The sequence below is a fragment of the Sturnira hondurensis genome, unplaced genomic scaffold (assembly GCF_014824575.4).
Source record: "Sturnira hondurensis isolate 20B ecotype Veracruz unplaced genomic scaffold, ASM1482457v3 Scaffold0004257, whole genome shotgun sequence".
NCBI lineage: Eukaryota > Metazoa > Chordata > Mammalia > Chiroptera > Phyllostomidae > Sturnira > Sturnira hondurensis.
This window is the reverse complement of record NW_028076888.1, coordinates 2,017,220-2,078,167: the sequence shown is the minus strand read 5'-3', so window position 1 is coordinate 2,078,167 and position 60,948 is coordinate 2,017,220. Positions and strand designations below refer to the sequence as shown.

The 60,948-nt window shown below is 58.6% G+C and overlaps 3 protein-coding genes across 7 annotated transcripts; 1 reads left to right on the top strand and 2 right to left on the bottom strand.

Annotated features, from left to right (window-relative positions):
* Positions 1–1,997: 1,997 nt before the first annotated feature.
* Positions 1,998–5,143, bottom strand: HSPB7 (heat shock protein family B (small) member 7). The gene is made up of 3 exons (XM_037045139.1): positions 4,872–5,143; positions 4,212–4,345; positions 1,998–3,006 (listed from the first exon to the last, which is right to left on the bottom strand). Exons 1-3 carry the CDS (start codon positions 5,059–5,061, stop codon positions 2,827–2,829), a joined length of 504 nt encoding a protein of 167 aa, XP_036901034.1. The 5' UTR covers positions 5,062–5,143; the 3' UTR covers positions 1,998–2,826.
* A 3,265-nt stretch (positions 5,144–8,408) lies between these two features.
* On the top strand, positions 8,409–19,988 carry LOC118986307 (chloride channel protein ClC-Kb). 4 transcript variants are annotated; one of them, XM_037045136.1, is made up of 20 exons: positions 8,409–8,440; positions 8,940–9,159; positions 9,818–9,946; positions 10,700–10,828; positions 11,419–11,558; positions 11,896–11,973; positions 12,066–12,144; positions 12,352–12,477; positions 12,704–12,788; positions 12,902–13,003; positions 13,572–13,656; positions 13,910–14,083; positions 14,507–14,576; positions 14,735–14,845; positions 15,172–15,385; positions 16,237–16,370; positions 18,079–18,167; positions 18,302–18,385; positions 19,114–19,200; positions 19,550–19,988. In XM_037045136.1, exons 2-20 carry the CDS (start codon positions 9,060–9,062, stop codon positions 19,595–19,597), a joined length of 2,064 nt encoding a protein of 687 aa, XP_036901031.1. In that variant the 5' UTR covers positions 8,409–8,440; positions 8,940–9,059; the 3' UTR covers positions 19,598–19,988. The 4 variants fall into 4 exon arrangements, with proteins under 4 accessions (XP_036901031.1, XP_036901030.1, XP_036901033.1 ...); XM_037045135.1 differs by having other exon boundaries at positions 8,883–9,159; XM_037045138.1 differs by lacking the exon at positions 13,910–14,083 and having other exon boundaries at positions 8,883–9,159.
* Positions 19,989–20,424: 436 nt separating this feature from the next.
* Positions 20,425–51,301, bottom strand: FAM131C (family with sequence similarity 131 member C). Of its 2 annotated transcripts, none has more exons than XM_037045132.1 (7): positions 50,628–51,301; positions 24,634–24,749; positions 23,306–23,341; positions 22,982–23,075; positions 22,267–22,452; positions 21,947–22,057; positions 20,425–21,305 (listed from the first exon to the last, which is right to left on the bottom strand). In XM_037045132.1, the coding sequence occupies exons 1-7, from the start codon at positions 50,950–50,952 to the stop codon at positions 21,028–21,030; spliced, it is 1,146 nt and encodes a 381-aa protein (XP_036901027.1). In that variant the 5' UTR covers positions 50,953–51,301; the 3' UTR covers positions 20,425–21,027. The 2 variants fall into 2 exon arrangements, with proteins under 2 accessions (XP_036901027.1, XP_036901028.1); XM_037045133.1 differs by lacking the exon at positions 50,628–51,301 and adding an exon at positions 35,583–35,919.
* Positions 51,302–60,948: the final 9,647 nt, after the last annotated feature.

Sequence of the window (60,948 nt, the reverse complement as noted above, 5' to 3'; positions counted from 1 at the left end):
CTCCTGATTGGGGCTGACCCTGCAGAGGGCTTTCTAGAGCCACAGCCAAGGATTCAACCAGGCCCCTTCCAAGCTGGGTGACCTTGGGCTTGTTGCTTGACTTCTATGAACGTGCAAGTCTTCCCTGGTAGCCACCTTGCAGGACTGTTGTGGGGGTGAGCAGTGTGTTTGGCACGCTCTGGGCTCTCAATGAATGGGGCTGCTATAATTACTCTTCCTGGGTGTGGGGCGGGGTGCAGGGCATCCAGCCAGGCCTATATTTAGCATGGAAAGGGTGGGGGGCCTAGAGACAAAGCGTTGCCACCAGCCGGGGCACCTAGGGGGTGGAGCTGCTGAGAGACAGCCTGCCAGTCTTTTCCTCCCCACCTTCCTTTTCCACAGGGTCACCTTGGCAGGAGGGCTCCCACAGTCTGGATGTGTCCAGTCCCCAGCAGCCACTCTGTCTTCTCTGCAACTCTCATCCCCCAAGCCTTGGTCTGGAGAGCAGTCTGCTGGGGGTTGGAGGTGGAAAGTATGTGGCCCCATTGGCCATGTGGGGAGCTGACCCCTTTCCCAGCCTGGGCTGCTAGTGGCCCAGCCCCCCTCAGCCCAGCCTAGCCCAGGGTGGGACTTTGCTGGGTCCTGGAGGCCAAGGTGAGACTGACCCCATGGATGGGAGTCAAGGAAGGGGGGAGCTCGTACAGCCCCCCCTAAACCCCAGACTGATGAGTGTTGGGGCTGCAAATAGCACAGCGGAATCAGTGAGTCACAGAGGCTGGAAATACCGTGCCCACTCGCCCTCCCTTCCTCCTGTCTGTAGCTCGAGCTGGCCTGCTACCGTGATTTCAGTAGCACCCGGTGGGGTATGGGGTGCATGGGAGTCCCTCCAGAGAGCACCCAGGCTCCCTGAACTAGCCAACACCCCAAACCAGGTTCCAGTCTGGCTCTGCCCCAGGGGCTGTGTGACCCTGGGCCAATCACTCAGCTTCTCTGATCCTCAGTGGCCATCTGGTACAAGACAGGTTTCAGGAAGGCAGGGGCTCAGTGCCACTGACCCACCTTTGGTGTCTCTGTGCCTGGGACAGTGTCTGGCCATAGAGGCAGGCAGGTGCTGGCTGGCAGTTGGAAAAGACGGCACTACACGTCTTCACAGAAATAATTCCAAGTCCCGCCCAGGTGGTTCTGGGAGCCAAGGGAAGAAGCCAAAAGCCATCTGTATTTCTGCAAGGTCTTGAGTTACCCCACCCCCAAATCTCAAGGAAGGCATGTCTGTTTATCCTTATCCAAGTTCGAGAATTTCAGGCAGGTGACCTCCAGAAGCCTGTGATTTTGTCATTTATTATGTGTGCAGGGTACAATACCAGGATCCCCCCATCCCCTCCCACCCAAACATCCCCTAAGGCCCCCAGAGTGGCAGGGGTGAGAGGCCATTCCACAGAACACTGACCCGAGGCCCAGACAGCAGAGGCTGGCTCTACTGCGCGCCCCGGGGCCCTCTCCCCACCCCCAACTAATACTGACCCATCTCACCCCTGTTTTTGTGTGTGGAGACTGAGCTGGGGTCACTGGGGGCCGCTGGGGCTCCCCAGAATGAAGGCTGTCTGGAGATGCCGTGCTGGCCTGGGGACCCAGAGGGAACTGGGCCAAGGGCGATCTCCAGCAGGAAGATGCGGTTACAGGGGCCATGGACCGAGAGAAGCAGAGAGAGGAGAGCGCCGTCCCAGTGCACAGAGGGTGGGGGTGCAGATGGAGGGCAGCATCTAACTCCCGGGGTTCATACCTCACCTTCAGTGAGCACGCGGGCGATCAGCCGTCAGAGACCCGTTTCCCCACTGATAAAAATGGAGACTGAAACCCGGTTTTGGAGTGTTCTGAATTGGGACTTGACTAAGGGTAACACTTAGTGTTCGAAGGTCGGCGGGGTGTGCATGCTTGTGTGGTACACACACACCAAGCCTATAGATTCATAGATTAAACGGGGTGGGGGAAGGGTCGGGGGGCAAGTAGCCGCAGGGAAAGTTGGCGAGACACTGGTCCCACCTTGAGACCCCAAGCCCCATCCACGCTCTGCCTCCCACCTCTGCTGGGTGATCCATCTGCGTGGAAGCAGCCCTGGGACCCCAGGCCGGGCAGGGAAGTGGTGGTGGGGGGGTATGGGGAGAAGGCCCAGCTCCACCCCTCAGCCTGGCCTTGCCTGGGGGCAGGAGCCCGTGACAGACGGCAGGAGTTTCACACAGTTTATCACGAACCAGCTGTATTGGAAAAAACCCATCTATGTACGGCAGCCCTGCCCGGCACAGCTGGCTGGAGGGGTGGGGGGAGCAGCTCAGGTGGGCAAGCAGCCTGATGCTGGTTTGGAGTTAGGGAGTGGGAGAACGGAGGTCTCCATCACGCTGCCTCCTCTGGCCCCCTGTGCCCCGGAGATCTGCCTTCTGCCTCTCCTGTCCCCTTGCCAAAAGGGTCCCAGGTTCCCTTCCCCACCTCCACCCCACAGAGACTCCATGGAGCAAAGCGTTTGTCTGTCTGTCCTGCAGATTATTTGCCCCGAGATCCCACCTTGCCTCGTCTCCCTTCCCCAAGTGGATTCTCTGGGATCTTCCCCTCCCCATCCCGGTGCCTTTGCTCTGGAGTGAGGAGGCCACATCTGGAATCTGAAGCCGCAGGTAGGCAAGGGCAGAGCCAAAGGCCTCAGTGTGGGGGTGGGGCTCCCCACCTGGGGTCGTGGGGGCATCAGGGCTGGAGTCTGGGCAGAGAGGTCCTGTGGGCTGTCGGGAGGGGGTTAGGAAAACTCTGGCGGCCAGTGGGGTAGAAGGTGGGGCTTTGGGAGGCCCGGGGAGGGCGGAGGCCTCAGATTTTGATCTCTGTCCGGAAGGTCTGCTGGACGTGCTCTGTGTGTGGATGTCGCCGTGCCCGGATGGTGAGGCTGCCATCCTCCCGCAGGGCCGAGGTCACCGAGGTAGGGTCCATGTCCTCCGGCAGCTGGCACTTGTGAGCGAAGGTGTTCATGACTGTGCCATCAGCCGCCAGCTGGGGCAGAGGGACACGTCAGAGCAGGCTGCCCCCACCCCCGTCCCTTCTCCCCCGTCTCAGCCGGCCGGGCCCCCACCCACCGAGGGGCTCTGCTCTCAGGTGTGGAGGAGGCCAGGCCAGGGGCTGGCCAGAATAGGGCGATGGTGGCCACAGGCCGAGAGCTGCGCGGGGACAGGTGCAGAGGCACTCAGAGGAGGCCCAGCGCTCCCAACGGGGAGGGCTCAGACACAGAGGAGGCTTGGTGCAGAATCTGGGGCTCCTGAATAAGGAGAAGGTGGCCCAAGGCAGAGCCGAGCCCTGTTGGACACCCGGGCATGTTCGATGTCCACAGTCAGGGATGGGTTGGTGGCCCTTCCCCCACGGCTTGGTCAGCACATAGTGTCCAGAGGAGCCTGGGTGGCTGAGTCACCGGCGGGGATGGCAGGGCTGGCACAGGCTGCCCACCAGTCCTGGTCCTGGTGCCCACAGTCCTTGGCATCCCAGATGGGGAGGCCAGGCATCAGCATCCGGTGCTCCGGGCCACAGGGGACCTGGCGGGAACCCCGGGCAGACCCTCTCCTTTAATGGGCACCCATGGCCCACTGGTGCAAGCATCCCTGTCCAGGCGGGCCACACCCTCCTCAGGGGTGCAGGCCTCCTGGGAGCCAGGACTCAGAGACGCTAGTGACCCAGTGACCCTGAGACCAGGTACAGGGAGAGTGGGGTTCGGAATGTGTGGTCCTGAACCTCAGGGACTCCAGTTCCAGGGTCCCAGGACTGGGGCTGGGCCTCTGGACCCCAGAAAGAAGAGAGCTTAAGGGGTGTCATGTCGGGGGACTCCTTCCCCCAGCTGCCAGGTAAGCCCCCACCCACCCACATGCCTGTCAGGAGAGCTGCCCCCACTCAGCCACTATCTCCCTCCTCTCCTTTCCTCTCACCTCGAGCTCAGGTGGCCCTGCCTGCATCCCTCCCCGCCCTGCCCCCCATTCCACTGTGGTGTTCTCAGCGGCCCTGATTCCCGAAAAAAGGATCTTGGGGCTGAGAGAGGCAGGGGTGGGGATCCCACAGCCCACGAGTGACAGGAGCCAGGTCTCCAATTTGTTCTGGGGGCTTGAGGGGACAGAGGGTAGGGTCTGGAGTCCCAGGATGGGACATGGGAGTGGGGACACTGGGCAGAGGGTGCAGGCGCAGACCTTGAGGTTGGGGGTGGGGGGCAGGCTCACCTTCTCAGCTCGCACTTCGATGTGGTTGTTGGACGTGGTGACGATGATATCTTCAGGGGAGAAGTCGCTCACGTCCACAGCAAACTCATAGGCGTCTCCAAGGGTCTTGATGTTGCCCGGCCCCCCAGAACGGGCTGTGGGGAGGGCTGCCGTGAGCTGAGCACAGGGCAGGTTTGCACCCAGAACTCAGGTTTCTGGTTCCTTCTCCTGGGGAAAGGGGAAGCCCCACCCCAGGCCTCTGACTTCTCCTTCGGCTACTGCTCCTAACCCGCCTGCCCACCTCTCCACCCCCTTGCCGCCTACCTTTCCCACGGTGGAGAGGGGGCCTCCCCAGGCACGGGGCGGGGTGAAGTGTGAGTGTGTGAGACACTGTCTGCACCTCCCCACCCCTCAACCCCACGCCGCCCCCCAGAGATCCAGCAAGGACCCGGCCATTGGCACCACAGCTGGCCCCCAGTCACAGCTCTTCTTTGGAGGCCTGCCTGCTTTCGTGGCCACATCTGTCTCTGCCGCCACATCTGTCCTGGTGGCCACATGCAGCTGCAGTCACGAAGCACCTGTTCCTGGCAGCTGGGCAGCCGCAGCTACTTTCCAAGGTGCCCGGGAGCAGGTGTCCCCTTCCCGTGCGTCTCCCGTCCCCTCGGAGCCCTGAGCACTTGCCTGGGAAGGTCAGGGGCTCTGAGCGGGGCCGCATGAAGCTGCCAAAGTCCTCGGAAAACATGCTCAAGGCCTTGTCCATGGGTGCGTCCTGGGCGGGCAGGGCTCGGGTGGCCGAGGAGGACGAGGAGGAGGACGAGGAGGAGTGGAAGCTTCTCTCCTCTCTGAAGGTGGAGGAGGTCCTGTGGCTCATCCACGGTGGGAGCCGGGGCCCTGGCCAGGCGGGCAGGGGTGGGTGGGAGAGGCTGTGGGCAGCAGGCTCTGGGGGAGCGTGCCGGGCCCCGACTGCCGGCGCTTTATAAGGCCCGACTGTCCCCGGGCTCAGGGCCAGCCCCTTGTCTACCAGCTAAATTTAGGCCTTGCTGTGGCCCAGAGGGGGCTGGAAATCTTCTCCAGTGAGACGGCCCTGCTGACAGTCCAACACATGCAGGCCGGGAGGCTGAGCTCATAGCCTGGCATTCCAGGCCGGTAACTCCAGCTCCGGGGCCTCGGCACCACGGCAGGGAGGGGGCCAGGGCTGCCCCCGTGCCTAGGACCTTGTGCAAGTGGGTGTGTGGAGGGGGTTCGCGTCTCCGTCTTTCCCACCAGCCTGAGGCTCCTGAGGGCTGCGCCTCCCCCGCCAAACTGCAAGCTCCTGGCAGCCAGGCCTTTCTGTTTCCTGTTCCCTCGCTACTCCCCCAACCCCCCACCCCCACCCCAAAGTTCCAGCCCTCACTAAGAGGGGATCCGGGTGATGGGAGATCAGGGCAGAGGGGCCCCGCTCCTGGCTCTGGGGACAGCATGAGATCCAGATCGGGTCAGGGGAGAGTGGAAGAGCTCCCCGCGCTGGACCCCTTTGTGAGGTGAGGGGCTCCTTCCCTCAGGGCGGCTAATGTTTACAGCCTCCCTTAGGGAGGAAAGACTGAGAGGGCAGGGCAGGGGGCAGTGTGTGCAGCTGTCCTCCTGCCAGCTCCCCCTGGGACCCAGATTCCATCCTCCCCCCCCTCCCCACACACTGTGGAACATTTGGGAGCCCCAAAAGGAGAAAGCTAGCAACCTGAGGCAGGGCTGGGGGTTGGGCCTCAAGTCAGGTAATTGAGTAATTGTCCTTAAAGATCTAGAAGGTTGTATTTCCGGGAACTATCTGCCTGAGAACTCCAGCTGCAAGGAGCCACCAGGGACGGTGGCGGGCCGGCGGGCGGGCAAGCGGGCAAGTGAGCGGGCGAGAGCTCAGTGAGAGGTGAAGTCCGGAAGACACTTATTCTAACCCTGACTTCTGGAACGCTGCTGCGCCCCTGGCTAGGAGCTTCCCAGCACCCACACCCTTTGTGGAAGGAGGTGTCACTCCCACCTCACAGACGGGGAAACAGAGTGTCTCAGGGGCGGTGGGCGGGCTCGCACTGGGCAAGCGGCAGAGCTGGGGTTGGAACCCAGGCATATCTGATGCAAAGCCCTCCCTCCAGGAGGCTTGGCGACCCGAACGTGTGTGCATGGAGATGGGCTGGCCCAGAAGACCCCGACAGCCCTTCTCTGCTCAACCATGCCCAGCAGAGCCAGGACTGACCTCAGGTGGGGCCGGTGCAAAGCCAGGGAAAGGCCATTCTGGGAGGAAGGTGGGCCCTTCCCCGCTTCCCAGGCTGCAGTGTGGGGCCTCTGACCTCCTCTGCAAATCCTGCCTTCCTCCCCCATGGAGGCCTCTCTGATTGCTGCACGCACACAGGGGACCCCTCCCCATGGTACCGCCTGACTCTGCCCGCCCTGCCCCTGGCAGGGTGACCTGGCCTTCCTGTGTCCATGGTTTCTTTGCTGTGCTTGGCTGTCAGGCAGTTCCCCGGGGCAGGGGTTCAATGGGGAGCTCCTGAAGGTGGAGACCCTTTCTCTTTTCTCTGGCTCCCACAGAACTTCATTCTTGGGGGCTCCCTCTATAGGGGGAACTCCTGGTGCTGGTGGTCCCCGAACTGGGGCCGAAGCAGTGACTGGAGAAAGTGGGGTCTGCTACTCCAATGGGGATGCCTGCGGGGCCCATGTCACTCATCCTGGCCGAGGGGGCTGCCAGGAAGTTACCAGCGCTGAGCGAGATGGGAAGAGGGTGGGGGAAGGGGTGGGGGGAACAGGAGCCAGTGGCTAAAAGCAGACACACTGTCACGGTGCTGAGGGCCTGAGTCACCGCTGCTGGGCGTCAGATCTCGTTCCCCACCCCTGCCCACCGTTCCTCCCCCGCTTCCCCCATCCCTGGGTGTCGCCCACACACACACTGCGTCTACTGGCTTCAGCGACCAGGAGGGACCCTGAAAGGTCACCAAGGCCGGTCTCCTGTCTCTGGGCATGCCTCTCCCTTCAGATCACAGGGATAGAAAAAGCTTCCGAGATGATTCGATGTCCTGAATCCCAAACCTGGCAGGGTGTCCCAGTCACCTGAGGGAATTTTTAACAAACACAGAGTCATACCCTGCACCCCAAGATTCTAACCTGGGGTCCTGGGAAGGAGCCAAAAATCTGTTTTCATCAGCTCCCCACACAGCCAGCCCACAGCTAGTGTTTGGAAACCAGTCAGCAGGTATTTATTGAACACCTACTGTGTGCCAGACACTGTTCCAGGCTCAGGTGCCAGGGGTCGGGGGCAATGAAGCAGAGATAGGCCCCTGTCCCCATAGCTCCCGGGCTCCCCTTATTGGACAGAAGAGGAAACCGAGGCTCTGAGTAATGGAGGACCGGCTGGGGTGGCAGAGCCCCTCCAGCTTCCAGCCTCCTCCGCCCTCCGCTGCCGCGACCCTCTGTTTGGGAGGCCCCAAAGCCTGGGCACCTTCACAGAAGCATTGTGGTTTGAGAGGCAGTTTCCTGAGACTCGGGGGGCTGGACCCAGGATCAAGTCCCAGTTCCTCCCCAGGGCCTGGCCCCGCTCCAGCTGCTCTGCCACCTGGAGGGGCCAGCAAGCGCTGTGCAGGCTGCAGGGTCAGGAATCCTGGGTGGGAGCCCCCGCTCTGCCCCTCCCCTGGGCCTCTGACACCTGGGGCCAGGAGCCTCACCTCTCTGAGACTCCGTTTCCTTACACTGGGATAACGTGGCCCTCTCGTTGGGTTCCATGGCCACTCACCAATGCGGGGGCAGTGCTGACACCCAGCAAGGGGGTACTAATGGCAGTGCCCACACCTTCGCTCCAGCCCTTCCCCCTGCTCTGTCTGCTTCCTCCCCTCTCCCTTCTCTGCTTTCTCAACCCCCTTCCGTGCCCAGCTCTGAGAGTCCAGGGCCTGACCCTCAGGCCCCGCAGATGACCCCTAGCTGTCCTGCTGAAGTGTGTATGAGGTCCCCACCAAAGCCCCAGGTTCCCGAGCCTGCAGAGAGAGCTTCACGGCTCTGGTGAATTGGGGAGAGCTGCTGCTCTCGGCCCCTGTTTCCTGCCCTGGGGCACGGCTCAGCGGCCGGGCAGTTCTGGTTGGTTTGTCAAGGACATTCTTAATGGCCACAGTAAACCCCGGCAGGGCGGGGTGGGGGGAGGAAGGGGGAGCAGGATGTTGATTGGTGGAACACACACCTGTGCAGGTACAGCTGCGCTGCCGGTGCATCCGGGGCCGTGGCAGGGCGGACAGACGCAGGTGAGGGGCCGCTGGGTGCAGAGCCGGGGGTGGACTTGGGTGGAATTTGCCAGGGCCAGGTCAAGCAGGGCAGGGGCAGGAGGGTGGGGGGCAGGGGGCCAGAACCTCATTTCTACCCTCACAGGGCCTTCCTTAGGGGCCTAGGGTTTTCCTGCCTCAGTGGCCTTTCTGCCCCTGAGGGGGCTCAGGGATGGGCCTGGGGAGTCAGAGTAGTCTTTGGGGTCCCTCGGTGAGAGGGGAGCTTCACTGGGCAACGGGATGGCTCTGAGTGGGGGGGCGGACTAGTGTCCAGGGAGGGGAGGAGCAGCGGCCACCTGAGGGACAAGGGGCCTCTGAGGCCTGGGGACCTGGCTTGACCCATCTGCTACTGGACACGGAGGGCACAGCTAGGAACCCACCCCCACATTATACACACGCAGACACCCCCTCGGTGACCCCCCAGGGCACAGCAGACTCATGCCCCTCCTGAGAACTTTGCATGTGCACGTGCTCACGACAGGAAAACGCCACCTTCATTTTGATCTGGGAGGCAGCGATACTGGAAGGGCCTAGGGCGGTGTGAGGGGACCGGAGCCGCTCACCAAGGGCCCGCCCGCCTGTCGGCTGCATCAGGGACCAGATGGAGGAGCTGGTAGGGCTGCGTGAGGGCTCCTCAGGCAGCCCCGTGGCCCTTCAGGAGCTGTGGGGCCCATGTCCCCGCACCCGCCGAGGCATCCGAGGTGAGACCTAGGTCCCCCTCCCTTCCCCATTGAAGACCCCTCAGAACATCACCCCCTACGCAGGCTGCACCTCCCCACCCACCTGAAAGCCCGAAAGCTGCCCCCCCCCTTTGGTCTGCTCTGGACATCTCTGCCCAGAGGGAAGGGTTCTGTTTGTCCGTCTGTCTACGGGTCAGACTTGCTAAACGCCTGCTCCCTGCTTTTGGGGAATGCAGCTCCGAGGCCTGATCATGGTGCCAGGGGCCTTGCTGGGGGCGCAGAGGGTGCTCTCTGGCTCGACCGCAGCCCTGCAGGCCCTGGGACAACGCGGGAGTCTTGTTAGACCTTGTGTTTTCGAAGCTGTGGCAGAACCGGAGAGAGCTGCTTCTCCCAGCACTCCCTCCACACCCCCGCCCCTTGGTCGTTCTTACATAAGTACCCCAGTGTGGAGCAGGGGTGGGGGAGGGCAGAGCTGCCAAAGGCCCCTGTGCTGCCCCCCACCTTCGTAGCCACAGATCCTGCTCTGCGTCTCAACAAGGCAAAGCCGCCCCCAGGCTGGACCGCCTGAAGCTGGACCGCCTGCCCCTGCCCTCCCTGCCGGGAGGGAGAGCAGGCCCCCAGGGAAGGCGAGGTCCGTGACCCACTGGCTCTGGGCTGTGACCCCTTGCCCCTGCACCAGGTGGCTTGGAATGGCTGAAGCAGAAGCTGTTCCGTGTGGGTGAGGACTGGTACTTCCTGATGACCCTTGGGGTGCTCATGGCCCTCATCAGCTACGCCATGAGCTTCACCGTGGAGCGTGTGGCCCAAGGTAAGCCCTCCCTGGCACACGCACCTGCTCCAGACCCAGGACTTCTGAACACACTCTCAGGGATGCCAGAGGGGCCACCAGGTGCAGCGGGGGTTGGGGAGGGGCCTGGGTGGGGAGGCGGCCTGGATCTGGTCCTGGCATTGCTTTGGACTGGCTGTGTGACCCTGGGTAGGTTCCTGCCCATCTCTGGTCCTCAATCTCCTCATCTGCACGATGAGCAAGCGAGATGTGAATTTTCCCAAGAGTCCTTGTCTGAGCTCTGTGTTCCCCTCATCCTGTCGCTCAGCTCCTTCTCTTCCCTCCCTCCTGCTCTCAACTCAGGAGCTCTGGGGGAGGGTACAAGCCTCAGCAGGCTGCCTCCACCCTGAGGTCTTCCTGGAAGAGGGGGCATGGGGCAGGAAGGGTGTAGCACACCTTCTCTGGGGGACTTGCTCAGGGGCCATTACGAGGACCTGCTCTGCAGCAGACACGGTCTGAGGCACTTCACACTCTGTCTCATTTCTCACAATGACCCTGTGAGGGAGGTCATCACTAGCGCATTTGACGGGCAGGGAAACAGGCTCGAGAGTTGGGTTGCCAAGAACCTCAGCCAGGAAGTGGCAAAACTGGGTAGGCACCCAGGGTCCTGCTCCTGCCTCCTCTTGGGGTCTGTCACCCCCTGGATGGCCTGGGCCTCTCCACCCCAAGCCTGTGTTTCCTGGTCAGGAGGTGGGCAGGGCCTGGGGGTGGTCCCTGACTCCTGGCTGTCCCCAGCACACAAGTGGCTGTACCGAGAGATTGGAGAGGGCCACCTGCTCCGGTATCTCTCCTGGGCCACGTACCCCATCGCCTTGGTCTCCTTCTCCTCGGGCTTCTCCCAGAGCATCACGCCAAGCTCAGGAGGTGAGCCTGGTCACCATGCCATTGGCTTGCGCGCCCCGCATTGCACTTCTGCTGGCCATGACCTTTTCCGATGGGTGGAGGCTGGACGCAGCCAGGCTCAGAGGAGCCGTGTCACTAGCCCAAAGTCACACAGCGAGAAGGCCAGATCCCGACTCCTGGGTTGCGATGGCTCTGGTCCCTTCCTGAGAGCTTTTCTGGGCAGTGATGGGGAGAACTGGTGGCGGGTTCCCCTGCAGGGCAGTGCCAAGGACATCCCCCGGGAGGGGCCGTGGAGGGCACAGCTCCCACGGCCTGTCCGCTCTGCCTCTGGCTCCAGGCCAGCAGACGGGAATTCTAGGGGTGTGTCCTGAGTGGCTTGAGAGCCTGCCCTGGGTTCCCCCATCCTGCCATAGCCATCTGCCGGGCCCAGCTGGAAGGTCACGGACAACTCACAGCCCCTTTCTGACCCTCCACCTCCTCATCTAAAAAATGAGGTTATGAATCCAAATTCCTAGGGTTTAGAAGGACCTGGCAGGAGGGTGGCACAAAACACCCCTCTGCAGGGTCAGGTGTTAGGAGTGTCATCCGAGACTGTCCCTTCTCCTGCCAAGGTTCTGGAATCCCAGAGCTGAAGACCATCTTGTCTGGTGTGGTCTTGGAGGACTACCTGGATATCAAGAACTTTGGGGCCAAGGTGGTGGGCCTCACCTGCACGCTGGCCAGTGGCAGCACCATCTTCCTGGGCAAAGTGGTACGAGCAGGCGCGAGGGCACCCCTGCCCAGCCTGCCCCACTCGCCCGCCCCTTCAGCCTTCTCCCCGTCACCCCTCCCCCCCCGAAGCTGAGTCAGAGGGGCCTTGGCCAGTGCCTGCCTTCTGGGACTCCGTCCTGGAAAGGAGGGAGGTCGGGTCCCCAGGGAGTGACAGAGGGGCCGGGGAGACGGAAGAGGTAGGGGTGGTGGGGAGGCCATGCTGACTCTGGGAGAGGTTTCCTCTGCCCCCAACCCTGGGCCCTGAGAGGGGGAGGCGAGGGCCCAGGCCCTGAGAGGTCAGGTGGTGAGCCGCCCTGGGCTCACGTCTCCCCTGCCAGGGCCCCTTCGTACACCTGTCTGTGATGATGGCTGCCTACCTGGGCCGAGTGCGCACCATGACCATGGGGGAGCCTGAGGTGAGCGGCTTGCGCAGGGCCCCCTTCGGGGGAGTGAGGGGGAGGGGAGGGAAGGGGCCCAGTCTGAGCCCAGAACTCTGGCTCGCCCCCAGAACAAGAGCAAGCAAAACGAAATGCTGGTGGCAGGGGCAGCCGTGGGTGTGGCCACAGTCTTCGGGGCACCCTTCAGCGGTGAGATGCCCCTACTCCCTACCCTCGGGCTCCCCCACACCCCTCCCATCCCCTGGAGGGGCCAGATAGACCAGCTCAGGGATGGGCACTAATTCTAGTCTTGGCCTTGGGCAGCGGGGCACCTGCCTTCCCTCCACTTCAGCTCAGGACAGAGAGACGGTTGGGGGGTCGATGTGGGGATCTGCCTAAGGTCAGCGTCGCCCCCAGGCGTCCTGTTCAGCATCGAGGTCGTGTCTTCCCACTTCACCGTCTGGGATTACTGGAGAGGCTTCTTTGCAGCAACCTGCGGGGCCTTCATGTTCCGCCTCCTGGCGGTCTTCAACAGTGAGCAGGGTGAGTCCCCCCAACACCTGATGCCTCCCCGGCACCCCTGCCTCCTCTCCCCTTTCCTTCCTCTCCCACGCCCCCCACCTCCTCCTAGGGCGGGGGAGGCCGCTGATCAGCATTGGGCAGGAAGGGTGGGGGGCCCTGAGGGTAGAAAGGACAAAGCAGACAGGGAGCAGGGGCTGGGACAGGGCGGGGCGGGGTGGGAGTGTCATGTTCGCCCCTCCCGGCCTAGAGACCATCACCTCCCTCTTCAAGACCAGCTTCCGGGTGGACGTCCCCTTTGACCTGCCAGAGATCTTTTTTTTCGTGGTGCTGGGGTGAGTGGGTGCCTGGGGCCCCTGGAGCCCAGCATGGGGCCTCCCCCTGCCCCTCCCCGCCACCTCCCCCACTAGTTCTGGGAGAGGCTCTGAACTCACGCCGCTCCCCACAGGGCCATCTGTGGTGTCCTGAGCTGTGCTTACCTCTTCTGCCAGCGAATGTTCCTGGGCTTCGTCAAGACCAACCCAGTCACCTCCAAACTGCTGGCCACCAGGTGGGCTCTGGGCAGGGGCTGGGGCCTCTCAGAGGGATGCCCCCAGGACTCTCAGCCTCCTGAGCCCACAACCCCTTCATATAGGAAGGCCAACCCCTGACTACACGGCCATCTTCCTAATGAGCCCCCAAATCTCTTTCCCATACCCCACTCATGGACTCCTGTTTCCTCATAACACCCTCCCCCGCCCCCATGGCCACCACTTCCTTCTTGCTGGGCCAGCAGCCCCTCCACGGAACCCCGCCGCCGTGAAGCCTCAGTCCCTTACTGAACCCCCTTTCCCCTGAGCCCCAAGACTCTTATTGAGCCCCCTCTCCCCACACCTTGTCTGACCCCTGGCTCCAGCCTCTCCTCTCAGCCCCGCCCCTTGCTCCATGGAGACCTGTGGACTGGCCTCACACCTGTCCTGCCCTGAGAGGGCCTGACACATGTCCCTGCTTCAGTACCTCCTCCTCTTGCTCCCACCTCAGTGTTAGCCCCCCCCCCCCGCCCCCGCTGGCGGGGCCATGGGGTAGGGGCCGAGGGCAAGGCCAGCCCTGGAGCTTCCTGTTCCCTCCCCCCGACACAGTAAGCCTCTGTACTCCGCCCTGGCCGCCCTGGTTCTTGCCTCCATCACCTACCCGCCGGGTGTGGGCCGCTTCATGGCTTCTCGGGTAAGAGGCCCTGAGCTGGCCAGCGGGAGTGGGGAGCCCCACGTTACTGCCCACTTAGTTCCCATCACCTCTCAACTCCATGATACCCAGAAGGGGAGGCCAGTGCATCCGGGAGGTTCCAAGTGGCTCCCAAGTCCCCCCCTGCCCTGATGGGAGGCAGCAGAGAGGGTAGGAGGCCGGGCCAGGCAGTGAGGGGTGGTGGGGACTGGTGCCCGGCTCCCTTGGGCAGTCCCGCCCCCCGCCCCCGCCCCAGCTGTCCATGAATGAGCACCTAGACACGCTGCTCGACAACAACTCGTGGGCACTGATGACCCGGAACTCATCCCCACCCTGGCCTGCGGAGCCCGACCCCCAGAACCTGTGGTTCGAATGGTACCACCCACAGTTCACCGTCTTTGGGACCCTCTCCTTCTTCCTGGTCATGAAGGTGGGCACCCCAGGGCCCCCACAGGTGTGCCTAGAGCTGAGAGCAGGCATGGGGGGTGGTTTTCCCCACAGCATGTAGCACAGTGCCTGAGCCTTGCTGACCTGACCCCTCCCTGACCTGACCCCTGCCCACTCTGCGGTCCCCGCCTGCTCATTTCAGCTCTGAGCCTTGGTTTCCACACCTTTAAAATGGGACAGTTACTACACCTACTTCAAGGGCAAGGGTGAGGGGGAAGAAAGGAGAGCCCCTGGCGCAGAGTAGGCACTTTGTCAGGGTGAGGTTTTTCCCGCTGGTCAGCATCTCCTCTGACACCAGACACCGGCCGCGTGCATGGGTGCCTTCTTTCTCCTGCGACCACCCCTGCCGGGCCCGCTCTTGCCCAGTTGCCTCTAGCCTCTGCCCCTCTGGTTCCCCCACCTACAGTTCTGGATGCTGATTCTGGCCACCACGATCCCCATTCCCGCCGGCTACTTTATGCCCATATTCATCTTTGGTGAGTCTGGGGTCCTGAGGGCCTAGAGGTTCAGGGTGAGTGGGCAGGGTCATGGCTCCGGGTCTGCCCCCTCAGCCCCCTGGGGTGGTACTGAGGCTGGTCCTGGAGGGTGGAGGGCCACGGGGCGGCCAGCTGGCTCACTCCGAGTCTGTGGCCAGGAGCCGCTATCGGGCGCCTCATAGGGGAGGCGCTCTCTCTTGCCTTCCCTGAGGGCATCGTGGCCGGAGGGGTTGCCAACCCCATCATGCCGGGGGGGTATGCCCTGGCAGGTAAGTGGGTGGGGTCTCCACTGGGTGGGCTGCACGTGGAGAATCAACCAGTGGTTCATGGGGTGGTCACCAAGCCCCCAGTGAGCACCCATCCTTCCCTTGCCCCCATTACTCTCTCCAGCCCCTGTCTTGCCTCTGATCCCCGATTCCCTCTCTTACTGCTCCCCCCCCCCACTAAGCCCATGCACTGGGCGCCTTTAGCAGTGGCCAGAGTGTGGCCTCTGGACAATCCCCACCCCGCCCATGGCCAAAGCCACACCAGCCTTCTTCTCAGCATGAAGCTGGCTCCTGGCTTAAGCCAGCCTGCCCTGCTCTGCCCCCTGCAGGGGCCGCGGCCTTCTCGGGGGCCGTGACCCACACCATCTCCACGGCGCTGCTGGCCTTCGAGATGACTGGCCAGATTGTGCACGCATTGCCCGTGCTGATGGCGGTGCTGGTGGCCAATGCCATTGCCCAGAGCTGCCAGCCCTCCTTCTATGATGGCACCATCATCGTCAAGAAACTGCCGTATCTTCCATGGATCCGATGCCGAAAAATCAGGTGTGTGGAGCCTGCCTCAGGCTGGCTGACAGAGGCGACGGTGTCCCAGTGGGCTGGGGCTGGAGGTCCCCCCAAAGCTCACTGCAGCTAACCTTGGACATGGGTGGCTTTGGAAGGGCTGACACACAGCTGCTCTCTTGTCTCTACTCTCTCTAGCTCCCTGCATGACCTTGGGCAAGTCCTTGGCCTCCTGGGCCTCCAGGTCTTACTGGTCATCAGTCTGTCTTCCATACAGGACAGATACAGCCATTTGCTGGCCACTGGGGCTGAGAGAGCTGCCGTATCTTGCTCCAGGTCACACAGAGAGTCAGCACCAAATCTGGGGGCCCCTGCCCGCTCCCCAGGACTGCTCTGCTGGGGGTAGTACTAGAACAGAAATAGGCTTTGAGGTCCTCACTTGGCCAGACAGACCAGAGCAGCCTGTGCCCCACGAGAGGCAGGACTGAGAGCCCCGACTCCTGGGCCCGCCTCCAAAGTCATGCGAGCTACCACCTTGCTCTGGACCTCAGCTTCCCCATCTGCAAAATGGGGGTGTTTTTAAAACTTTAAAGCTTTGCTTTTCTTTTTGCCATCAAACGTTTCATCGAACGACATACTCCAGGGAAAACTTCTAAACAAAACAGACCAAAGCTGCTCTGGGGGGAAGCTAGGGCTCCAGGGGGCTGAGAATTCAGAGCCAGGCCACAGGTGAGCCCGTCCCCAGGTTCCTCTCAACCTCGGGGCTCTAGGAGTTGCTCATTCTGGGAACCTCTCAGTCCCTGCCCACACTCAAGAACCAGCAAACCTGCCCCCGGAGCCCCAGCCTCGTGCCCCCACTCCAGGGCCTGACCGGAGCACCCCTCTGCCTCCAGCTCTCACCGAGTCCGTGTGGAGCATTTCATGAACTGTGGCATCACCACGCTGGCCAAGGACACCCCGCTGGAGGAGGCAGTCAAGGTCGTGACCTCCACAGACTTGGCCCAGTACCCCCTGGTGGAAAGCACAGGTACTCAGCAGGAAGTGGGGAGGGGCATGCCCTCTACCTTCCTCTCGGTAGGGTCAGGTCCAGGAAAAAGTAAGCCAGGCGTTGGACCTGCGAGGCTGACCTAAGTCTGAACCCCAACTCAGCAGCTGTGTGATTTCGGAGAAATCACTTCACAACCGCCCCGCCCCCCCCCACCCCCACCCCGAGCAGGTTTCCTCCTCATTGTTAACATGGAGACTGTTCTCACTCTGCTGTGGGGTGGCTGACATGTTTGACAGAAATGAGAAGGTGCTTGTAAAGCTCTCCATGGACAGATCTCGGAGTTCTCCAAACCAGGCCTGGAGTGCCTGGGGAGAGGCGCAGGACGCTGGGGGCGTGACCAGGCTCTTCCGGCAGGGCTCTTGCCTCAGTCTCCCCGCAGGCGTTCCCCAGTGGAGCCCCCTCCACCACCCCTGGTGCCATGAGAAAAAGAGCTTCTTAAAGAAAAAGGAATGGCAGCTCTTTGTTAAAAGACACAGAAGCTGAATTTTGGAAGAGGCTCTAGCTGGAGCATTCCTCTCCAGTGGGGCCAGTACGGTGCGAGCGGAAGGATAAGCTGGGGGGAGACGGCCACGCCCTCTCAGGCCACACTGCCAACCTCCACGTCCCCGCTGTGCAAGAGGGACGTGGCGTGCTCGTGGCAAGCACCGCACGGCTGGACTTTGGTCCCCACTTGTCGTTCGGGCAGGTACCTGTGCAGTGAGCAGCCTGCACCACGCCGTGAGTCCTAATCGCCCCCACAACCGCCCTCAGAGTCATAAAGCCACTGAGGAGCAGCAGAACCAGGGACAGGCCACTCTGTGAACCGCAGTTTTCTCACCTGGAAAATAGGGGCGGACTCAGTACGAACTTGTCCGAAGTTCTCATCCCGAATGCCAAGCCCTGCTCCCCACTCAGACTGGGATGACCTTAACATCACCCCCCAGGAGGTGCCAAACATCCTGTCTGAACATAGTTGCAGAAGGAGGACCCCCCCCCCCGGGAGCCTTTGTCTCCTGGAACGAAGACATAGGGGGCCTCCAAGACGGAGCCGGCTCTGCTCTTCTGAGAGCCACGGGAAGCAAAAAGCTTTCGACCTGCCGGCCTGGGCTGCAGGGCCTGCCGTTCATTCAAGAAATAGCTTTCATCTGTTTGTTTTTAAAGGGGGAGCACACTTAGGTCTAGTTGTAAAGGTTTCATTTTACTGGATAAGAGACAAAAATAACAGGTTGTCACCCCCAAACCGAGCGCCTGTAAACTTTGGAGTGAGACTTGCCAAGCCCGTGGCACACAGTAGGACCTCAGAACATGGTGGGCTCCCAGGCTGGTGCCTTCTCTGGGCTGAGCTGCCAGGTGTGCCTCTTCAGGTGGGGAGTGAGGGGCAAAGCCCAGCCCTGAGGCCCAAGGGTCCCAAACCTGCTCTTGCCCTGAGGCCTGGCAGGGTGAGCAGGCCCCCCTGGCCCCTGGCAGCCTTTGGCTACCACACCTCCATGTCAGAAGCTGAGTGACTGTTAACCTCTCCATGCCTCTGAGCCTCAATTTCCCCATCTATAAAGTGAGTGATAATAGTTCCTAATGCACATGCAGTTTGCTGCAGGTTTCTGAGAGACAGAAGAATGCCCAGCACAGTCAATGGCACCTCGCAGGTGCCCAGGAAATGCTGATGCCTTCTTCATGACGCAGCTCCCCCCTCCCCTCTCCTCCCGTCCAGAGTCTCAGATCCTGCTCGGTACCGTGCGAAGGGCAGCCTTGGTGCAGGCTCTCCAGGCTGAGCCACTTTCCTGGGCTCCAGGACACCAAGTGGGTCCTCGTGCGGGGTGTCGGGGCGGGGGTCCGTGGAGTCCGCAGGGTGTGTGGGAGCAGAGGTTTGAGAGGCACAGCCTGGGGGAGGGCGGGGCTGGCCAGGGCCCTCAAAACCTTTCCTCTGTCCCCAGCGGCGTCTCCAGGACATCTTGGCCACGGGCTGCCCCGTGGAGCCAGTGACCTTGCTGCTGTCCCCGGAGACCTCCCTGCACCAGGTAAGGGTGAAGATTCGCATGTGGGGCAGGCAAGGACCCTGTGGTACAGGGCAAGAGCCCAACAGGGAAGCTTCGGCTCCAGCTTCCTGCACGCGGTGCAGCCCCTGGAACCGCCTCCTCGTCAGCAGAACGCGCAGAGCAGCTCCTGCTGTCTCCGGACCCCACTCCTAGAGTTCTTGGGATGATGCGCAGACTAGGGAAGTGAGAGGGCTTCCAAAGCAGAAGCCTCTGGGGAAGGGACAGTGGGTAACATGATGTCTTTGCATCGAGGCTCACCTGCATTTCAGTTTCAGATCCATCACATTCTCCCTGTGTGATTGTGGGGAAATTATTAATCACTTGAACGCCGATACCTGCCTCCCCTCCCCCACACAAGCACAGAGCTTGGAGCATGGGGTCAGGGCAGGGTGGAAGCAGGTTGGGGAACTGGGGTTGGTCCCAACCCCTCTGTGGCCCTGAATGATGCTGGGTAACAAGGTTTTCCCACTGGTCCCTTGTGTGGACTCTGGCGACCCCTCGTGGTCATAATTGACATTGCAGGCCCAGGTCCCAGTCTCGCACCCGCCAAGGCGTGCCACCCACCTACCCCTTCCTGGCTGGGGGATCTGGGGGCGTGGGTAACGCTCCTTCGCCCCTACTCAAAGCCTTCAGGTTAGGGATAAATTGAAGTCAGAGGGTGGTGTGGGTGCTACGTGTCCCCCAGCATTCCCTAACAACCCTTCCTCCAGGCACACAACCTCTTCGAGCTGCTGAACCTTCAGTTCCTCTTTGTGACGTCCTGTGGCAGAGCCGTGGGCACCGTGTCTTGGGTGGAGGTACCAGGGTCCCGCGGGCGGAGCAAAGGGGAGGGGCCGCATTCAAGCAGGCTGGGGAGATGGAGGGCACCAATATCCTTGCATCAAAATTTGGAGAGGCCTCCTGGAATTTTAATGGGCTCTACTTCCTGGCCCCAAGTAGTCACTGGGCCTGGCTACCCCTACCTTGTCTTGAGGCCAGTGGCCAGTGCTGCCTGTCTGTGGGCCTCAGCGATCCCACCAGTGCCATGGGAGGCACTGGCTCTAATGCCCACCCCAGAATCCACCCTTGGGTGAGTCAGGCAGGACTGGAGAGGAGTTCCCAACCTTCTCTACATCCTTCCTCCAAACCCCCCTCTTTCTCTTTTAGCTGGAGAAAGCAATTTCTAACCTGACAAACCCACCTGCCCCAAAGTGAGCCGGCCAGGCAAGATGAAACTGGCACCTCAGCTGCCCTGGTGAAGGAGATTGGGCAGATGACCTGCCTCCCCTCCCCCATTGCAACCCGCCCCACCCCTCCTGCCCAGCTTGACTCCTCAGGGAAGCAGGCAGCTGTAACCGAGCACCGAGAAGGACCCCATATTCACCGAGTCACAAGCACCATGTGCCTTGAAGGGTAAATCCCACCGTGGACGGAGGTCAGCATGCGAGACAGCAAAAAACCCCGTGTGCAGTGGGCATTCAATGCGTGATTGTCAGATTCCCTGGTGAAGAGATTGGTGTGTGCTGTCACCAAGGACAGGCACAGACTCTCTCCAAGCCTGACTCCCCACCATGGGCTGCTGAGAAAAATAAAGCCATTCCCCAGAGCCGCAATTTGTCCCTCATCTCAGCTCCTGGGCTGGCTCTGAGCAAGCTCCTAGGGTTGCTAGTGGTTGCGGGGGCACTGTGAGCCCGGGGGCCTGGTCTCCCACTCTTTCTCATGCCTCCTTCCTGCAGGGGGACGTGGGAGACAGGGGGTGCCCCACCGGCCTTATGATGCTGATCCTCACATGTAAGTCGGACCCTGGGGCCCAGTGACTGTTCCCCCAGCCTCCTCCTTGGCCAAGCCAGGCTGATAAGGCAGGGTCTGCAGGTGTGGCTCCTCGGGGAGTCCGCAGGACCTCAGGCATCTTCCGAGAGGACACTCCCAGCTGGGCAGCAGCATGTTGACCGGTTGTATGTGTGGTGAGGGCAGGGGCCCTCCCTACGTCCCTCTAGGAGCCACGAGGACATGTTGTCCCGGCAGAGACCAGGCCAAGCTCATCCAGGGTGAATCCACCACTTTAATGTCTTCAGAGAACTTTTAGGAAGATGGACGGAGGGTGTAAGGAGGGGGAGCAGGGGTACCAGGATTCAGAGAGTGAGGGACAGACAAACAGTCCATGGAGACAGATAGCCTCATGATGACAGCTTAGGAGCAGACACTTAGCTACTGGAAGAGGCTACCCCCCCTGGGGGGCAGGGGCAGAAGCACAGAAGGAGGGGGAGGTATAGAGCTCTGGGATCAAGGCAGGGTCGCCAGGCCCCGCTCCCAGTGGGTCTCCCAGGTGCTTTCAAGGTTGTGGCCTGGGGTCCTGGCTGTTGGCTCCACAGGGCGGCCTGCCCTGGTGTCTGCTGGGCCCTCCAGCTCCCTGATGGCAGAGAGCCTGTGAGGGAAGGTGCCCATGTGAGCCAAGGAGGGAGAAGAGGGCTGTGCCTCCCTCTGTTGGGAGCAGGTCTGGAGGCACAAGGTGGCCCACGGGCAGTGCTGGCCTCCCCTCCTGCCTCCCCACCCGCACCTGCCCGGAGGGGTGAAGAGAGGCCCGGCCTGGCCCGATGTCCTGACACGGCCATGCTGCCACCAGGCAGGTGCTAAGGGAGCCGGCCTCAGTTGTAGAACACCTCGTCCTCCTCCGAGAGGGAGCTGCTGTCCACGGAGGGCGGTGCGCCCTGCAGGCCGGCCCCGCCCTCGGGCCCCAGGCCCCCAGGCAGCCGCCTCCGGTGCTGCTGTTCCGGGCTGGGGGGCTGGGGGGCAGCCACCGGGATGGGGGGCTCCTCGGGTGAGGGCCAGCCGTCGGGGGAGAGACAGGGGGAGAAGGCCAGAAGACTGTCATCCTGCGAGGGGCCGCTCAGAAGACTGTCCTGAAGGTAGATGCTGTCCAGGTCTGGAAAACCAAAGGGAGGTGGGGATGGGGGATGGAGCCTGGACCCACTCCTCACCCTCGCCTGGTGTGCTAATGTGGGCAAGGGGCAGGACGCTGGCCTCCAAGTTCCGCCTTGTCACTGCGAGCTGTGTGACCTCAGGCAAGTTGCTGAACCTCTCTGAGCCCTTCTCTTCCCAGGCGTCACGGGAACGGTGATGGCAACGTGTGGAGTAATTAAGAGGAGGCTCTGTATCAAATCCAGTGATCTGAGCAATGGGACAATAGGCATTCTTCCTGAGCCTCCTCACCCCCCACAGTGGGGGGGGTGGCAGTTAAATGAGGCAGCAGGTCCCTTGGGCTTTACCCTTGACCCAGGCTCACTGGAGCCGTCAGCAGTAACCCTGGGCTGTAGCACAGCATTCACTGATGTGAATAGTTAATTCACATCCTCTATTATTATTATTACTACTGTTCTCTCCTTCATGCTTACAGCACTCCTTGGGCAATGGGCAGGACAAAGATCACCAGCCCCATTTTTCAGATGAAGAAACTGAGGCTGAGGGAAGGAAGGGCTTGTCTGAGCTCAGTGCTGTTGGTGACAGGGTGACATCCAGTGCCAGTTCTGCTCGACCCACCCGCCCTGTCTCCCGCTTGGGGGGTACCCTGCAGCTGGACGATGTCCTGGGGGTTGTTCTCGGGGTGCAGCTCCTCATCATCCAGCGAGGACCAGGCGCTCAGTGTGGCCTCTGTGATGGCAAACTGCTCAGCGACCCCTGTGGGGGACAGTGCGACCCACTCAGAGAGGGCACAGCAGAGGATGGAAAGGCTGCAGTGCTTGGCCGGCCTGGCATCCAGACCCCGGTGACCAGAGTGCCCCACGCCATTGTGTTTCTCTGCCCAGACGATGCCCCTGTGGTGACGCTGTGTCCCCCAGGACCAGAGTCCCCGCCAGCGCCCACCCCGAGCTCCCCGCTCCGCAGACCTGCGGCGAAGCGGGCCTCTCGCAGCTCATCTGGGAGGCAGCGGTAGTGCTCCTCCCGCTCGGCCGGCGACAGCTCCCAGCCTGACCGCTGGGCGCTCCAGCCCTTCCACTCGATGAGGTGGGCCACGCGGCCACGCGCCATGGCCGTGGGCTTCGTGATGTGGTCCTTGATGCTCTGCACCACTCCTAGGGATGTGGAGAGCAGTGGGGTGACCGTCTGACGCAAGGGGCAGCCACTGGGCCGACTGGGTGACACGCAGGCACCTGACTCTCCCGGAGCCATCAACTCTGCAGGGCGGCTTGTGCACCTGAGCGTCTGTGGCTCAGGCTCAGGAAGATGTCTCCGGCCACCTAGACTCCGCCAAGCTCCACCCCTGTCCTGTCCAGCTGCCCTCACCCCTGCAGGTGGCCCTTGAGGAAGTCCCCCAATAAGGCCCTATTTCCAGGAAACTGACCAAGGTGGCCTGACAGGCAGACTTCCTCCACTGTGACAGGTGGGGAGACCACAGGCAGACAGAGGCCCCGGCGATCTCACCCATGGGGGGCAGGAACCCTAGGCCACTGCTCCCTGGGGCACCCAGGTCTTAGAGCCCGTGGGGCCACAATCCCTCCAGCTGGGATTCAGCTTTGTCCCCCACCCCAGCGCCCCCACACAGCTGGTGTGCAGGGTAGGACAGGCAGATTCCAGGGACAGGAGAGGGCAGCTGACACCTACCCACGAGGGACGAGGTGGCCAGGGCCGCCACGTTGTAGCTGCTGGAGCAGGGCCTGGAGCCGGACAGGTAGCCGTTGGTGGTCTGGAAGCACCTCTGCAGAAGGGGGCGGGGTGAGCAGGCGGGCAGACCTGCCGGAGGAAGTCCCCACACCGTCCCGACCCCTTTAGCCACCCTCCCCAGAGCCGCTGGGCAGTGCGCAGGGCAGAGTCCTGTCAGCTCCCACATTGGGACCCCCACCCCCACCCAGGGCCGGCAGGACTGTGCCCACGCTGGGCCCAGAAGGAGGGGCAATGGCTAGACTGGGGGTGGGCAAATGCACTGACCTGCCAAGGATCCCAACAGAAATCCATCTGTTTGTCCTGAAATAAAAGGAGAAAGAGATGAGGCAGAGCCTGGCCCGTTGTCGGCAGATGCCACCCTGGGTGGAGGGGCGGGTCACCCACTGCTCCCTGAGGTTGGGGTCTGCCTATTTGAGGGTGGGACCCTGGTGCCCCGTGGCACGCAGGGAAAGCTGTGTGGTGAGGTGGCGACAGGGGACAACGGCGGCTCTGTCAGGAGGGGCAGCAGGTGCAGGGGGTAAATTGGACCTGGGTTTGAGTGTTGACCCTGCCACTTCTGCCTGGGGACCCTCAGACTAGTGAGGTACCATCTCAGAACATCAGTGCCCTCCTCTGCAAAACAGGACGATGCCATTTATCTGCCAGCTGTGGTGAAGCGTCAATAAGATGATGTGGACAGCCCTGGCTGGTGTAGCTCAGCGGATTGAGCGCGGGCTTGCGAACCATGCAATCGCAGTTTGATTCCCAGTCAGGGCACATGCCTGGGTTGCAGGCCAGTTCCCGGTTCCCGGCAGGGGACCCATGAGAGGCAACCATACATTGATATTTCTCTCTCTCTCTCTCCTTTCCTTCCCCTCTAAGATAAATAAATAAAATCTTTAAAAAAAAGATGATATGGACGAAGTGCCCAGCACAGTGCTTAGCAGGCAGAGTGTGCTTAAAATTTAAAAATAAAATAAAAGACTAAAACGATCATTATATCCATGTGTAGATTCAAGTCACAACCTCCAGGGCAGGGTGTCTAACCCGCGGCCGGCAAGCCACAGGCAGCCCAGGATGGCTGCGAATGAAGCCCAACACAAAACTGTAAATTTACATAGAACATTATGAGAATTTTTTTGTGATTACAGGTCACTATGTGTTTAATGTGTGGCCCAAGACAACTCTTCTTCTTCCAATGGGGTGCAGAGACGCCGGAAGGCTGGACACCCCGGCTCCAGGGCGGGCAGCAGGATTTGAGGTCCCTGCAAGATCCTAGAGTTCTGTTCTCTCTGCTCTCCAGCAGGCAGTGCAGGCTGCCCAGGTCTCCCGGGCTGGTCGCGAAGTATCACTGGCCAGGCTGAGTTCATTGGGGCGGGAAGCCCTTCAGGGTGGGGCTCTCCTTTCTAACAAGCCTGGTCCAGCCCCTGAATGCCCGCCCACTCGGACCTGCATCCCCCTGAATACCAATCTTTAGGGCTCCCCCAAGGTTGCCGGGTTTGGCAAGGAGGGCAGCAGACCATGGCTTCTGCTCCCAGTGTGGGGCTGTGGGGAAGAGCCTGGAGCCAGGGCACAGGCGGGGAGGAAGGTGGGACCACGGGGAAGTACTTTACCTTGCCAGTGACATAGTCTGGAACGACGGTGGGCGGGAGGCTGGAGGGCAGGTCTGGGCTCAGGGGGCCCGTGGCCTGGGGCATGGGGCAGTCCTTATGGACACTCGTGAACAGATCTGGAAACCAGACAGACAGCAGGCTCTGAGGAAAGCGCAGTGTTCTCCTGCTCCGAAGCTCGTGCAGGCCCGCCCTGAGCAGTCGCCATTACTTTCTTCCTGCCCACTGTCATCTTGTAGAAAACGGACTCAAAGCCATAGCAGGTCGGGAGTGCAGCCTGGTCCCCTCTGCTTGTTGCTCCACTGTCACTGATTCTAGCACCCGCACTGTGGCATTTTCTTTTGACCCCACGAGACCTCCAACACATGCACCCTGCCTTCCACTCACTCCTCCCGTCCTCACTTCTCTTCTGGCCCAGCTACGACTCCCGGGCAGAGCCTACGAGCTCCCCTTCAAAGACGCCCCAGCCTCTCTCAGCCCTCTGCCCTGACCCTCCACGTGCCGTGGTCTCCTACAGGACACTGCCCAGGGGCCCTCCCCTCCCTCCAGTTCCTGCTAAGTCAGCTCCCCCCACGCTGACTACCTCCCCTCTCTTTCCTTCTCAGACCTCCAACACCGACACCCCACCTCCCGCCCCCTGCGGCTGGCTGCTCCCCACCCCTCACTGAGCTCCGGAAGCCTTCGAAAGGCATCACCCCAGTCTTTTCACCTGAAACCCTGCCTGCATTTTTGCCCACATCTGCTTTCTCCCCGGTAACAAAGGCTTCCCGCTCCCCGCCCCCAGCTCTGTCTGTGTTCCTCTCTCCACCGGACAGTCCCATCCCTGCGGCACCTGCTGTAATGCCCCTTCCTCTCAGGGTCTCTCACCTGCATTCCGCTCCTCTCCCCTGCCTCGCGGAGACTCTCACCCCTGGGTCAGCCCGCGCCCTGCCTCACCCCGGCAGCCCAAGCCCCTTCCACCCTTTAAAAACCTGTTCCTGCCCTGGCTGGTGTAGCTCAGTGGATTGAGCACGGGCCTGTGAACCACACGATCGCGGTTCGATTCCCAGTCAGGGCACATGCCTGGGTTGTGGGCCAGTTCCCAGCCGGGGGCCCATGAGAGGCAACCATACATTGACACTTTTCTCCTTCCCTTCCCCTCTAAAAGATAAATAAATAAAATCTTTAAAAAAAAATAAAGACCTTCTGTTCCTGCTTCCCCCCAACTCCTCATCCGCACTCCTTAGAAAGAGTCGTATCTGACCTCTACTTCTTTGCCTCCCCCACTCTTTGTTTCCAAAAAACTTTTCTTAAAACCCCTGGCTGGTGTAGCTCAGTGGATTGAACAGAGGCCTGCAAACCAAGGGGTCACTCATTTGATTCCCAGTCGGGGCACATGCCTGGGTTGTGGACCAGGTCCCCAGTGGTGGGGCACCGGAGGCAGCCACACATTGGCAGCCACACATTGGCAGCCACACATTGATGTTTCTCTCCCTCTCTTTCTCCTTCCCTTCCCCCTCTCTCTAAAAATAAATGAATAGGATCTTTCATTTAAAAAGATTTTATTCCACCCAGCGGCACAAAGACGCTACGTTCCAGCCACTCTGGCCTCCTTGCTGCTCGTCCGGTGGCCAAGCTTGCTCTTTGTCCTTGCTGTCCCCTCTGCCTGCGTCACTCTTTCCCCAGAGGTTCCCGAACTTCGTCACTCAGACCTCAGCTCACCTCCTCAGAAAGGCCTTCCCTGACCACCTGATCCGACGTGGCCCTTCCCAAGCCCTCGCTGGCCACCCCTCACCCCCATCTTGGTCCTCAGTGGCTGGTATTTTTCTTTATTTAAGTGTCCCTCCCTCTCCAGCCACGCCCTTCTCTTGGCCCCCCTCTACCTTGCTGGCTGCTCCTCTCCATCCTCCTTCCCCACTCAGCCCCTGTGTCGGCCCCACGGCTCCACCCTGGGCCCGGCTCACCTCCTCCGTCTCCTGGCGGTGCTGCGGTGTGCAGCTGGGCACTTGCAAACCCGTATCCATTTTCCTCCACTTCCATAATTTTAGAAAATGATGCAACCCTCCACCCAGCTGTACCAACTAAAATTCCAGGATTTGCTGTGGAGCCCTGCCTCCCCCTAGCCTGTCCCCGCAAAACCATCTCATCAACCAGCAAGCCCCCTGGCTTCATCCGGCCTCATGGAGATTTGTCCCTCCCTGTCGTCACCTCTGCTCCCCTTACAGGAGCCACGCCCTCTCACCAGGAGTAACAGGCTCCTGCCCCCTCCCCACCCAGCGGCAGAGGGACATTATGTTCCAGCCACTCTGGCCTCGTTGCTCTTTCTCCAGTGGCCAAGCTTGCTCTTTGTCCTTGCTGCCCCCTCTGCCCGAATCACTGTATCCCCAGATATTCCCGACCTTTGTCTTTCAGCCTCAGCTCACCTCCCAGAGGCCTTCCCTGACTGTGGGACCTGAGGCAGCCCTCCCTGAGCCCTCGCTGGCCACCCCTCACTCCTCGGGGGCTGGTACTTCTGGCTGATTTAAGTGTCTGGTTGCTCTCCCCACCGTGAATGTGAGCACCAGAGGATGGGACCAGCCAGCCCTGCTCACTGCCCCATGCCCAGAGCCTCCTCCTTTTCTCTGGAACCCGGCCTGGCACTGAGTAGGGCTTTTGCAGGGTCTGTGAGAGGGTCTCTACCTTCATCGCCGCATTTAGCACAGGCTGCCTGGTCAAGGTGTCTGTGCCAGAGAGGCAGGGATCAGCCCTGTCCCCGATGTGTCCTCAGGGCTGTCCCCACAGTGGGTTCGCCCCAGTCGCTGAGGGAGTGAACAGGCCGCACTGAGCAGCCGGGACACTGGACTGAACTCCTGGGCTGCCTCCAGGGTTCCTCTGCCCCCAGGGCGACCGGGAACACCCTTATTCATTTGACTAATGCATTCCTTTACTCTCGGAGGCATTCAAGAGTATTCGCTGGGCACCTACTGTGTGCCAGACACTGTTCGGGGCACTGGGGACACAGTGGCAAGTAAGGTAGGGACGGTTTCTGCCCCCACGGAGCTCACATTCTAGTGGCGGAGACAGACGAACCAGAAACTCACAAATGCACGGGACCAATGATCAGGAGATAATAACCATGAAGAAAAAAGGAGACGCCCTGTGATTCGGGGGGAACTGGGGAGGGCTTTTCAGAGTGAGGCCTGAGAGCTCAGATATGTGAACATCTGGAGGGGGCCTTCACTCACACACTCATTCATTCATCCATGCATCTACCCATCCACCCACTCCTTCCCCCACCCGGCGTCCCTCTCCAACACATTGCACAGTTCAAGCCCCCTCACGGAGCTCCCAGACTGGTGGAGGAAACCAGCCCCAAAGCCCCTTGTTCCAATACACGGTTGACCCAGAAGAACACCAGCTGAGGGCTCTGCTTTCTACACCCCGCTTTCCGGGGTGATGGTCCTGAGTCCTCCCTCTGACCTGGAGAGGAAAGAATCTGTCACTCAGCTCTACAGATGAGGAAACTGAGGCACAGAGGAGGAAGCCACCAGGCCACAGCACATGACCAATGCCTGGCAACCAGCCCTGTCGGTCTGACACCAAGATTCAGTCTCTTCCAAAGCACAGAGGAGGTTCCACGAGTCTGGTGGGCTTGGGGCCGCACAGGGAGCCGGGGGGAGCTGGCCAGGAGTGGGGTGGGAGAGGGTGCCTTGGGCAAGGAGCACAGCTTACACAAAGCCGTGGAGTCTGGAGGGGCGGGGTTGTCTGGGCCAAGGCAGGGAGGGGGCCCCTCTGTGGGGCACCGGTCCCAGCCTCCTGCCTGTGCCGCCCCGGACTTCCACCACTCTGACCGCAGGGAAGCAGGTGGGCTTCCTGGAGGAAGCTGAGGCCAGCGTGGGTCTGAGGGCCGCAGGTGGGAGGTGGTGGGCAAGCTCGGAGGCAGGACTGTGGGGGGCGAGGAGAGTGTGGGGGCTCCACCCAACCTCCCCATCCCTTTGGGTCTCTTTCTTCCCTCCCCGGGTGTTTTGCTTCCAGCAGGCGGCACCTGTGGCTCTTTCCAGGTGGGTGGCCCTCAGTCAACTGGAGCTGAAACTCCCTGAGGGTTTATGTTGGCCCCCACCCGAGTGGTCCTCAGCCCATGCCTGGAGGCAAAAGACCCTGGCCCCTTTGTTTGGGGCGGGAACACTCTGGGCTTAACTTGCATTCCAGAGTCCTCTGCAGGCTCAGCCTGAGGTCACCCCTGCAAGGTGACGGACGCCACCCTTTCTTGGCTCCGAGTCCTCTTCTCTGCTGTCTCCATCCCTTCACGCATCAGTTGTGCCCAGGCCCTCGTTTCAGGCTCTGCTCCAGAGACAGATGCATCGGCTCTGGTGCCGCCTCTCCACCCACTAGCCTCCTCCGGGCAGTTCAAATCCCAGCTCGGCCCTTTCCTGCCCGTGGGACCTGTCAGGCAACTGATGGTGCCTCTCTGAGCCTCTGTTTTCCTCACCTGTCAAATGGGCAGTTGAGGGAGGTGGTTCTTGTTCTTCAGGAATTGTCTACGAGGGTCCCACACTGATAACGAAGAGGCCCGAGGGCCCGAGATTCGGGCTGGGGCAGGGCCGAATATGGTAGGAACTTCCTCTGTGCGCATACGGGGTCATGTGTGCGCAAAATATGTTTATTCCTATGGGTTCCAATCGAAAAAGCTTAGAAAGCCACCACTTTTAAGGTTCCAGGGTCACAAGCTGGAGCCACCAAGGTGCAGTTCAAGGCAGCACTGGCTGCAGGTGGCACCTGGGACCTTTGGGAGGCGCTGAAATATTTCCAGGACCCCTGGCCACCGTCTGAAGCTGTTTTAAAACTCCACAACCACTGACCCAGGTTGGGAGGGGAGCCACGCGGGGAGGAGCGGGGAGGTGACAGCAAAGGCCTGGAGGAGATGTGACTTGGGCAAGGTCATTCGTCAAGGAGGTGGTGGACTTGTCAGACTCCTGGCTCCCAGCCCCTCCCCAGCCGTCCTTCCCCCCCACCCCCCCCAGCTCAGCGGAGGGGCAGGCACCTCCGCCAAAGCTGCCTGCTCCCCCTGAGGACTTTGGCCCCGTGAGGTCACAGGCCGGTTGCCATGGAGACGTCAGGTAATGAACCAGCCCAGGGTAAAATCACAGGCTGCTCTTGGCCCAGCTGGGACCGCAGCCACGTCACCACCGGCAACTGGAAAAACACAGCATTTCACGTGAGGGGGGGACTGGGGGACAAGGAGCCCCTAGCCACAGCTCCTGGGGACACCTCTTGCTCCACACCACGTGCCCCTGACCTCAAGGTCTGAGGCCCCTTCTCAGGCCTGCTTCCTCCCCCTGGCCACAGAAGTGACAGGCCTCTGGTTGCCATGGCAACCTGGAGGGGCCCCGTTTTGATCCATCAAGGAGAAGGGTGTCATGCAGATGTCTCCTTCGGAAGGCCAGCCCTCCTCTGCTTACTAAAGGATGATTCCTGCCCCTCCCGTGCCAGCTCCCCGTCAGCTTTAGAGTCCAGCCTCCCAGATGGTTCCTCCTGATGTCTACCCTAATCCCTCCTGCTGCAAAGCTCCCACACTGGTTCTCTCTGCTCGTTTCTTTGGTGAGTCTGCAGCACGCCGGGCAGACGCCTCACGCGTGCTTCCGAGTCACCTAGCCCCTTTACCTGTTCTTCCTTCGGCGCTCCGTGTCCCGTGTCCCAGCCCATTAACCCTCGAGGTTGCCACCTGCCCCCAGAAGACGGTCGGGGGCCCGTGCGTGGGGAACCCGTTCTTCCCCAGTAGCCCTAAGAGAGCAAACCGCCTCTCAAAACCACACAGTAACCAAGCAGCACCTGTGCCCACAGCCCCTCGTGAAGCCTCTCCCTGGGCAGCCGCCGGCTTCCCCTCTGAGCTTCTCAGGACCCATGTGGCCAGCCAGTCCCCTGTGTGTGCTGCTGGGCTGCAACGTGCCAGGCTCTGGCCTCGGCTCTGAGGAGGACACAGTGGGCAAGGCNGCTCCCACACTGGTTCTCTCTGCTCGTTTCTTTGGTGAGTCTGCAGCACGCCGGGCAGACGCCTCACGCGTGCTTCCGAGTCACCTAGCCCCTTTACCTGTTCTTCCTTCGGCGCTCCGTGTCCTGCGTCCCAGCCCATTAACCCTCGAGGTTGCCACCTGCCCCCAGAAGACGGTCGGGGGCCCGTGCGTGGGGAACCCGTTCTTCCCCAGTAGCCCTAAGAGAGCAAACCGCCTCTCAAAACCACACGGTAACCAAGCAGCACCTGTGCCCACAGCCCCTCGTGAAGCCTCTCCCTGGGCAGCCGCCGCTCTGGCCTCGGCTCTGAGGAGGACACAGTGGGCAAGGCGTCTCCTTCACAGTTCCTGCCCTGGGCGTAGATCCTGGCCCTTCACTGCCAGCCCCTGTGAGCCCCGGGGGTCTCACCTGTGACAAGAGACCACTGCACTCCTTGTGAAAGGGTTGCCAGGAGAAGGAGGCCCCTGCCACAGGACGCACCCCACAAACGACAGCTGCTCTGTCCCTCTCCCCACCCAGACATGAGGTCCTCTTCCTGGACCAAGGAGCAGATGTGAGTCACCACTCCTCCTGTCCTGTCCCCAGGGCCGAAGTTTGCCTGGGTCGCTCTGCAGAGAGAGGCCACCCCGGGTGAGGCCTCGGCCTCTCTGTCTGCCACGATGGCAGCCGCCCCTCCAAGCCTGGCAGAGGCCCAGGCTCCAGTAGACAGAGTGCCCCCTGCTCCCCAGGAAGGTCATTTACAGGTCAGCAGGGCCACAGAGGTGGCTTTACCAGGGAGCTGGGCAGCTCAGAGATGCCCAAGGGAGTCCCTTTCCATGCCCAGCCAAGGACGGAGAGAGACAATGGGCTCCTCTCCAGGCCTTCTAGACACCCCGGTTCCTTTCTACTTCCTCTGCCAGCCTGTGGCCCAACTTCTTTGAACACCCTGCTCTAGCCTCACCTCCTCCAGGCAGCCTGCCTTGATTGGCCTCAGCTTACCAGCAGTCCCAATGGGCAAAGTCTAGTCTGCAGTGATTTGCTGCCTGTTTATCAAACACCTGCAGTGTGTCAGGGTGAAATGGGCTGTCCACCGTTTCATCCACTCCCTCTTGTTTAACCCTCACAGCCACCCTACAAAGTAGGCACCATCAAGCCCATTTTTTTCAGACAGGGAAACTAAGACTCGGAGGGGTCAAATCACTTCTGCAAGGTCAACAGCTCAGAAGTGGCAGAGACAGGTTCACACCTAGGCTAGTCTGAAACTCCCACGCTCACGCTTCAGCCACTAACCAGTGCTGACTTCCTAAGAGTCCCTCTGGCCATTTTCCGTGCATGTGTGTGCTGTGTCCCCCACTGGACTACTCCAAGGGCAAGGTGACGTCTCGCTGCTGAGGCTGTGAGCTCCAAAAGAGCAAGCCCCCATCTACTGCTTCCTCAGCTTCCCCACAGTACTCGGTGCAAGACTCTGCTTGGGCCCAGGGGAGACCATGCTGAGGGTCTAGAAATGGGGGGGGGTCATAGGCAACAGGCTCTGGGTACGGTGGGTGGCTGTGGTCAGCCGCCTTAGCGCTGTACCTTCTCCCAGATACAATCAGACATCTGACCTTCCAGAAGAAAGTCCTTGGTCTCCAATTTCTGCTCTCTGCCCTCTCCCCTCCCCCAGTGCCCAGTGCGCTGAGACCCCTAGGGTGGGGCCCAGAGGCTGAGGGCTGGCCTCTGGGAAAGGCTGGGGCAGGCAGAGAGGTTCTGGTGCCAGGGGCATGGGGTGAGCACGTGAGACCCCAAAGCTGGAGAGGGTGGGGGACAGACATTAATTCCCCTCTGCTCCACGTGGATCGTGACCAGTGGTGGCAGCAGGGCCCACATCAAACAGGCACCACTGGAGTCACTCCGGAGGGCTGGTTGCTGTTTTAGACACCCGTCACGCCCTTGGTGCCTCTCCCCACGTGGCAAAGGACAGCCGTTCTGGGCTCAGGCTCTGGGGTCACACAGACCTGGGGTCAAATCCTGCCTCACCGTGGTCTGGCTGTGTGACCTCGGTAAGACTCACCCGTCTCTGAACCCCACGGCCCTCCTCCCAGGGTTGAAGGAGGACTAACTAGGTCAGGAGGGTGAAAGCTCGGCCTGGCTCCGGGTAAATGCCCAGCAGACAATAGCTTAAAAATAAACGGCGAACACAAAACCGCCCCGGAGACAGCATTTGTGGCCTTAATCCGGTCCCAACCTCTAGTGCCTGCCACCCACTACTTTTTCCATGAAGAGGTTGGAGCTTGAAGCCTCTGTAGCTCCCACTTTCCCAGCCAAGAGGCTGTTGATCAGCTGTCTGCACAGAAGGGGAATAATACAAATGAAAGTAGCACCTAACACTTACATGTGCTCACTATGTACCAGGTACTGGCCCGAGTGCTTTCCGTGAATGAAGCCGTTTAATGCCCTCCCAGCAACCCTCGACATCAATGCTGGTATTATTCCCATCTTAGAGATGAGAACACTGAGGTACATATTCAAGGCTAAGTGACTGGCCAAGGCCACAGAGCTAGCATTGGTGGAGCAGGGATGTGACCCTAGGCCGGCTGGCTCCGCTCCGAGGCCTGGCTCTGAGAAGCTCACTGCCGGCCGGCGCTCAGAAGGGGCAGCTGTGTCAGGTGTGGTGTGTACCTGGGGTTCAGGATTTGGTGGGGCGGTCCCAGTATGAGGCTCCCATCCCCAGCCTGGCTGTAGGCTGCGCACCTGGCACAGGGAAGCGCTTGGGAAAAGGGGGATGTCACTAGCAAGTGGGGCAGGTGTGGAGACCAGGTTCTCGGGGCTCCGAAGTCCAAGGAAGGCCACAGCTGGAGAGGGGCAGGGCAGGGGCAGGGCCGAGACTGAGGGCTGGTGGTGGGGTGCAGAGGCTCTGGGTTTGAGTCTTGTCTCGGTCTCTGCCTTTGCTATTTCTTATAGGCAGCCCCTGAGGAAGTCGCTCAACTCCCCCCTNGTCACTAGCAAGTGGGGCAGGTGTGGAGACCAGGTTCTCGGGGCTCCGAAGTCCAAGGAAGGCCACAGCTGGAGAGGGGCAGGGCAGGGGCAGGGCCGAGACTGAGGGCTGGTGGTGGGGTGCAGAGGCTCTGGGTTTGAGTCTTGTCTCGGTCTCTGCCTTTGCTATTTTCTTATAGGCAGCCCCTGAGGAAGTCGCTCAACTCCCCCCTGCTCAGTGTCCCCATTTGTAAATTGGGGACAGTGATAGTTTGTGCCACTAAATGGTTGGTTCTGCCTAAAGAGGTCCCAGCCAGTACCTGGCAAACTGTGAACATTCAGAGACAGTAGAGGGGTGTGTGACCTCCACTCAGTGGTTCAGCCACCCAGAGTCTCTGGGACGATGGCTGGTGGCCCTTACACCTTGTCGGGGGACTTGCGCGTGCCCTGAGTGACCTCAGTAGGTGTCCCTTCTTCCCAGCCCCCAAACTGCACTCAGCTGGTCTGCAGCTCACAGGCGAGTCCCCTAGCCCCTGGCATGGGATGGCCAAGTGATGGGGAAGGGACTGTCACCAAGGAGTCACCAGATCCCAGGTCCCCCAGCACCCGGAGTCAGCCCAGAGCAGGGGCTTCAGGACAGTCCCTGAGGGCCTGTCACTCCTAAGGAGCCCTAACCACTCTTCACTCTCACAACTGCCTTCCCACTCTGTCCGAAGGCCCCAGGGGAGCAGGTGTGGCGCTGGTCATGCCCAGCATGGGCACGGTGCCTGGCACACAGTAGGAGACACGCTCGTATCAGCTTCATAAATAAGTGAATGAGCCTCACACAGCCCAACCCCCACCACTATCCCGCCCTGACACCCTCCTGAGATGTCCTGAGCCACTGACCTGAATGTCTCACATGGACCAGCGAGCAGAGCCCCTCAGAGGCCACAGAGCTCAGGGAGAGGCGTTGTGTCCCTTCCTCAACAGCCCCCAGCACAGGGACAAGGCCCCCTCTGCTCCTGGGCCTGCCCTTCCCCTCCCCGAGCCCTGTTTACCCCTCTGCACCCAAAAAAGCTACTGGGGGTGATGGGTGGGGTGGCAGCCCTCCAAGGCCCTGTAGTTGGGGTCAGTGGGTTCGGCCAGTCACCTCCACCCCCAGCCCCGCCCCCTCACACCATGGGGTGAAGACACCCCATGAAGGTGAAGACACAGGTGAGAGGACAGGAAAGCAGGGCCAACCTTTTCTAAAGTGCTGCTCAGCAGCCTGTTGGAAAGCTGGTGTCGGGGTGGCTTCCAAAGATCAGCCAACCTGCCACCCTCCAGGGAAGCTCACTGCAGCTCCTGATGCCGCCTTGGGGACAGCAGTGGGGCTCCGGCACAGGAGGAGGAGGGCCAGGGTGCTGGCTCAGGGTGGCCTTTTCAGCTCAGAGACCCGGAGAAAGGCGTGGGGGTTACTGAGAACACCAGCTGCCTGGGTCCCTTTCCACTGCCTGACCAAGGATGGGGGTGGGGATGAGGACTTAGGATGAGGCTGGTGAGGGACTGGGAGCCTTCTTTACAACCTGTTCCCCTCCCCGAGACCCTTGCTGCCCACGGAGAGCAGGGACATGGGGTAAGGGGACAGGTGGGGCTGTGGAGCCGGCAAGGCCTGTGTCTGTGAGGTGGGGAGCAAGAGAATGTTCTCCTGTGCCCCCCCCACCCCCGCCCCGCAAGTCCCTCCGGAATGGTCAGGAGCAAAAGACACACGGCAGGGGGTGTGTGGCTGTCGGGAAGGAAGTGACCCGGCTCCAGGCCACCTGCCAGGGCGTGGCTCCAGCGGGGCTGGGGCTGCCGCGACCTCCCTGCCCTCTCTGTCCGCGCTGCACCCCATCCTCCCACGCCCTGTCCCTGGGGGGGCGGGCACCGCGACTCCTAGGGCTCAGCCGGAGCGGGGTGGGGGTGCAGCTGGTCAGGAAGGACGGGTTGCCCACCCTCACTTCCCAGTTTTCTTGGAGCGTCCGGAGGGGACGGGTGCGTATCCTGGGCTCTGGGACCCGAGCCCCACCCCCACCAGTCCGCGGCCTCCTCACCTCGCGACACGCAGGAGCCCATCACGGGGCCGCGGGGCCGTGCCGCTGCGACTTGAGTGCGTCGGGCCGCCGGGCGATCATGTCTCCGCAGCACGGGGCTCACGCGTGGCGCGGGCGCAGGGGGAGGGCGGGAAGGGAAGAAGCAGGGGTTCCTCTCGGCTCTGCAGCCTCTCAGCCCGGTCCCCACCGCCGCCGCCGCCTCCCGCGCCAGCTCCTGCCAGCACCGCGGATTGGCGTGCGTGTCCGGGGAGGGGGGGCCGCGGACCGCGCGCCGGAACCCGGAGCGCGGAGCCGCGCGAGGGTGCCCGCCCCTGCCCAGCCCTCCCCCCACCCCCGGGCCGCCGCCCAGAGCACCTGTTGTCGCAGCTGGGCTGGGGGCGGGGCGCGGCGGGGGGGGGGGTGTTGGAGGACTAGGGGAATTGGGGGGGTGGCACTTCTGACCGTCACCTCGCACCACCTGGTGACAGGGGCTGAAGGTCAGGGAAGGGGCGGTCGCGGCAGGGAGACGTCTGGCATTCTGGATCCAAAGCACACAACGTTAATTTAACAACCAGGACCAGACACCTCGCCGAGAGCCGCAACAACCGCTCCATCGCGCGTGTTGCAGGGGAAGAAGCAGGCTCCCAGGAGTCAGACGAGCCTGACCGAGCTCCCTTAGCCGAGGGCGACCGCCCCGCAGTGGGGCATGCTGGCCCACGCTGGGGGCGCACGGGGTGGCATCCCTCCGCGGAGTCTCCCGCGGCGCCTGCAGGGGGCAGCACCTGCCTCTCCCGGCTTAGCGAGGGCGATGGAACTCAGCACACGGGCTGGCACAGCGCGGGTCTCCCGTCTAACAAGGGCCCTGGCCCATCGCTCACGCTCACATGCCTACACCCAACACACTCGACGTTCACTCGTGTGCACACTCACGGTTGTACACTCACTGGCACACACCCACAGCGTGTGTAACAGCTGTACACTCACACGTTTATACAGTCACACCCCCCAGCTCCTCAGAGCAAACGTCCACTCACACGCAGCCCTGCAGCGTCCAGAGAACCGTCCTCCACACTTTATCTCACAGCATCCTCACTCCTACCTGTGCGCCGGGAACAGTCACTGTGTCCCTTTCGCTCAGGCAAGTGAGGAAGCTACCTTCTCGGTGGCCTTCAAAGCCTGGTGAAGGGCCAGCAGGGTCTTGAGGGATGACAAGTGTGGGGGGCAGGGGCAGGGGTGGAGCGCTGGCCTCTGCGGGGCTGGATCTGAACCCACAGGGCTTCCCGGGGGAGGGGCCGGAGCTGGGGATGGACGTGGCTGCTGAGCTTGTTCTCTTTGCCCCAGGCCCGGGACCCTCTCTGCAGTACAGTCCCGGTGGAGAGTGACCTGGTCATGGGTGTCCGCAGGCTGGTGTGAATGTGGACTCAGAGCTCACCCGCTCTGTGGCCTTGGGCAGGTCACCTCCCCTCCCTGAGCACCTGCGGGGGCATCTGTTAACTGGGGGCAGAAGTCCCATCTCACGGGGTTGCTGTAAGGATTAATGGGACAATATATGCGTGATGAATGGCACACAGTAGGCACTTAACTTGGGGCTAGAAATAGATAAGAGAGCTCTGGCTGGTGTGGCTCAGTGGATTGAGTTCTGGTCTGCAAACCAACCAACGTGTATGTGATTCCCAGACTGGATGCATGCCTGGGTTGTGGGCCAGGTCCCCAGTAGGGGGCGAGAGAGACAACCACACACTGATGTTTCTCTCCCTCTCTTTCTCCCCCCTTCCTCTCTCTCTAAAAATAAACAAATAAAATCTTTAAAATAAATAATAATGACAGTGAACAAGGTACGATATGATGATTTACTACCTTGCCACAGCTCCCTACACCCACGGGAAGCCCGAGGAAACTAGTGAATGAATGTGTATGAAGCACCTACTGTGTGTCCATGTGAGCAAGACAGTGTTGTAAGTGGTGCTGTATTCATTTGGGTGCTCAGGGAGCCATCAGACCAGCTCTGCCCCCCAAGTCTGCCCTGGGGGGGGGACAGCCCTGAAGGGACAGTCGGTCCTGACCACCACAGGTGCCCAATGCCTCGCAGGGCCAACTGTGTGCTTGCCCTTGTGCGGAGAAGGAAAGATGGGTCTGCCTGTGGCCAGGCTCCAGGGTCCTGTCCTCTGTAGCCCGGGCCGTGGAGGTGGAGCGTCCTGTCTTTTCTTCCTGTTGTGGATGGACAGGACCTGGCTTGGACAGAGGGTTCTGACTCACCATGACACAGGACACTCGGTCTCAGCTGCCCATGCTCCCAACTGACAGCCTGGCAGCTCTGGGGGCAGAGGGGACAGGGCAGAGAGGATGCTGGGGAGCTCACTGTGGCCCCTTCAGCCTAAGAGGGGGACAGGTGGATGAAGGTGGGCAGTGGTCCCACCCAGAGCTCACCAGCTCAGAGACATCCCAAGGGTGGTATGAGGGATTCTGGCTATCCTAACCCCCGGCATCGGTGCTGGTCAATTCCACACTCTCATTGCATGGACTGGCACTCAGAGAGGGGCGGGTCTTGCCCAAGGTCACTCAGCAAATCGATAGCAGAGTGGAGACTAGAACCCAGGTCTCCTGCCTGCCAGCCCAGCCCTGGCACTGGCCTGAGATTGGGCCATGCAGGGATGGGCAGCTCTCCCTTGCACGCCCACATTCACCTTCCCAGTCATTGGAATTCTGCTGAAGCAGACGATTCCCAGACTCCCAGACAGTTCTGAGGTGCGTGGTTGTCCTTACCCAGGGCAGGCTGTCCTTTCCCAGCTCAGCCCAGAGCCCATCTGCCCTGTGCTCTTCCGCCACCCTCCCCCAGCACGCTCCTGGCCCCACCCATCCATGAAGAGAGAGGGAGGGACCTCTGGTGGGTGAAGGGACCAGAGCAGAGAGTGCCCAGACTGTGCCCTTCACACCCCCTGAACCCCATTCTTCTGTCTTGATTTTAGGGATCCAGCCAGAGCCCCCAGCCCTGTGGCCTGCCCCCACTCGCCTATTTAATGACAGACATTCACTAGCCCCAAGTGCCCGGCTCGTAGCTGGGCACTGGAGCGTGGAGACCAGATGCTGCAGGGTCTGATCAGAGAAAGCTTAATCAACAGAGCTGGCACAGGGACGAATCAGACTCAGTCCCTGCCCAGGCAGTGTTGGGGGGGGGGCATGCAGCGTGGGGGAGGCGCATGCATAAATAACTCGGGTTGTGGTGGACAGTGGAGCACCCCCAGGCCAGCCAAGTGCTATGAGAGAACAGTTGCTTCTGGCAGGGTCATGGGGTGGCTTCAAGATGATGGGGACCCTGCAATGGCATTTTGAAGGTTGAGTGGGTCTACGGCCATACCACCCTGAATGCGCCCGATCTCGTCTGAAGGTTGAGTGGGATGTGGCAGGGAGAGGGTGGGGGTGTGGAGGTATAGAGACAGAGATGTGGGGGGTGACAGGGGACTGGTATATACATACGTGACATCTGGAGGACCCATGGGAGAGGACAAGAATTCAGACCGGGATTGCCCACCTCAAGGCCAATAACATCTCAGCACCATCTCTCTCAGGAAAGGCAGAGCTGGGGATACAGAAGGAGAATGGAACTGGGAGCCAGGCAGATCTGAGTTTGGCTCAATATATAGTACATGCTCAATAAGTATTTGCTGACTGAATGCAGGACAGTGAGACTTGTCCAAAGTCACACATCTAGCAAGTCATTATAGCCAGGAATAACAGATTCAACCTTTTATTCATCCAGAAAATGCTTATTGAGCACCTACTGTGTACCTGACACTGTGTGTTGCTGAGATTACAGCATGAGTGATCCAGACGAGGTTCCTGGGGGAGGAAGGCATTAACCCAGGAAGGAGCCAGGACAATGGCGAATCACAGCCCTGAGAAGCACTGGGAGGGCGCAGGAGAGGAGGACCTAATCTGGTCTTGGGTGTGGAGGGAGCGTCCTGGGGAAGTGGCAGTGACCGAGTCCACGGCTGACAGACGAGCAGGATTTGGCTTGGCAGATAGACTAGCACCACAACAGTGCGGAGGTGGGAGGAAGGGATGGTTCCCAGGGAGAAGAGAGGGCCATGACCATGACGGCCAGAGCCCAGAGGGTGAGAGGGAGGAGGTGGCCGGAGCCCACTCCCCCAGAGCCTCCCCCTGGGATCTATCTGGTCTTTATCTGAAGAGCAATGGACGCCCCAACTTCTGCGCATCTGCAAACTAAGCTTCCTACCAGTCTCCCTCAGCGGGATTGAATTCCGGCTGAGGCTTCCAGTCCAGTTCCCTGTTTCTCGGGGAGCCCAGCCTGTCTTGGGGTCCCGAGGGCCAGGGCTGAGGGCCTTTCTGGGAAGGCTGAGAGAGAAGGCCACACAGGCTGACCTTAGCTCATGTGCTCACTCTTAGCTCTGACTGTGGGCTTTCAGCAGGAGTGGGGTGACAAGTCAGAGTCCTGCATGGGAGACCAGCTGGATGAGGTGGGGGAGGGAGAGACAGAAGGGCAAAGGCCCCAGGCTGATGGGGGAGACACAACCATTGTGCTGCACACTGAGGACAATGGGGCAAGAACAGCCCCTGTCCTGGGGAAGCTCCCAGCCAGGTGAGTGAACAGGTGCACCGAACTTATCTCTAAAATGCCTGGCCTGGTCCATGGTGGCTCTTCATGACAGATTCCCCTTCTCAGGTTCTATAGGCTGGTATCCTTGGGTGTTGGGTCTCTGCAGGCAGGCAGGAGGTCCCCTCCCTGCCCCGCAGGACTAAGGCACAGACACAGGTAAGACACCTGAGATGCCTTTCCAGAGCCATGGGTGTCATGCAGCATCTTGCCACCAGGGGGCAGCTTGAGACAACACCATTCTTCACTGCTTTCCTTTTCTCCCTTGGCCAATTGACCCAGAAAGTACCATGGTGCCAACTCAGATCCGGTCACACGGTTCAAGGTTGGGCATTGTGTACCCTGTACAAAGGCGCCCAATGGAGGGGGAGGGCGTGGAAACCCTGTCTGTCATCAAGCCCTGAGCTAGGGAATAGGCTGTCAACCTGGGTATGGGGCACTTTTTCTAGCACAAAGGTGTCATTTCCTTGCTAAGCTGGGCACTACAAAGCTGTATCCACCCAGATTCGCACAAAGTCTCCATCTAGCAGTGTCCTGAGCCAAGACATCACCTGTTCCCAACCCCCACCACACAGATGTGGTGACTGAGACCCAGGAAAGGGACCAAGGCCCTTTGGGAGCAGAGCTGGGGCTGAAACCCCACAACTGGTCAGACTGCCTGCTCGACCTGGAGGGCTCAGGTCTAGGCGCTACCTCTGGAGGCCAGGACCTGCCTGGGGGTCCCAGGGCCTAAGGTTCGGGGTCTCTCTGGGAAGCCTGAGAAAGTCACAGGCTGTGCTCAGGATGTACCCTTTCTCAGGCCCTGGCTCAAGACTGGACATCTCCAGTTGGAGTGGGGTGACAGGCTGGACTAGATGCAGTGGGAAGAAACATGAGCCCTCAGTGTGACGGAGCAGACACAACCAACATTCTGGGCACTGGGGGAACCAGCCTCTGTTCCCTGCCCTGGGGAAGCTTCCAGCTTGGTGGGCAAACAGGTGGTGGGGTGTCCCCATCACTAGACATTCCCCAAGTTCCTTGAGGGACAGGCTTTCTTGTGGTTGTCATAGGCCCATCCTCTGGAGGGGAGAGCCCTGCCGACCTAGTGGGGGCCACTGATGGGAGCTTGGGAGGCCGTTTCAGATGTCTGGGTCAATTACAGCTGCAAGAACAATCATGGCAGCCGAGGCCTCCCTGTGTGCCCCCTGCTGTGCCAAGGCCCATGCTGGGCCTGTTTTGTTTAATTCTTCCAGTAACCCTAGGAGGTCTGGCCACACTGGGCAGCCCTTAGTCTCCCAGCACCCCCTCGATCTTGACCTCTGGGGCTATCTGGAGCCTGGTAGCTCTCTAGTACAGACAGCACCCCCTCTGTCCCTGCCTCTGGGCGTTCCCACAGGCTGTGCATGGCCCCCATCAGCCCACGATACACAAGTCCCTGTCATCCCAGGCCCAGAGGTCACGCCTTCATTCATCAAACATCGATCGAATCCCTGCTTGCAATGTGTTGTCTGCCCAAACAGTGGGACACAGCTGAGTGTAATCAGACAAGGCCCAAATATCTTGGCAGTTAGAGTAGACGTCAGCAAACTATGACCCGTGTGGGCCGAATCTGACCCTTGGCCTGCTCTTATAAATAAAGTTTTATTGAAACATATCTATGCTCATTTGTTTACCTATTGTCTCTGGCTGCTTCACCTTCCAATGGCAGAAATGGTATAACCCTCAAAGATGAAAATATTTTCTATTAGGCCCTTCGCTAAAAGTTTGCCAACATCTGGCCTAAAGTCAGTCCAAGAGAACACAGACATTAACAAGTCACTGGAATAAACTAATGCATTGATACATTGGGAGGAATGCCAGGAAGGACATAACAGAGGCTGGAATTGAGACTCCGGGTTCAGCTGGTCACCATGTCTCCTCATCTCCCACCATGGCTCCTCTGAAAGTCAAACCTTGGGCTGGAGCGGCCTCCCCGGCCGTGTGTGTGCCAGGCAGGGGTGCGGGTCTGGCTGGAATCTGCAACTCGGCAGCTGTTCTCCTCCCCTCCCCGGACCTCACCTGGCCTCACAGCCTGCCGTGAACGCTCCCACCTCCGCCTCGCCTAGTCCCCTGGGAGCCCCTGGGAGGCAGGCGGGGAGGAAAGCTCCTTTTACGGACAGGACAGCAGAGGCTCTTCTGTTTACTGACTTGGCCCAGCCTTGCCGAGCTGCAGGCAGGCAGAGCTCTCCATGTCGTGGGAAAGCCCCCGGCGGTATTTAGGCCACTAAGGTTCTGGCCCAGGACTCACTTGGGCAAGTCTGTTCCCCTCTGGGCCTCTGTTTGTTCATCGGTAAAGGAGCGGGTTGGAGAAATGGGCCTGTAAGCTCTTTCCTGTATCCGCTCGCAGGCTGGGGCTCGCCCGCCCCTCTCCAGGCCTCAGTTGGGATCTGTAAAATGGGGAGGGAAACGCTCATCCCTCCCACACTCTTGGGGCTGGTCCCAGGCCAGGGAGATCACAGATGGGAAAATGCTTTGAGCTCCGAGGAAGAAAAGAGCTCTATAAACCCAGGGGGTTATTAGGGTGGTGGGGATGCGGGCAGGGGTTGAGGGTGCGAAGGCCTCAGACCGGTGTTCGGTCTGACCAGCAGAGGGCGCTGTGGGGAAGCCAAGGCCGATCCTGAGCTGGAATCGCTGTGTCCCTCCTAGGACATAGACCCGGGTCCTACCGTGTGCCAAGCCTGTGGCGCTGGGTGTGGGGGCACGGTTGTGAATGAATGGGGCCTGAGATGCTCTCAGTCTAGGGGTGGCACAGGGGTGAGGACATGTAGCAAATAGGCCCAAACACTAACGAGAGCTATGGTGGGGGCCAGACAGGGACGGGGACTCCCGCTGGGGCCTCCAGGAAATGCCCTGTCTGGAGCTCCTGTGGGGCAGGGGTCTGGGCTGCAGAGCCAGAGGGGTAAGGGACAAGGGGAGCACGCAGGCTGCCCGGGTTCGAATTCTGACTCTGCCACCTCTAGGCCAGCGACTGCACCTCCCTGGGCCTCCTGCTCCTCACCTGTCACAGGGGAAGAGTAACAGCCCCCACTCACAGCTGTAGCGAGGATTCCACTGGTGGCTCTCGTGAGCTCTCAGGTAACACACCTCCAGAGCAGGGCCTGACCCAGGCAAGTGTCTGAAGTCAGTGGTTCGGGTGCTGGGAGCTGGAGCCCTGAAGGGTCTGTGCCCACTTTGGGGGACAGAGGCGAGGACAGGGCTGAGGATGAGGAGGCCCCCTGGGGAAGGAGGAGGAGGAGGACAGGGAGGCACAGGCTGAGAGATCTGGGGGAGCACAGGATTGGGGGGCAGGTGCAGTGAGGCAAGGGAGGGAGTTTGGAGGGGCAAAGACTAGTCAGGCACCCCCACGTGCCCCCTCAGCTGTGTGCCCTTGGGCACGTCCCTGGGCCCCTCTGAGTCACAGTTTCCTCCTCTCTAAAATGGGGAAATAGCCCCTGCATCACAGGCCCTCAAACACTCCTCAGGAAGGCCTGGCTCTGGGAGGTGCGTAAATGCCCCGCCCTCGCATTATAGCCCCCAGGACCACGAGCACCCCACACACACACACATCAGCCAGGTCTTTTGCTTAGAAAACCAGCCCAAGAGGAAACCCCCAAACAAACACACCTCAGCTGATCTCCCCAGCGCTGCCAGGCCCTGCCCGGCCCTGCCCTGCCCACTGTGGGTGGGGTGGGTGCGGGGAGAGATCAGTTCCTGGGAAACTGTTTTTCCCAGCTCACACGGGGGCGGGGGGCAGCAACCAGGTCAGGGTGGGGCTAGCAGGACTCTTAGTGGCCCCCAGGGCTCTCCAGAGAGAGACGTCCCTGTCCCAGCAGGTAGGACAGTTGTGGGCATCAGAGTCCACGGGGGACCTGGTCCAACAGGCAGGTTCCAGGGGTGCAAAAGGTGAGGGGACGGAGAAGTACACTTCGGTAGTCACAGAGTAGTCGCGGGGACGGAAAGCACAGGACAGGGAGTACAGCCGGTAGTATTCTAACAACTATGTATGGTGCCAGGTGGGCGGGGTTTATCAGGATGATCAGTTCGTAAGTTATATAATGTCTAATCACCGGGGTGTGCAGCTGAAACAAATGTAGTACTGTATGTTAACTGTAATTGAAAAACAAAGAATTATTTAAAGTAAAAAAAATCACGCAGGTTCTAGAGCCTGCTATACCCCTCCCCTGCCACACACACTTGCACATGCTTGCACACACATGCACACACGGGGTCTGATTCCCTAGTCTGCTGAAGAATCCATGCTGGGGTCTGATGGATGAGGCCCAGCCATCAGGCTGTGAGACCTGCTGGGAAGGGCAGAAGCCACTTTGGGCAGGGGGCCGGGTGAGGTGGGAGGAAGAGGCTCCGGGACAGAGCCTGCCTGACGGTGGGGACACTTCCAGCAGGCTTGGAGGCTGAGGGGGTGGCAGCTGTGGAAATCAGGAAGTTAGACATGGGGGATGGGGAGCTGGGGAGAGACACAGATGAAGGGCCAGCGAGTCCAACTAAAATAAACATTCGTAGGATTCCGCACCTCCCTGGGTGAAGGTCCTTATGCACACTGTCCTTTCAGTCCTCATGACCAGCCTAGGACATGGGGGGACTATTGTGCAGATGAAGGACCTGAGGCTCAGAGGCAAGTGCCTGGATTCCCTACCCATCTGCCTAGGAGAGCATGGGCAGGGATGAGGGGTGGGTAGGGCTGAGGGGTGGGTAGGGCTGAAGGGTGAGCAGGGGTGAAGGGTGAGCAACGCTCTCCACATCAGGAGGTGGAGACAGGAGACGGGAGGCCAGGACAGGTCACTGGGGCTTTGGTGAGGGCTGGTCACTTTGGGGACACTGAGGTTCAGAGCAGTCACTGTGACCCTTCCAGGCCTGTCGGGGGGCAGGAGGAAGGTCATGGTTGAACAGGGGCAAGGTCTGATCCCAGATGCCTGGGGGAAGGCGGGCATCAGGGCTATTGCCAGGCCTTGGACGCTGATCCCGAGGCGGGAGGGGCCAGTGGTCACTTCTCACCAGAGGAGCCTGGAAGGGCAGCCCAGGCTCTGCTGTCTCCCGGGTTCACATCAGGAAACCCTGCACTGCCCTTGGGGCCCCGCTTTTCGGGAGACACAGCTGTGCAGACCCCGACCCATGGCAGAGCAGCCAGGGGGGCTCTGAGGTGTGTCCTGAGGAAGTGTCACTGCGGAGACTGAGCCATCACTCCTCTCCCTGCCACTGAGAAGATGCTGCCCATGGTCGGGCCCTGGGTTCCAGGTTTGGGGTTGGGAGGTCTGGTCTGAATGGTGAACGAGAGATGAACAGGAAGTGGTCCAGGCTGAGGGAGAGGGACACACGTGGGCAGGCAGGAGCTGACCTCTGTGGGACCGGGTTCCCAGCCTCAGAAACCCCCAGCTAGGGGCTCGTCCATCAATTGATTCCTGATCCCAAATGGGCTGGCTCCCTGCCAGGCCAGCACTCAGTCGTTCCGCCCCCCCCCCCCACCTCTACTTTTCCCCATCACCAGTTCTCCCCACCCCTTTCACCCCCTTCCAGCTGCAGGCCTGGACCACCTGGGCCCAAGTGCCTCTGATCTAATTTGGACCTTCCAGCACGTTCTCTCACTTGTTCACGCCCGCCCGGGCTGAGTGCCTCCTGGGAAGAGGAGAGGGAAGACAGGCTTTGAGGTGGGGGTGCAGGTGGGAAGCAGATCTCAGAGCAGGAGACCGAAGGGAAGACACCCTGGGGTGCTGGACAGAAAGGGGAAATCCCACTGTGGCCGAGTGGGCCTGGCTTCCTCGGGGGGCTCCGAGGATGCGGGGGACTGCACTTCCATGTACTTAGAGAGCTCAGGAACCTTGGCTGTGACTCTTGGAGAGTGGCCTCACCTGACCCTGTCTTACCTCCTCACTTCTTACGGGGAGACCTAGCCTCAGAGAGGGCGTGGGCCTTGTCCAGAGTCACACAGCCCTCAGAGACAGCGGCTGGCGCCTCCCCAGGGCGGGTCCCGTGGGGCAAGCTCCATTGTGCTCTCCCCGGCAGGAAACCGCTGCGCTCAGCAGCCTGGGCAGCGGGAGAGGAGGAACGAGTTTGGCTACGTGACCGGCAGGCCCTGGAGGCTGAGCCGGGCCCACTTCAGGAAAACAACCTGCTGGGGCTGCCTGGGCAGGGCAGCTGGGGTGGGCACCCGGGTGGAGGCCTCCTGCCTGGAGACGGTGTGCTGGGAGGCGGCCTCAGGGCCCTGTGCCCCAAGCCTGCCTGCGAGGGGGCAGCTGGTCGGGTTCATTGCTCCCTGACACGCAACGCAAGGCTGGTCGGGGGAGGAGAGGGCCTGGGGGTGGGCGGCAGAGCCCGAGGGCGCCCTGGGTCCCTGGGGTGACTTGCACAGGCTGCCTGCCTACTCATCAGCTCTAGTTTACAGGGGTTTGGCAGGGAGCAACCAGGAGTTTGGGGAACACAGTCCTTGGCAGGGCTGCCCAGCCAAGGGGCTCAGAGCAAGGTGAGGTCTCTCTTTGTGCCTCAGTTCTCCTTGGGGAGGCCAGGGACCATTTTGTCCCTCACCTCCAGACTCGGGCTGACTCTGGGCCAGGAAGCCAGCTCTGGGGAGAAGGCCCCACAGGCCCAGGTGGCTGTTGTCCTGGCCGGTCACAGCAGGGAGGACACTGAGCACCAGACCCAGCAATCAGGACCTAACAGAGGCCAAGTGGAGCCGCTGAAGGATTCAGCACAGGGGTGGCCATGGTCAGATGAGGCTGCTGGGAATGACTGGACTGGGGGCTGGAAGCAGAGGGGGCACAGCTGGGGCAGCAGCAGAGGCCTGGAAGGGGGGGGGCAAGTCTTCCTGGGGGCCAAGTGGATGAACTTGGAAGGGCCTGCCTGGGGTCTGCCCCTGCCTCCCCCGCCTCTGTGTGACCTGGCGTGTTAAATCCCCTGCTTCTTGCTCTCTGAATGTAAAACAAAAGCGAGGTTGAAACTGGGTCAGAGTACAGAGCCTCTCTGCCAAAGTGCCCCCGAGGGGAAGCCCAGAGCTGGGCAATGCTGCACAAGGAAGCCGGGCGCGCAAGCAGGACGGCAGTCGGAGCCTCTGGCCTGGACAGCAGAGCTGGTCTCCCTGGGGCAGGTCCGAGGGTGATCCCACGCACGGCGGGTGGCTGGCATTGGCCAGAACCTCATCCTGGGGTTGGGGGTGGGGCCTGGGTACCGATCAGTGTCATTAGAAGCAGCTGTGCAGCTGTGACGGTTGCTTAAAGAAATGAAACTGGGGAAGGTGACTGGAAGAGAACATCATGCCTAGACCGCAAGGAGTTCCCCCCAAGATGGGGCCAACCGCAGCCCCGAGCCCAGCCAGGGGCCTCTTCTCCTCCTGCAAGCCCCCACTCACCCCACGCCACCACCCTGCCTCGCCACACTCCTGTGCTCTCTGAGGGAGCGGGGCAGGGCCCCACCGGACCGACAGGTCCCAGCTTACCACGTGCCTCCCTTGGACTCGCTAGGCTCAGTTTTCTCATCTATTAAATGGGCTATAATGGCAACTCCTCAGAGGGCCAGTGGGACATGTCCCACCAGGCTGTGTGTGACATGGAGTGGTCTCACATGGGCCCTGAAAGGCAGATACACTCTGCCCATCACACAGGGGAGGAAAGCTGAGGCTCAGAGAGAGTAGAGGGATTCGTCCACGGTCACCCTGCCCCGCTAACTCCATGACCCCCAAGCCCGGGCTCTCTCCAGGGGCAAGGCTGACAAGGGGAAAGGGGTGGGCGGATGGGGAGGTCGCGCACACCGTGCAGCCCTGGGTCTGTCTCTCCTGATCTGTCTGTGTCCCTACCCCATAGCATCCCTTCCTGGCTCCAGCATCTCTTTGGGGGCTCCCGCCACTTCCTCAGGTCTCACGTGGATCCTTCCCTTCTTAGCTACAGCCTGTTTCCTCCCCACCTGCCTCTGGGCCAGCCCCTGATGTGCAAAAGAGAGGTCACCAACCCCTTGTCCACGGGAGTTGCTCTGGGCCCAAGCGAGAACCCGGGCAGAGCCGGGGAATCAGATACCGGGTTCTCAGCGAGGGTCCAGAGTCCTCTGTCCCCAGCTGTCCCTGCTGGTGCCCAAACCCAGCAGCAGCAGAGCCCTGAATGCCGGCAGCAGCCAGGCAGGAGCCCGCCAGCTTCTGGTGCACCTGGCCAGGGGAGCAGGCAGTGAAGCCAAGAGCCAGCTCATCGCTCGGGTGTAAACAGCAGCCCAGTGGGAAGTTGGCAGCGGCCTCCTCTGCCCTTTCCCCCACCCCCTCCCCGCGAGCCCCACCCAGGGAGAGAGGGTGTCCCGACTTGTTGGAGGAGTTTTCATCCCACACCTGTGCCCACTGTGTGGGGGTGTGGGGGTGGCTCTAGGGGCCCACAGAGAATCTTTGTCCTCCAGACGCGCCCCCCCCCACTTCTCCCGGCTGGTGCTGGGAAGGTGCCAGGGTTCTCGGAATGCGAGGCCCCCATCTCCACCTCCCCACCCAGATGCCTTTGCCACGCACACACTCTCAGGGCCCACAGCAACCGGGCAGAGCCAGGGCAGCCTGGGAGCCGACTGTGCCCTGAAGGGGGCCCTCGTGGCTCTCGTTCCCACCAGAAGAGAGGAAGGGGTGCAGCTCTAAGGTTCCAGGAGGAAGAAAACAAATTTCCACCCAGTGCTGAACCTGATGAGGCCCCGCACTTTGCAGACATTGTCTGGGAGGTGGGGACCGCCACCCCACTTTGGGGATGGGGGGCTAAGGCTAGAGCAGCAGTTGAATGAGCGACCGGACTCTGTGCCTCGTTTGACCCCCGTCCCCTTAATGCCTGCGTACAGCAAGAGCTCCAGCTGCACTTGGGGAGTGCACAAATGAGGTTCAGAGAGGGCAAGTGACCTGGCCAAGGTCACACAGCCAGAACATTACTCAACTGGGAAATGACGGAGGCCCGTTTGCATCCTAATGCCAGGCTGTTTCTGAGATCCACCACCAAAGCGGGGGCAGGACACATGCACATGTAAGTGTGACCCCACCCTGCTGTCAGAGTCCTGCCACACTCACACACACCTACGCACATGACCCTCAGCCGAGAGCCCCCGTTTGCCATACCACTCAGGCCCATAGGAGCCACGTCCGGCAGGGACACAAACATCTTTCTGTGCTGGTCTCACACCCTCCTCTGTCACCACCCCTCCTCCATGCCTGAAGAAGGCAGGATGGTGCATGCCCTCTTCCACCCCCACAGCCCTGGCACACTCTCTGCCTCCCCAGGCTCTGGAAAAGGCCAGGGAACCACAGGTGGTCAGCACCAGGAGGGTACCCTCACGACGGCATCTGGATGGTCAGACTTGGGCCAGGGAGTGGACAGAGTCAGGGGCTCGGCTGCCTGCAGGGCGGTTCCAACATCTGGGGCCCCTCCCTTGCTGTGTCACAGTTCAGCCCAGGGAGCAGCTGAAAGCGCAGACCAGAGGGGCCACAACCTCCTCCAGCTTTTAGCAACCACAGATGTGCCTGGGGACCAGCTGGAGTCTCAGATTTCTAGGCAGCGGGGTCAGGGGACTCACACCCGAAATCAGACGGAGCTCCCTGCTTCCCCACGAATAAGGGGCCACAAGGCAGGGATGGTCAGGGAGGCAGGGACCCCTGGGAATGATAAGTCAGCAACTCTGGAAGACGGGCACTAATTTATCTTAGGTACCAATATTATTCCCATTTTCTAGAGGGATGAACTGAGTCCTGCAGAGTTTAGGCACGTGTCCAAGGTCCCCAACCCCCAGCATTTGCTGGGTATTTGTTGAGTGGACGAAGGTGCAGGAGACTCATCCCAGAGCATGCGTGGAGTCAGGATCTAAGTCCGGGTCGGACACTGGAGCCTCCGTCTTCCCAGCCTCAGTGGAGCTTCCTCTGCAGCTCGGGACCCACCGACAAGGCACGGAGGGCATGTCCTCTCCTGGGCACCCTGTGTGACGTGGCCAGCTTCCCAGGGCTCCACACTGCTGCCTTGCAGACTGAGAGAGGCAGAAGCAGCCCTCGCAGCGAGGCCAGGGGTGCTCCTGTCACGCATCAGCCATTTCACAGACCGCCAACTGAGATAAGGCCACGCGATGACCGTGATGGATCAAAACAGAAAACAAGACCACTCTGCGGTCATGTCCGAACACAGAGAGGAAAGTGGACACGGTCCAAACCTCAAAAATGACCCCGTGCCCCTCTATCCTGGCTGCATGTGTGACGGCTGCTTCTTTGCCAATCACAGCTTTGGCTTCAGATCCTCCTTCTTCCCTTTAAGATCCAAATTAAGACACACGATCACAGAATTACCCTCTCCATGCTGGCATCCAAGCCGGGGCAGAGCTCCGCCCCTGAGCCTTCCTTAATTCACCCCATGCAGGCGGCCTAGACCCCGTCCTAAGTCCTCCCTGCTGGCCACTCACTGAGATGACCCACACTTGCCCGAGGCGTGTGTCCCCCCTCCGCACACCCACCGACTCACTTTGTCCAGGTGTGTGTCTGGTGGTCTTGGATGAAAGGCGTTGACAAGGACTTAGGACAACTGAACAAAATGCGCTTTGTTCAGCCCATTTTGCTGATGCCCCTGGAGCCGCAGGCCAGGAAAGTGTCAGCGTCCGACGAAGCGTGACAGGGTGGGAGAGGAACCTTCTTCTCCCTCTGTTCCCAGGAGGCTGAATTTCAGGCTCTTGGGCTGGAGAATGGTCACCTCCTCGGTTAACTCCTGCAGCCCTGCCGGCTCCATCCACCACAGCCCAAACGTGAGCCTGGAGCCCCCGCTGCCGCCCGGGCAGGGCATCATGGGGCATCTGCGTGGAAGGGCCTCGAGAAGGAATGAGCTCTGGGCCAGGGCTCAGGAGACCAGGGTTTGAGCTTTGCCTCTCTCATTGGCCATGTGACCTGAGCCTCGGTTTATCCATCAGTTCAATAGCTCAGGTGGAACCCCTCCACGGTCAGAGTGATTTAGCCAACGCCCTGCTGGAAACCCTTCACTGGTGAGGACAAACATCTAGTCCTCCCCATCCACTCCTGGTTTCCCGAGGGTTAACCTATCTTCCCCTTTCAGGCTTGTTGTTGGAGTGGCCTGGGGAACAGGTGAGGGGCTGCAAGTGCCATGTGTCCCCCGTCACTAGCATCCTGGGTGAATACAGAGCCTATTACTTAGGTCTGTTCCTGAGGGTTTGGGGCGTGGTGCCTCTGCACCCCATCCTGCCCCGTTCCCAGGCCAGGGACCACGTCCAAGCCAAACAGGATGGTGAGGACGGCACCGCAGGAAGGGCCTCGGGGCCTGATCAGTGGACACTCTGGCAGGGGCAGTTAGAAAAGACAGCCTCTGTAGCTTTATTCAGCTCCACATCCTGCTTCTCCCGAGACAAGGGGATGTGGCCGGTCTCCATTCTGCCCTGGGCAGGAGGGGAGGAAGGAGGTAAAGCTGAAGGATGGAGGCAGCCAAAGATGCTGACCTTGACTGAAAGGCATTGTTTGTGCATCCCAGAAGGTCAAGGGAGTTTACTTTCCCTCAAGCGCAGGGTCCTCCTGTCCGGTAAAGTCAGACAGGGGTGCTGGACCCACCTCCCAGTCTCGGCCCTGGCTCCCCTGCTCCCTTGGGCTCCATCCTGATTCACCAGGTCCACTCTGTGCCCCCACAGACCATCTCCCCACTGCCTGCTCTGCCCTTCCCTCCCCCAGCCCTGTTTGCCAGGTCCCTGGTGCACATCCTTCAGGCCTCAGCTTACGCGTGAGCTCCTCTTGGAAGCCTCCCCTTGCTGGGTCTTCTTGCAACGCAGCCCATGGCTCCGTCGGCTTCCCCTTCTGAACCTCCATCCCACGGGGTTGCAACCAACTGTCTATGGCCCTCGTGAGGGTAAGGGGCAGCCTCTGTGTTGTACACAGGTGATCCCCAGTGTCCAGAATGGACCTGGCATACTGAGGCGCCACATACATGTTTGGTGGTAAATAAAGGCCGTGATGGAGTAGGGACGAGGGCGGAGAGCAAGGGACCGTGAGGTGGGAGGCCTTCTGCTGGCACAGCTCCGTGTAGGGGCTTTGAGGTTACAAGTGCCTGAGATGAACAGAGAGCGGGCATATCCCGGCCTGGGCACAGCCTGGGCAAAGGCAAGGAAATGCCGGTGGGAAGTTATGGCTTTGCAGGGGCTTCTGCCTCCAGTAACGGGGGGACAGGTCATTGGACTAACCCTGTTGCTGAAAACAAAGTCCCTAGATCTAATTCAAAAAGATCATTTTTTAAAAAACAATTTTTAAAAGGTTTATTATTGTTATTTTTATTTTTAGAGAGAGGGGAAGGAAAGGAGAAAGAGATGGAGAGAAACATCAATATGGGGTTGCCTCTCTTGCACCTCCCTACTGGGGGCCTGGCCCGTAACCCAGGCGTGCGCCCTGACTGGGAATAGAACCGGTGACCCTTTGGTTCGCAGCCCGGTGCTCAGTCCGCTGAGCCACACTAGCCAAGGCAAGATCATCTTCTTAAGATGATCAAACAATGAACAAGGTGGTGAAGAATTCCCTAGCAAGGATTTAGGAAAAGGCCAGAACCCAGGGGGGACAGCCCATGTGGAAGACTGCACTGGTCCAAGGGCATTTGCCAATCTGGAAGAAGCAGCTTCCAGAATGGGCCCTGGTTTTGACAGCCTCCAGGGGTGGGGAGGGGAGCAGAGAGGATACAGGGTAAGCCCAGCCTTTTGTCCAAGACAGGGAGCCTGACACCTCACACCTTTTTTAAGCTGAGACATCCTCAGAATCATCCTCAGAACCAGAAGAAAATCAGGCTGTGAGCATAGGGACCTCAGTGACTCAAGAAACGCAAGCCTTGAACTTGAATTCAAGTGTTTCCGGGTGATTGTTAGATGCAAACAAAAAACATGTCTGGAGGGAGGTGTCATTATCTTAGACCTCCTATTCTTTTCACACGTAATTTTCAAATACAATGAGCAAAACACAGTCAAAGAAAACCAGGTTCCATGAGCAAGAATCAGCACAAAACGAAACGCAACAGAAAAAACAATTATGTAACATAACATATCACAATATATGACTGTATTAAATCATCATGGGCACACCTTAAATTTACTCAATGTTATAGGTCAATTATATTTAAATTTACAACAGGTAACAGAAACAGACCACGATGACTTCAGGTATCGGCCCTCAGAAGTTACGGCCTTGGAATCACAGGTTCAAGACCCTGTGGGCAAGTACATCCTACAGTGGGTACAGAAACGCGGGGAATCTGGACTAGCCGTAACGATCTTGAAAACAAAGAACAGAGATGGAGGACTCACACTTCCTGGTTCCAAGTCTTCCCACGGAGCTACAGTAACCAAACAGTGCGGTGCTGGCATCGGGAAAGACATTGAGAATCGAACGGGGAGTCCAGAAATAAACACACACATTGCGGCCAAGTGATTTCTGATGAGGATGCCGAGAAAATTCAATGGGGAAATAGTCCTTTCAACAAATAATGTGGGGACAGCTGGACTTCCAGGTGCAAATGAGTGAAACTAGACTTCTATTTGACACCACTGTACACCACATATGCCATTAACTGAAAATGGGTGAAAGTCCTAAATCTAAGAGCTAACAGTATAAAACTATTAGAAGAAAACAGGTATAAGTCTTTGTGACCTTGGATGAGGCAATGGTTTCTTTTTTTAAAGTTATTTATTTATTTATTTATTTACTTATTTATTTTTAGAGAGAGGGGAAGGGAGGTAGAGAGGGTGAGAAACATCAGTGTGTGGTTGCCTCTCACACGCCTCCTACTGGGGACCTGGCTCACAACACAGGCCTGTGCCCTGACTGGGAATCGAACCAGTGACCCTTTGATTCACAGCCCACATGCAATCCACTGAGCTACACCAGCCAGGGGTTTCTTTGATATGACATCTAAGTACAAGGAAAGAAGAAAAAAAGATAAATCTGGACTTGATCAAAATGGAAAACTTCTGTGCTTTAGGAAACACTACCAAAAACGTGAAAAGACAACCCACAGAATGGGGAAAACATTTGCAACTCACCTATCTGGCAGGGGCCCAGAATCCAGAATCTATAAAGAACTCCTATAGCTCAATAATAAAATGACAACTCAATTAGAAAATAGCAAGGGATTTGAATAGACATTTCTGCAAAGATGATACAAATGGCCAATAACGCACAGGAAAAGGTGCTCAGTGCCATCAGTTGTGAGGAAGATGTAAACGAAAACCCCAGTGAGATACCGCTTCACACCCACCGGCTAGTTACGAGAAAAAATCAGACAGTAACAAGGGCTGGCAAAGGCGTGGAAAACCCAGAACCCCGTGCATTGCTGTTGGGGACGCAACACGGCACAGCCACTCTGAAGACCAGTTTGGCAGTGTCTCAAGGAGCTCAACACGGCTGCAGCCCCAGCCCATGCCCGGCTGCAGCCTCGCTGTGAGTGCCGTGCTTCGTGGTGGGGTGGGGGTGGGGGGCGTCTTCTGCTCTTGCTGCCCCCTCCTCCGCCTGCCACGTGCCACCAGCATCAGGGGTGCCAGGGCGCTCCCCTTGGGATGCCTGCCTGACCACCAGGCTTTTCAGCCTGTCCCCCCGTCAGCCTGACCCTTTTTGGCAGGACCTCTCAGGGCCAAATTCCCTCATGTGGTCCTGGAGGGCACAAAACTCCAGACAGGTTTAGGAAGAAGTTTGCGTCTCTGGGTTTCACACTGGCTCAACCCTACAGAGGTCCCCACGTTTACATGACACACGTCTGCCCCATCTGGGCGGTTGGCAGGGAAGAAGCAGCCACTTGATTCTAAAGGAGGCCTCGGCCTTTTGCAGTGTGTCATGGAGGTGAGTCAGTATCCTCCAGCCAGTGCTCAGGGCCTCAGTCTCCTGTGACCTCTGGCCCTAGCAGCGTGCTCCCCAGAGAGACTTCAAAGACCATGACTTGCAAGCAGGAGATTTTTTCTATGGGAAGAGACATCTATTAAAAAGTCTCTCCAACCTCATTGGAAGGGACTTATCAGGTGCCTAACTGCAAATGGACATTTGCCCCTGTCTCAGACAGTTGCTTCTGCCTGCAGGGGACGTCAAAGACTTCCTGAGGACAAGAAGCCACCGGCCTGGGCCGTAGATAGCTATCCCAAGACATTGAGGAGGCCCGTTTGCCTGCAAACTGATGGTGAACTTAAAAAATCGTCTGTCTTTACTGGTCTACTAGCACAATTAGTCGTAATAATAGTCACACTTGTTCTTTGGGTTTCCCTCAAACCTTGCCCTTACATAACCCAACTGTTAATGATTGCTAAGGGTATAGGAGATAACTTTTTGTATTATTGATAATACTTTTTTATGGTTTCCCTTTTGAAATGTAGAAGGAATGTTATTGCATAAGGAAGGAGATGTGTGTGTGTGTGTGTGTTTATAATCCTCACCCGAGGGTATATTTTTATTGATTTTAAGAGACAGAAACATCAGTGTGAGAGGGAAACATTGATTTGTTGCCTCCTGTACGCACCCCTACCGGGGATCGAACCCTCAACCTGGGTATGTGCCCTGAGCGGGGATTGAACCCACAACCTTGTGGGTTATGGGATGATGCTCCAACCAACTGAGACACCCAGCCAGGGTGAGATGTGCATGTGTTTGAGAGAAGTTAAAAGGAAGCAGTTTGTTCTCATAAGTTGGTTATTTCTGAGTGAGTGAAAAGAGACCCACTGAGAAGGACAAAGGAAGAGGTGGAAGAGGTATCTTGAAAAAGAAATTTTATGGACAAATGCTAGAGCCCAATTATGGGGAGGCGCTTAGCCCCTGCCCTGACCAGAGCCACTCCCTGAATTCAGATGGAAGCTGAAGTGGTTCTGAAAAAACCGCCCTCGGCAAACGGTGGCTGCGACACTGGAAGTTTGCTTGTGATCCTGGCCTCTGGAAATATTGGATGGTAATCATAATCTACACCATTGTGTTCTTACAGCCTTGAGGCCAATTAAACCTTAAAGTTACAGTTCCCAATTTTACAGCTAGCAGGAATCAGGTTAATAATGGATGGCACTCGAGTGCTTCCAATGGGAAGTGGACAGGCCATCTTAAAGTAGCAGTAACCATGACATCAGATGGGAACCTGTCTCGTGGTCAGATTGTGAAAACCAAAGAATTGTGGTTGTGCCCTTAAACCATGGTTGCAAAATACAGGAAAGTGAGGCAGACAGCCAGTCGGGACAGTCACACTCTAGACCTGCAGCTTCGTGACAAAGGTCACTCTTCGCCTTGGTGAGCCCATCCCTTGTCTTTGTGCATCTGAGATAACCTCTGAACTGCCAGACTGGCAGCCCCCTATTTCAGACCCCTCAGGCTATAACCTCTGAACCAGAGCATAGATCACGGAACCCTCGCTGTCCCCTTGTCCCCAGAACACATCTCTGCAGGCTGCAAATGTTGATCTCCTAGTCCCACCAGTGGCAAAGACACATGCTTCTCATTTTGCCTTTTTATCCAATTCAAAAGATTACCTTGCTTTTCTTCTTTCTGCCACCGGTAGACTTCACGCCGCCTCCTTACTCTCCTCCTCTGTAATGTACGAAATAAGCTGCAAACTGCCATTCCCTGGAGCATTTTCTCAGAGAATTTAGAAGTCAGGGGTATCAAACTCATTGTCACCAGGGGCCACACCAGCCTCACGTTGCCTTCAAAGGGCTGAATGTAATTTCAACTCCGTAACGGTTAAGGAGTAGTTACATTTTTACTGTCCTAAAATATTTAGATTATACTTCTCAGCAATTGTCATCAGTTTGGTTCAAATAAACTCATAAAAATTCTTTTAAAAAATTAACACTGAAAAAAAGCCTAGGAGGAAGTACTATTATTATATTCCCATTTTACAGATGAAGAGACTGAGGGTAGAGTTCAGGACGCTCGTGAGTAACGGACGCAGCGCTGAGACCCAGGCAGTCTGGGTTCCAGCCTACATCCTGGACCACCACGCTGTGATATGATTAATAGGTTTATGTACATAAAGAATCTTATACCCAAGAAGCAGAGGATACTTGTGTTTTTCAAACATACTCAAAATATTTAGAAATAGATGAACTGACAAACTTGTTCATAAAAAAGCCTCAACAACTTTATTTTTTAGTTTTAATTCTTAAAAAAGATTGTATTTATTTATTTCCAAGAGAAAGAGAGGAAGAGAGATATCACTGATGTGTGAGAGATACATCAACCGGTGGCCTCTTGCACTCTGCCCTCTGGGGATGTGGCCCACACCCCAGGTGTGTGCCCTGACAGGGAATCGAACTGGCGACATTTCGATCCACTGAGTCACAGGCCAGCGCTCAATCCACTGAGTCACACCATCCAGGGCAACAGTTTCTTCACTACCAAAAGAAAAAAGAAAAAAACATATGTTTGGAAACTAAAAACCACACTCTTAAACGACAGATGGTTAAAGTTGAAATCACAATAGAAATTACAAAGTATTTAGAATTACATGACATCTGAGATGCAATTCAAGTGCTCCTGAAAATAAATGTATGATTAAAGCTAAAAGTTTTTATATATCTGCATTATAAAAAAATAAAGGCAAAAACAAACATTTAAATTTAGAAGTAGAAAAGGGACAATAGAACAAAACTAAGAAATATTTAGAAGTAGAAGCTAAGAAATATTTAAAATAGTGGGAGGGGAGTGGGGGACAGAAAACTATACTTGAACAATAATTAAATAAAAAAATATTTTAAAAAAAGAATTATTTAAAATAGGACCAGCCCTGGCTGGTGTGGCTCAGTGGACTGAGCACAGGCCTGCAAACCAAAGGGTCACCGGTTCAATTCCCAGTCAGGGCACATGCCTGGGTTGCGGGCCAAGTTCCCCAGTGGGAGGCATGAAAGAGGCAACCACACACTGATGTTTCTATCCCTCTCTTTCTCCCTCCCTTCTCCTCTCTCTAAAAATAACAAATAAAATTTTTAAAACAAAACAAAAAATAAATAAAATAGGACCAGAAATTAATGTAATAGAAAACAAAAAGTTAGAGCCCTGGCTGGTGTAGCTCAGTGGATTGAGCGCGGGCCTGCGAACCAGAGGATCGCGGTTCGATTCCCAGTCAGGGCACATGCCTGGGTTGTAGTCCAGTTCCCTGCAGGCCAACTCCCAGCAGGGGACGCACAAAAAGGCAACCATACATTGATGTTTCTCTCCCTCTCTCCTTCCCCTCTAAAGATAATTAAATAAATAAAATCTTTATAAAAAAAGATGCTTCATTTAAAAAAAAAGAAAACAAAAAGTTAGAAATAAAAAAAATAAAAACAGATGCCGTTTCATTGACATAGAAAAACTGGTCTAAACAGATCACGAGAGAGCAAGACGCCACAAGGAAGTCACACTGGGAATGGAAAGTGAGTCACTGGTGGGGACACATCGGAGTTAAACCTTCTCCATGCCGGCTTTATCTTGATTGCAATTTCAATGGGAACATTTCTAGCTGAACCACCAAATATGATGATTAGAGTTTTGGGAGAGGTTGGTTTTTTAGATTAAAGAAGTTACTGTATAGTCCTAATTTTCTAAGAGTTGTCTGTTTCTTTGTTTGATAATGCATGGGTATATAATTATATCAAAAGCATCTATCGAGATGATCATATGATTTTTCTCCTCTTCTCTATTAGTAGGATAAGTTGTAACGATTTTTTTAAAGCTGACCATGGAGTTTTCATTTAATCCAGCTTTTCTGCTCCAAGGAAGATACCCAGGAGAGTGAACAACATAGGTTCACACAAAAACTTACACTTGTTTTGTTCACAACAGCCCTATTCGTAAGAGCCCCAAAGTGGAAATGACTCCACTGTCCATCAACAAACATGGAACACCTATCCGTACAACGGAATATTATTCAGCCATGAAAAGGAATGAAATACGAACACAGCAGAAACGAACCTCTGTAACACTGTGCCAAGTGAAAGAAGCCAGACACAATATTGCATATGCCATTTTACATGAACTGTTCAAAATAAGCCAAGCCATAGCGACAGAAAGCAGATTACGGGGTGCTGAGGGTGAGGGGCCTGGAGAATGGGGAGGGGCTGACTGGCCCCGAGTTTCATTTTGGGTTGACGAAAATGATCTGGAATCAGATAGTGTGGATGGTTGAGGCAGGATGGTAAGAAGCTAGTGCAATGAGGAAACTGAGACAAGATCATTAAACAAGGCCAAATAATTTCAACAATTTACAGCCAGCTAGTGGATTACCAGACCTTACCTTCCCTAGCCAGGGATACTTGGGAACAAACAGTTTATGCCTCTCCTCCCTTACTAGAGAATGCATAGCTTAAATCACCCTGGCCAGAGAGATAGAGGACAGAGGCCGCTGAATGCCATTTGGGCCAGCCAAACCCAAGGACAGATGACATCAGAGAAACAAGTAGCACGAACCCCGTGAGAGCCACACAGACCCAGGATAGAAGCGAAGCAGTGAAGCAGGCCAGAGAATAACCCCAAACTCCCCTATACGTGCATTTTTATGCATCTACGTACTGAAAACGCACCCGGAAAGCGGATGTACGTTCTGCCGAAAACTTCCCCTAAGACCTCGGGCACTTTCTTTGCACTCGTGAACTCTGCACTTTCTTTCTCTCAAACTCCAAGGACCTCTGTGACACTTGCCACCAGGGAGCAGCGGGCAGCAGCCGCTCATCCCGGGCTGACCCCCTGAACCTGCCTCTAAGGCCTCCTTGTCTCTGACCTCCCGGTGACTCAGGCAGGCCCGCCCGGGCTCTCCTGTTGCTGCTCTGCCCTAAGCCCTCCCTGGTCTCACGGTCCCCAGCTTCAACGCACATACTCTCAAAATCACCTGGACCTGTGCTGTGGAATCTGTCTGCATGAGGTCCAGAGCCCCCACCCTGCTGGCCAGCCCGAGGCAGACTCGCTCAGGCTGACCCCGCACCTCCGTCTGGTACTGTGGTCACACGGATCTTGTGAGTCAGCTAAAAACAACTGAAATGTGTGTTTTAAAGGGGTGGATTTTATAATATATGAATTGCATTTCATTTGGAAGCAAGGTCCTCAGAGATCCTGTCAGCTAATAACAGTGGGGGACACCTCCTGAGCTTTATGCGTCAGACTCGTTCTAAGAACTTTACGTCTTTTAATTCAAGTATTGCTCTCAGCATTACCGTAGGTAGGTGCTATTATTATGAAAACTAAGACAGAGAGAAGTCGCTTGCCTGAGGTCATCCAAGCTAACTGTTCATTGTTCAGACTGGGAACCGGAAACCCAGAGAGGGGCATTAACTTGCTCAAATCACACAGCATCACAATGGCAAGGCTGGGACTAGACCCGTGGGCTCCTGCCTGGCTCGCATCAGGCGGCCTTCAGAATCAGGTCTTACTTGAGCCCAGGCTGCTATTAGGGGTCTACGTGTCCTCAGAGGCCTCAGGAAACTTTTTGTGGAGAATATAAAAATATAAATATAAATATAAATATAAATAGCTCCCACGAATTAAACACTGCAAGTTGGGCACTATGCTCAACACTCTATGCCTCCACCCAGCAAAGCCTCCAAACCCCCTATTTACCGTCCTCATCTTTACTGTTGCAAAACTGGAGACTCAGAGAGGCGATGGGACGTGCCCAAGATCACGCAGCTGGTAAGTAAGTGGTGAAACAAAATACTGACCCAGCCACACGGATTAGCATCCATGCCCTGGCTACCGCACAGTGAAAGAATGAACGATGACCATTCAGGAGTTCCCCTGAAGATCCCAGGTCCAGAAAACAAAAAAACAGTCCAGACTGTCACTTGATTGCCTCTCCACAGATGCTAGGCAAGGGGCCA

Excerpts from the sequence above, each read along its gene's own strand:
- LOC118986307 (XM_037045136.1), top strand. The coding sequence starts at position 9,060 with ATGGAGGAGCTGGTAGGGCTGCGTGAGGGCTCCTCAGGCAGCCCCGTG. Across the intron at positions 9,160-9,817 it reads CACCCGCCGAGGCATCCGAG|GTGGCTTGGAATGGCTGAAG; the intron begins GTGAGACCTAGG and ends CCCCTGCACCAG. Across the intron at positions 13,657-13,909 it reads GCCGCTTCATGGCTTCTCGG|CTGTCCATGAATGAGCACCT; the intron begins GTAAGAGGCCCT and ends CCCCCGCCCCAG.
- FAM131C (XM_037045132.1), bottom strand. The coding sequence starts at position 50,952 with ATGCCCCATGATGCCCTGCCCGGGCGGCAGCGGGGGCTCCAGGCTCAC. Across the intron at positions 22,453-22,981 it reads GGCCACCTCGTCCCTCGTGG|GAGTGGTGCAGAGCATCAAG; the intron begins GTAGGTGTCAGC and ends CCACATCCCTAG. Across the intron at positions 22,058-22,266 it reads AGAGGCCCGCTTCGCCGCAG|GGGTCGCTGAGCAGTTTGCC; the intron begins GTCTGCGGAGCG and ends TGTCCCCCACAG.
- HSPB7 (XM_037045139.1), bottom strand. The coding sequence starts at position 5,061 with ATGAGCCACAGGACCTCCTCCACCTTCAGAGAGGAGAGAAGCTTCCAC. Across the intron at positions 4,346-4,871 it reads AGAGCCCCTGACCTTCCCAG|CCCGTTCTGGGGGGCCGGGC; the intron begins GCAAGTGCTCAG and ends CCCTCCCCACAG. Across the intron at positions 3,007-4,211 it reads TCGAAGTGCGAGCTGAGAAG|CTGGCGGCTGATGGCACAGT; the intron begins GTGAGCCTGCCC and ends CCTCTGCCCCAG.